Below are 72,089 nucleotides of genomic sequence, written 5' to 3'. Positions count from 1 at the left end.
CAAATATAGTGCAAAGCTATGAATGGATTTTTAATCATTTTACCAGTATCGTCGACAATCGAGTCCCTGGTGACTAAGTGTATATCTTTTTCCGTCGATGTAACAGGCTGTTAAGCATCGAATCTGATTCGTGTTTTAAATATGTCTGACTCCGTGTGGTAAAAGGGAGCTAAGTCACATTCTAGTGTCGTTGGCAATGCACGATCGCACGGCCAATCATTTCTCGACCCTCGGGCCAGGGCATTGACATTCCCTGCCGTGTGGAGCCACTGAGCGTGGCAAGGAGCGAACAGATGGTATGTTCCTGTCCTGAACTGCAGACACCTAAAACATTTGTCAGTGTACCAAACGGCCTCCATCGTTCTAAACATATTCATCTTCCCTCCATATGTTGATCGGATCGGACATCCGTGTAAATTGCGAAATGATTGAATGGGATTTGCAGCTAGAAAACAGCGAAAACAAAATACAAGTTGTGAAGTCAAATTACAAAAATATCGTGGGCAATATCAATAGGAAATAAATTTTATTTAATTTCTGTGAACTGTTTTCCTCGGCTGCTGGTCGAATAATATCATATCGTGTTGCTTTGCCTTGGGATTTGCAACCTTGCAACCTTCGACTATAGATAGTCGAGCTGTTTCACTGTCTATACTTTGGCCTCGCAAACGTTAATCGATGACCGACCCCTCCACTGAGATGACATTTGCAAGGTTTTGAAGCACATTTGGAAATCATTATCCCGGGGACGAGGACGATGATTCCCTGAATGTTCAGTCATCGCCCTCTAAATCACCCGAGCTGCGGTGACAAAACGCGTCTGCAACTCGCGATCTGCAAGTCAGATGTGCCGGAAACACACAATTACGAACAAACAAACAAGGCACGGATATGGGTCATGCCTGTTACCCGTACCGCCAGGGTGACCACACTGCCATGGGTTGCGTAAATCTACCTGTTGCTGCTAGCGTTAGCGACTTCCTGTGAACTTTCATCGCGATGACTTCTCCCGGTGTGAAAAACTGATCCCTTGGCAGGGGTCAGGTAGGGTCACTTCGACAACTGGTTAATTTAGATTATTCACGCCCTAAAGGAAGTTGTCCGAATTCGACGAACGGAGAGATGGACGGAGGCTCGGGACAATTCCTCGCTGATGGTCTGAAGGTTCAACACCCTGAAAATCAAATGCGCCGAGCACTTCTCCCGCGGCATGAAAAAGCAGGAGACTAAAGGGCACAACACTAACAAACGAAAATTAATGAAACTGTACAGAAAAAAAATCAATTCCTGTAAAGGGTAAATGACAGCACACAACAGGTGCAGCCATCCGGTTGATTTCAAGAAATTGTACCCAGGGGGGTTGTACAAGCATGGAGGTAGGAAGCGCTTTCTGGTCCTACCTCAATCGTAAAGCAAATGTCCTGTTAAAATATATTTTGTGGTAAATGAACATTTGAAGGGGTAAGTGTAAGCTAACCGCTTACCGCCACGATTTTAAAATGACCCCTCTATCTACCCTACCAGTGCCCCCCACCTCTCTCAAAGATAACTCCCAACAACCCTCTCTCCTTTTCAAAACCCGAAACTGTATGCACTGTCCTCGCCGGATGATTTTATCTTCCCCGATCACTGCTGCCAAAATAATTATACAAACTTTATATCACCTTGCTTGAAGAATATGATATTCTGCACAGTGCTCGCTCTTTTGAAGTTTCTTTACGCGTTAGGATAAATTGTCTTCCCTCTGAGAAAACGCTTGCAAGCAATCAGCTTTGAAGTAACACAACACCAAAGTAACTCAAAAGAAACGGGGTAGTTGCATTAATATGTCGACTGACGGAAAGAAGATTTGATGTGCTCGACCATTTTGTGACACGGCGTTACACATTGAGAACTAGTTATGTCCATAGCTACATGTAGGCCATGGTGACAGGAATACACGCCTGGTCGCGTGCGCAATGATAAATAGCTGTACATGATGCAAGTGATCGAATTCCGATCTTATCTTGCAGCTGAATTCAAATCACACTTCGCAATCATTTCGAGCGACTTATTACCATAAAACATACATTCCACACATATAATCATGGAACTTTCTTCCGACAAGGCCGAATGTTGTCCTTGATTCCCGCCCTTCCATCTTAGGTCGCTTGCCTTTCTTCAGTAAAGTCACTCAACATGTGTACGCCTCTGATAGGCTGACGAGATCGAAACCACATGACAGCTGAGATGCTGAGATACTGTATTTTGAATAAAATACGAGAGCTGTAATCATAAAGCATAATTATGAATTTTTCTAGTATTTTATTGGATTTGTACAATACTGTAGCTTGCTCTGCTCTCAATATTGCGTTGAAATCCCCAATTTTCAACCATAGACCTCAATTGTGAGTACAACCTTTGTGTGTATCATGACAAACGTCATATTATTTTCTAATGATAAGATTAAGTCCGGACCAGAATTTATATGTCAATATGGTAATGTTCGCAAAGCTAATTAAACCTCTCCGGCAACGGTATACCGCAAGATTTTGACCAGTTAACGACATATATGCACGAGCGATAGTGAGTGCATGTATGGAGTGAACTGGTCAAAACCACGTGGTATAGCCATCGCTGAGAGGTGGTTTATTACTATTATATCATAACAGTATATTGATATTCTGGCGTGAAACGCCAAAAAAAAAACCCGGAATTTTCCTTTAGCAGAGAGCTCGCGCCCGTTCCATATCGCGAATATTCCACGGCTATTTTCACGTTTCGACCAATCAGATCGCTGTATTTGCACCATCAATATACTGGTCTGATATAATACTGTTTATTTCATCGATCTGTAGGGAAAAGGAAAATGTACTCCTTTCTGGTTTTCTAGAAAAGCCTATATAGACATTATCCCTCTAATGCTTGTCCATCTTAAGGTAGTATGCACCTCGAAAGTGAAAGACTTTAACCTTTGCTCAAACTTTCCTGAGTGAAACTTCCCACCATTCTCTTTCAAAATCAAAAATAAAATTTTGGTACAAGTGCTGCAAATGACTCAAGATTTACCGATATTTGAAATTCAAAATGGCCGCCATCCCTGTGTTAACTCTACGGAGAAAAATAAAATTTTCGATTCTCGAAAAACTAAGACGATGGAAAGTTTTCTTACACCAAAAGATTTAGAATGAACCCCTACAAGTGGTGGATCAGAAAAGATTTGTTAAGGTTTGAGAGTCTGAATATCTGTCCCCGAGGCGTGTTCTACCTTAATACGCGAGCTAAAAAGTTTCAACTAGTTTATGATAAAATGTGTGGCGGGGCCAGGTTATCAGAAAAAAAAAACTCCGTGACAAACTGCACAACGTCTGAACTCAGACAACCACATCTGTTCAGATAGTTTTCTCACATCTAAGGAAACAAACCCTGACAGCTACATCTGTTTTTGATGTTTTTTTTTCACTTCTAAGAAAACAAAAATGTATGCACGATGTTTTCCATCAGTTTTGCTAAAAACTGAAATGTGATATTTTTCTCCAAAGCGTTTACACGCATATTAGCCTACATGTCAATTATTGGTACATTGTAATTATTGGAAAGCAACTTTAAGTCTTAGATTTATGAGCCGCACTTTTCTTCAAAACGAGGCGTATGCGGAAACAGAAAATTGCTTCAACTTTTAATAATATTTTCGATATTTTCTTTATTCCAGAGAACAAATATGCTTTGTTATTCCTTCCCATATAAATGTGTTGGAATACGAAGCGCTTGCGATTGTCTTATGACTTCTTAAGAATTCTTGCCTGGACTAAACTCCAATTCTTAATAAAAACCTTGCGACGTTATCATGTCATACCTGTGTTGACAAGGTAAAAATTAGTCACGTTGAAAATGCATTTTTAAAACTGTAGTTCATAATCAGACACAATTGCTCGAAAATATTTCATAACTAATGTAACTAGAAGCGAGGAGAATGCTAAAGTGTGGAAATGACCATCTCACGAGAAAGTTATGCTCGTGAAAGTCCCAACGTCGCCACTGAAATTTTTGTGGTGCCTGTAAAATACGATAATCCAAACTATGTCGCTTTTAGGGACAACGCTGATGGGGTCAGTGACACACACAGCCGACGAAAAAACCCAGAGGAACGTCAAAATACATTGCCAATATTTGAGGAGCAATAATTCATGTGTATATTGCTTTACCATGCACGAGTGCCCGGATGTAAAAAAGTTCTAACGACATTCCTGGTTAAACCTGACCACCAGTCATATGCCACATTTATGCAGTGCCTTTCAAAAGGATGCAAAGTGTAGGGGCCTACACCGCAATTTGCCCTGTTCAAAAATAAAGTTTCAAAACAGCATGATTGACAGATAAACTGGAAATGGACTAACCAACTACAGAGAATTCGGAAAATAATGCCTGTTGAAACGCTTTATCTATATCCCGGCGATTTCTTACGGAGAAGCGTCATGAAATGCATGGGTTTTTTGCACGGAAAATTGCCAGTTCTCTTTCATACAAAGAAATGTCAACAAACAGGGGAATATAAGTCTGTACTGTTCCAATAATATTTCCAAAAGAAAGCGATTACTTTAGTGTTTGCAGTTTCAATCACTTTGCTTCATCCAAAAAATATCGTTCCCGCACAATAACTGACTTCATTTTTTTTTATTTCTAACATCACTTTTTTAATGAACAATGTCGTAACCAATCTTGACAAGTTTTGCGGCCTCTTCTTTGGCGAAAGTATGACGTGCACGATTGCCACCCACTGTGACTCCTTCGCAGACACATTTCCTTAAGTTTGCCTAACACCCTTGCCTGGAGTGTTGAAAGAACAAACAAATAAACACGCCAAAAAAAGAGAAGAGAACACCGGCCATGGGTAAGCGATATCGTACGGGAACAGGACTTTTAAAATGCCCCGTGCAAAATTTAATATACCTCTCTTTCATTTTGCTGAAAAGAGTTTTAACATTACCAACAAGGTACGCCTTTCAGCGTCTTCCGTAGATTATCGATTAAGTTAGACGTCCAGACAATCTGAATGAGGCTGCGTTCAAAAAAGCTTATCGAGATACATATCATTTGCCCGACAGCTCTTTCTTGCATGGATGCTTTCGGGCCAAAATTGTCTCGGGCGTATAAAAGGACGCTTGTCTTTTGCGGCGAGGTAGACAAACGGCTGAATAGGGGAAGCCTAATAAATAGATTGTTTGGTAGACAAACAAATTGTCCAGGAGCAACGTTGGAGCGTCGGTCAAAGAATCACTCATATGGAGATGTAATAAAGTAATTTGACTTCTTGACTCTAGCACGCTGGTCGGTCAATAGTCCAGCAGCACGGAGTGGTCCTCGACTTTTAGCTGAGAAACACCCTAGTGTGGTTTATGAGGCTTTTGACACGCCATCCCCAGGGACCTGACGTCTTGTCCGAGAGTAGACACTTTGCCAAAACAAAGAACTATAATGTTATCCAAGATGTGTAATATGTACCCTTTTCAACTCTTCTGCCATTCACTCGTAACATTTCCGCTGAGAAGGGACCCCTTGCACGTAGGGACCAATAACATGGCTGATACCTACATTATTGCCTGTATCTCAAGCTGTTGTGCCCACTGCCGGGTTAATTGCACTTTTTCACATTCAGGATAAGTGAAAACTGCCCGTGTGGCTATGGTGCATGCAAGTCATTACACGAATGCATTATTTTGTCAAGTAGCCTCCTCTATACTAGAGAGACAAATTGATACCGGGATGACTTTATGCTAAAAGACTTGCAGTCAGTGTTCAATAGAAGAATAAAAAAGACTTTGAGCAGCCTTTGTAGACGGGGTAGTCTGGAAGAAAGAGGCTCTCATCAAATGGGACAATATACCCTCAAAACGGAACGAAACATAACCCCTCTCATATGCGACTGTGCATAGAGGCGAGGCGTGACTCTAGCAAAACTGCCCTGGGGTCTCTATACATGATAAAACAACGGTCACCCATATGCAAACAGGTAGGAAACTTCCAAAGTAGCAGAGACAGGAGACGGTTCATTAATTGCGAACAAAGCGCCGACGTCGCAGTATTGTTTAGGTCTATGAGGTGGTCTTGCATCATCTGGCAATACGACATTAGCTTTGATGGCCATCGTCTCGCAATATCCCTTGAACTAATGCACCATTCGCTGGCGAAATAAAGCTAGCTCGGGGACAATGGAAATTATTGGGCAATATCAGCGGCTAAAAACTCTTGGACACTTCACTTTGAGAAATTCAAAGATGTGACAAAAATAGCAATATCTTGCCACGTCGCAGTAGATCCTACTTGAAAAGTGCTTTCGGGTCAAAGAGAACGATACAGCTATTCAGAGACATTCAGATCTGTTGCCCAAACTCTCTGTCTGTCTGTTTCTCATATTAGTTATCTCTCTCTCTCTCTCTCTCTCTCTCTCTCTCTCTCTCTCTTCTCTCTCTCTCTCTCTCTCTCTCTCTCTCTCTCTCTCTCTCTCTCTCTCTCTCTCTCTCTCTCTCTCTCTCTCTCTCTTATAAGTGACATGTTGTTACCTACACAGATATAAACTGATATCGGACATGTACATACATTCATATTAATTTCAAGCTCCATTTCATTACGTTAGTTTTTACGTCGGAGAGTTTCTGGTTACCCAAAAATGATGTAGATATGTCTGGTTCTCGGCAATTCAATAATGTTGTATATTTGTAATGCACAATGTTACAGTTGATAACTGAATTCCGGCCCGGACTATAAAAGCGCCTATTGTACAACACACGTAGATAGATAGATAGATAGATAGATAGATAGATAGATAGATAGATAGATAGATAGATAGATAGATAGATAGATAGATAGATAGATACATACATACATACATACATACATACATACATACATACATACATACATACATACATACATACATACATACATACATACGTTCGACAGAGAGAGGCAAGCTTTATTTTTTGATAATAATGTGAACGTGAACGTGATTATGTCAATGAACGCTGAAACAATCGATTTCTCTTGCCTGCCTTCGGGACACGTCATACTGTTTAATGTTCACTGTGTCCTTTTGTAGCCGTTCTGTGGCGGAAGTTCTATTTCATTCACATGGAGATGACGGGAGCAACTGATGAGAAGTCCACTCACGGGAGGATGTCAACCCCTATATCATTGTCTACGGCTGTGGTTAAACCTGCCACCAAAAAAAAAACTTGTTCTTGAGAAACGCATCTCTTGCCTTCATGCCTATTCGTCGACTTTGCCGACATGTTTATGATGTGACAGGGGAAATGAGACAGCTCGCCATCTGTCACGAGAGAGGGCCTACATAATTACGACTGACAAATCGCAATCACTCCCCCTTCCCAGTTGGGATGATCTGTGACAGTTCATAATCTGATTGATAAAGTGATAAAAGTGTCAACGGGATGAAGATGGGCAGGTACGTGTAGTCGGACTGTCAGTCAGAATCTCCTGGGGTCAATGCTTGCGAACGGTCCTGTCCGGTTTGGCGATGAGTTGATTGGGGTATTTAGTCGACTTATACGGCCTTTATGTAGGTCATTGTGTAAGGGACGATTCACAGCGGGACCTCCTTTTCAACGTCATCGCTCCTCATTGAAGTAAAAAGGTCTTGCACATCTCGTTCAATGATTGTCCTTATTGTGTAATCTTCGGTAACTGGCCGGAGAGGACGGTGACCCCTATCGTACCATTGTACAGAGTTGACTTCAAACATTGACGGTTCTGGTGATTGATTTGTCCATTCTGTGTAAAAAATGGTCAACAAAACTAAATCATGCATATGAAACGAGGGAAACTATATTTAGAAAACCAGCATTCGGATGTAAGGGTAACGCACCCAATGACTGCATCCCCGAAACCAGTCAAGCTTTTTCGCAAAGTATAGAAAAACGTTTTACTGTGAATTACGGAGTTTTCGGGACAGGAAGTTTAAGACATCAACCATTCGAACTTGAGTTACTAGTATTGGGGACAACCTTGCCACCCCACGGTCGGTACAGTAAGCGCAAGGTGACCCGAAGGTCACAATGCCAAAAATTTGCAATATTGTTTCGAAGGAACGGATGTTGAGAATTCGCGTCTCTCAGTGCTCGTTATGTACGCTTCACTGTACATGAAATGTACAACTGGCTCTGGATTGTTCAAATGTGAAAAAAGTGAAGAAAACAAAGGGAAGCTTTGACGCAAGTGTTGTCGTTTCGGTCACTTGGGTAACTATCCCCCCTCTGATACCACCTACCTTGCAAGGAAAACAATTTCTCATGTGATATTATGTAAAATGATGCATCGGCATGTGTTTGTTAGCAAAAACAACATGAACTCCTCGTCCTGTTGTTTTACATGATCTCCTGAATTGGTTGTCGCATTTGAGTGCTCTCGTGAGTACGGCCGCGGCTGACCCACGGCACACTGCACACCATTCGACCAGGACAAACGATATCCATAATGAACGTATAACACTTAACACTAACAGTTTTCAATTTTTATCTGACATTCTGCATTGTTGTTCACATCAGTTATTTCAACAGTTTAACTTTGAATATCTATGAGCCACTTCGCTTGGGACAAATCCGTCGAGTCGTTGTCGGATTTATGATTAACCAGTATGCTGGTCAAAAACTCAGGCTAACCGTGTGACTAACCCCTCCATCAAGAGGGACACACACGCCAGAAATTCATGTTATCTGCGATAAGCGAGTTCCACGGGATGTCCACTAGCCTCAGTTTCTGGAAATAATCATGACATTGACACAGAGCTCACTCCCCACGCGCCCTCCCCTGGGTGCAATCGTTGTTAGCATATGCCCTGAAGAGCACGCTATGGTGGGCCAGGATAATTGTATTGAAACCAGATAGATGTAAGTTGAATGAGCTCGTCAACTGTACTCGATAACTGAGGGGCTAGCACTTGTACCCATGCCACAGATAAGCAAACACAACAGACAAATTCGCTGCTTTAGCACTTAACAGTTACTCTTACGACTGAAGGGTTTAGTGCTCGACAGAGTATATATCAAAACTTTCAGATCAATTTCGTTCAATGCTGTTTCAGTCAGTGTTTTATATGAGATGGGGCTCTGTATGAAGTAATGAAGCTAAATATTGAGCGCAATCGAAGAAATAAACTTCTTGGTTCTATTGACCCTAACAAAACAGCGTTTTATTCCATTTTGTACACAATAATTTCATACTGATAGGTTTGGTCAGATCAATAAAAGTAACTGAAATAAACATCAACTTCAGCTCCAAATATAGTTTACAGCATTCAAGAAGAGATCCTGTGCCCGTTCAGTGAACTTGCCGTCTTTGTGTTCATTTCCTCATTCTAACACAGATACAGCCCTTCAATCCAATTATAGAATGCAAAACAACTTCGAGTTGGTCGCATTTATTTTCGCGTTGTCATGGAAACCCGTTCATGCCGTGCCTTTTTTAATTTCACCCCTTTAATTTTTTTATGAATCCAAGTAGAAAACTGTATTAGTTTTCCATTAGCACGGTCGGCGTAGGAAGTTCATTCAGTTCCCAGGTTCAATCAACCGCCGACGTCATAGTTCTCGGTAAAGTGTACTGAGTTGACGCGAGTTTACTGCGAAAAGTTATTACGTGTGCTCAGTCCGGTGGAAACCTGGAAATCTCATCAGAAATGAAGGGTGAAGTCGGTCTTTAGTCTGCCAGCGTTTTTTCCATGATATTCAGGGTTTTCAATTAGCATAAAATTAAGCAATAAACCACACCCAGGGTTGTTACACCAAGAGATTTTGACCAGTTCACTTCATCTATGCACTCGCTCTCGCGTATACGGCGTGAACTGGTCAAAACTAAGTGTTATACCCGTTGCTTAGATACTAGGTTATTGCCATAATAACATCAAAGTTTATTGAAATTCCGGTGTGAAACATCAAAAACGGAATTTTTCTCCAGCTGAAAGCTCGCGTGTGTTCCAAATGTGCTATGTCGCGAATATAGCCGTTATTTTTACGCCTCGACCAATCAGATCGCACTATTTTGCGCCACCAATATACTTGTATGATATAATGAGCAATATACACTTCAGATAATGAAAATGATAAGGCCAATATACGTTATTGGTCTACCTTTAAAAGAAATCCATTTTATGAATTTCTCTGCCATAAAATGACACAAATGAATTCGCTAGGTGGTTCGTTTCAGTGAAGCGGTCATCGCACTTTTCTCGCCGAATCATTTCAGAACATCACCTATTGTCGGGACACAGTTACTCTTTCCTGTTTTAACAATGTGTTGATAGCGAGAGGAGATAATATCAGAGAGCCTTGAGTAATGACGCTGAGTCAAAAGGATTGCTGTAGCGATGGAACAGGTCCAAGCGATTCGTCAGCAGGATTCCAGCGATATAATGGTCCTGGACTGACAGGTCTTGGCTTCCCTTCGACAGGTCTCTGTTATTGCAAGGGAAACCGAAGTTTACAGAACGCCCACTCTTTTCGATTTTATATTGATTAGTCTAGGAGAAAATCTTATCTCGAGTTGTAAACACAAACATCTGTATCCTCCTATGACGCGCTAGTTCGTGCCGTCCATCATGTCTTGACCGCTACTAACGAAGGTGAATACTCGCCTCAAGTTCAACATCAACCAAAGTTTAACAGAAAAAAAGTAGGTCACGATGAACTTCGAGCGTCGACTCTGTATTACTACGCAGAGTGATTAAAAGATAAATCCCGCGCGCATAAAGGGCGTTTTATGGCCTGAGCATTTACGACTTGGATTTTTTACAAACTTTACAACCTTTGAAAGAGTTAAAGCCTCCGAAGCTCCATCTCCAGCACGCACGGTTAATTCTTTAAAATAAAGTGATCTCGTCACGCCCAGATAAAAGCGAACTTGAAACTGTAAGTCCTCTGGTTCGTCTCTCCTTTATCTTCTTACATAACTGATTCAGTTAATTTGCTTTGGCTTGATGAAGAGCAATCTTCCAGTCGTCGTCGTATACTTTACTTTTCACTCAATACAAAATACGCTTGGAGTGTGATCCGTGGTTGTTTGTAGGATTGCTCTGTGACGTAAAGATTGAATGATCCAAACTCGGCGGGTTGGCTCAGAGACTGTTTATAATTCAAGTTTGACGTCAATTTAGCGGGCAAAATAGCCTCGAATATTTACAAAATAATCCCTCAACACTAAGGATGTTGATCGGTCTTCGAGAAAACTTTCAAGGTTTCTTGCATACTCGCAATTTTTGAAACTTTGCCCGTTTTCAAGAGGTAGATTTGGTTCTGTTGTTTGCTTTTATTACAGATTGCTCAAGGGTGATGTACTTGAGATTTGAAACAGTCGATAAAATCGGTTAAAAAAGTATTTTCAATCACGACCCATACAGATCTGATGCTGCACAGTGTAGAGACAAATGAAATTGCCAAACTCATATGACCATACTCGATCGGCTGGCTCGAGGCAAGTGGATGGTGATACTCTCGTGCTTCTTAGCACAGTCACGTGATTATTGTCACAAGTGGGCATCTCTTTTGATTGACAGAGGCGCGACGTCAATCATGCCACCGCACACACGAGACCACTCTCCACGGCAGCGTCTCTGTGTCACGTGACATGTTCTGGGCTATCTCCCATGAGTCAAAACACAGGATGCTTCCATTTTGTGAATCACCAAGATACGGCTTTATGGTTAAAACGCCCACTTGGACTGATAATCACGCGGGCCTGTTTGAGATAAGATATAACGTAGAGCTATGAACTCCCACTGGAATAAGTAGGGCAAAGGACATACTGCAATGTTTCAACCATGCTTATGACACCTCTAATTTTCGTTCAAATTGTTGTGAAACAGTTTATTTGGGAAATGAACTGAAAGAGTGTACATTAGACCGGTTGAAATCGATATTCATGGGGCAAGTGTCTATAATTTTTACGGTACTGACGTTTGTGAAAAACAGACATAGGGGTTACCTCTCAAACGGGCAGTCATCGCAGTCGTTTGAGGTTTAGTTTGCCTTCCGCAAATTGCAAGAAAAGCCGCCTGTTCGAGATATCCTCCGACCAACACTCGGTCTGGATGTATCTTAAAGCGAAATATTTTATCATTTTACGTTTCAAAAGGACAAAACACCACATCACAATTTTATTTTAAACCCTTCCTTTTCAACTCGAACAATTTATATTAAATCATTTGTGATAAGTTCGTTTTAATTTTCGTTTTAAGGTATAAATTGACAAACCAAAGATAAAGTACAACAGAAAAATGGCGTTACGAGCTGATAAATAAAAATATACCTTCATTCAAATAAAATGGTTTTACCAATCGTATTTCATTTTATTTATAACTACAAATTCTTCAATGCCGATTTTTACCCCCTGTACAAGAATAAACGCCGCGGTTTCGATAACGAGAGCGGATGGTTTTTCGCCAATCTTTTACATCACGTTACGTTTCTCTCTTTCTCAGGTCGACAAGAAATCGATGAGAAAATAAATGTTTGTATCAAACAAATATGGACATTCCAATTGGGATCAGCGAATCAGTTTGTTTGGACAACTCTGAGTGAACTTGACGTCCGCCGTTGTTATTATTTGCACACTTTTCGATGATCTTTTTTTGGAAAATCTCGTTTACCGATTTATTTCATTTATTGTGTATAATTAATGTCAGATTGTGGTTTCAAAGATAGCGTCAGGTTCAGCATCGTAGCACATTAAGCAGTGGGATGAAGGGGCCGGATAATCAGATTTTGATTGAGGGGAGGGGGAGGAGACTTGACGAAGATGCCGGAATCGGAGAAGACAGGAGATCGATTAGGCTGACATGCTACGAGGAAGTCGAGACTAGTAGATAAGAATGGATGATGACGCGGTCCCATCTGTGATAAGAAGGCGCCGACAGTGGGAAGTGACAAATACGACACCTGTGCAACAAAGTGACCAGACTTAGCGACTCGAGATTTGTCAAGAGATGCGACGCTAAGTTGAGATTTCACGAGAAATGCCCATGAGAATAGACTGGTGATAAAAAACATTAAAGCGATTTAAGGAGAGCGATGGGGGCATTATGACCATGCATTGCAATTACAATCAACCAGTTAGTGAGAAATGTGATGATACGAGATCAAATAAGCTAAGACGAGATTTTAATGATACACTGCATTAGGATTTGAATCGATGTTCTCACCAACTTGAAGTTTATAAGAGGAGACAAAGATGGAGAATGAGAGATAATGAAATTTTGTGGTTTCAGACAGGATGATACAAGATCGCAAGAGGCAGAACTTGTGTGGTGGGTCTAGGGAGTAGGAAGGCCCCCCAAAAAGATCTCGATTCTAGCGAGAGGGGACTGCAAAACTTTTACAGAAAAGACACTGTATTCTAATAAGGCAAGAAAAAAAAGCCAAACTTAATAGAAAGAAAGGTTGTTGACTCGGAGAGGCAAAAAGGGCGACTACAGTATGCACTGCATGATTTCTGTCGGTGAAATTCTAACCCAGGGAAGAATTGCATGTTTATTACTGGCTGTTTCAGAGAAACGAGGAACCAGCCAGTTCTACTAACATCGATACCGCTCTCCAGTATATTGCTTGAGTCGCTGCCAACCGGAGTTCTGCTCAGACAAACACGGGGCTATTTGCTTTCCAAATTAGCCTTGCCAGCATTCTCCGCAGACTTCGACCGGTTACGCGATGCGACACGCAAGTTGCAAACCCACAAAACATGCTCTCTGTTTATTTGTTTCTTGTTTGTTTACCTTGAAGAGGTAACCTGGCTCGGTCAATCGGCACAGACTACAACCTGTTTCCCATTGAGAGAGGCGACAAGGAGACGCGTACTGATGGTTTTTCTCGCCTTGTGTGTAGCAACGGGTCATCGCTTTACACGGTAAACGCAATTCAAGCCGAGGTCTGGCCCAAACCTAGGCTACAAACACGACGTCGTCCATAACTTTTCACTGCAATTCAATGTAAATCGTCTGCGCTAATCGCAAAAGCTGCGGTTGTTATCCATGGCTGTGCGTATTAAAACTGAATTTAAAAGAAGGCGCTTCGTTATAGTTACTGTGCAATTTATATTCATAGAATACGTAATCGAGGGACGATTCCGATTTCACATAATTCACATACAACCACATAATTACTCGGATATATTATCGATGACCCCTTGGAAGGGGACACAGGTGTTCTCAATAAATTTTGTAGTGGAATGTCTGTGCGGTGAATCGTGCTGGCATATTTGGGGTGAAGAATGCACGGTCGCAGATGGAGCGAACATCTATGCAAACCGCCGATGACCACAAAAATCGCACCTGCAAGGAAAGACATTTCATTGCGGGGATTCGATTTCAATTGCCGCTTGATTTATCGATCATAGCCGCCGAGCGGGCGTCTGAGGTGTCGTTATTGTACTGCGTGTTGACTTGAGTGTAACTGAGATTTTTCGCCCGTCTTTCGCAAATTGTTGTTATATTATCGGTTTTTTGCATAAAGCCATGATGAACTAGGCAAGACAGACACCGTCTCCCCGTCGCGACGTCGTCTGTCCTACTGAAATAGAAAACGATATGTTGTATAGACGCTGTGGATTCCTGAAATCGTTTGTTGATCTCGGAAGATGACATTATAAAGTATACTTACTTGAGAAAATGATCGCAATGCAATTCTTGACGCTAAAACAATAAACAAATGGCATTGATAATCGGTTTACGGAATGCAATGCCGAGCAAGTTACTGTATCAACGTCACAAGTGGTTAAGACTATGCGCTACATGCGATTTCTCTGTCTGTAGTCTGCAGAAAACAGACTTGTGTTATCGCCACTTCTATAAAGTCGGTATTTGTTAAAAACGCTTACTTGACAGAAGGTAGGGTAAATCTACTATAAAATTTCTTTTACATATGTGAACTCTCTCTCTCTCTCTCTCTCTCTCTCTCTCTATCCTCTCTCTCTCTCTCTCTCTCTCTCTCTCTCTCTCTCTCTCTCTCTCTCTCTCTCTCTCTCTCTCTCTCTCTCTCTCTCTCTCTCTTATATATTGTGCCTCTATGACCGTTTTCACTATTTAACTTTCTATGGTCGTCAGTGACTCCCCATCCACGGTACTTAATGGCGTCGTTCAGAGAGTCAGTTTGGTATGATCGTAACGGTAGAGGAACGCAGGTACCAGGTTTTACCCTAAATGAGGAAAAATTGGGGATCTTGTTATTCATTGAGCAACAAAAAGTGTTGGCTAGGCTTTTTTTTCAGGCCGGCTGTCATGACAGGGACACATTTGATTTGCACAAAGCATAGTCAGCGACACGACTAGGGAATACGGAATGTCATTTGCGTCATGGGCCTAGAATCATAAAATCTCCGAACTTTCATTTTTTCCGCCAAACCACATCAAACGTAATTATTTTAATGAAAACCACGGTAAATGGTAATTCTCTCGCAACCTTTGTAACTCCAAGACGGCGCCCCTTCCGCCATTAAAAATGGATACGTCAAACCACATTATATTGAAATTTCTTGTCGTAATCAATTCAAAATCTTGTGTGTTTGTTATCTCAAAGGTATTTATTTCCTTCCTCTCTATTTAACACTGTCCAACTCTTGACGCAATTAATAAAGTAATAAGAAATGATAAGGATGTCCATTTAATTAATTATTTACTCGTTCAAGGCTATGATCTGTCCATGCATATTAAGATGATTCTTCCCCAGGGGGTTTTGCACAAAGTGTTTGTTTCCGCGTGACGGCGAGCTACTGCGAGTCACGGAAGAGGTATTCCAGACTTGTTCAATTCTTGAGACCGTTTAATGTCTGGAAATGTTGTAGAATAGTATAGTATTCCATGGCGAGCTCCCTCGATACGCCGTGGCTTCGGGAGATCACAGTTCAACGCGAAAATCACAAGACATGAAATCTCGCGATCGGTATGTTTATCTCGCGATAGATACCATGTTGAAAATCGATTGTAACTAACCTTGACGTGCAATAGTATACTGGACTTATCACCCAAAACCGTTCAAATGCACTATCAAAAGTGGGTCAAAGCATAATCTATCACACTGGCTGTTATATTCTGTCTGGGAACAAACTAAGTATAATTCTATGAACCTTTCCTTACACATGAACTGAACTTCTTTACGGGGATGGGGGTCTGTTGGTCAATCACGGGTGGGGACAGACAGACAGAGGCCAAGGATGTCGAAGGTACCGGTGGGACGCTGGGAGACGTACAGGCAAACAAACTGACAGACAGCGAGCACAGGTGGCAGCGTCTGGGTAGAGAAACACCTTCAAGATTTGTTAATAATTACAGGGAAAGTGGCTTGTTGAGCAAAACCATTCCCCTGTGATATTCCTACTCTTGTGTGTACATAGCAAATGTTAGAAGTAGAGGTTACAAAGGTCACGAGGTAATGAGTAATAATTCAACAGAGACAATAACGATGCCGCAAAGACCCGACACCTCATTATCATTAAGTGAACACGGAAGTCGTATACCACAATGATTTATATCTCAGTCAAGTTTTTTTTTCATGCAGGGTAAATAAACCTTCAGATAGATCGCTTTTGTCGGCGGATGTTTCATTACTTACGAAAAAAGACAAAGCGGAAAAAAATTAATTTTGCATCACCACGAACGTTTACATTTGCCACGGTTCAAAAATCACTGATTGTACCCACGTAGTGTAAAGTTTTGCCGGGAAAGTGATCGCATCTACGATACCCCTGTGATTATGTGGATACGGCCTTAAGATCTCTTGGGTGTTGTAACTTGAAGCAATTACATTATGGTCGCTTATGCGCAGGGGCCCGGTCGTGTCAGAGAGTCCGCGTAACACGGGAAGCAGCCTCCTTGTCAGTCTCAAGTTGCAAGCCTCTCTGACCTAATGCGCAGGCTCGAAATCTTCAATGACTTGGGAAAGTTTTGGCGAACTTGTCGTCTTAGGAATTGTGTGTTTTCACCTTACGGAAGGAAGGAGCTGCAATCACCGACCGTGCGCTCGACGAATTCGAGTGGCCTTGTCACTTTTGATGATCAATCAGAAGGGGTAAAATTAGAGCAAACATCTCCGTAATCCGTAAACACGTTTTATCTTCCCAAAGCAAGAAAAAAAAGAAGAATCATGAAGTTTAAAGATGAAACAATGAAGACGAAAAGTCAAATGTCGTATTTAGATGTTCTTCTGTGTTGCAAGGCCACGATGAATGCGACAGGAAACTAGACAAGAAAGGCAAAAGAAAACTGACGTGTTGTGATTCGCCAAATAAACATATTCATTACAGGAAGGGGAAAGAATAAAACTAATTTGTGAGTAAGGTTATTCTTTCAGAGGACAATCCTGCCTTACCTCTATGCTGCATTGAGATTTCAATTTACGTCACAGGAGAGGTTTATTAAAAAATCCCCTCCGTCCTATTTCTCGAGGTGTTGTAGACGGTAGCTGTGGGGTGTTTGAGTTAGCAAGGTTGTGTGAGGATTTTTCAGGCATTATTCTGTTATTTTCGTGACCTTTTTCATCTCCGTTTGTCAAAGTCTCTTCCGTTTAGCCGGGAATATCAAATCCATGTATATTCATCATCGGCGACTTTGGCCAAAAACTACCTCATCCGGGTCTTTGTTTCTGTTTTTCTTGATTTTCAATAACCTATCGTGTTTCTTGCTCAAACACTTTTCGTTCGATTGATGCTCTATCCAATTATTTACTTTACTCATTTCTTGAACTGAACTGAATGTAAACCTGTCATCAGTCCTGTCACTCACTCATCTGCACATCTGTCAAACCTCTGTCCATGGACATGGACCATATCCTTTTCAAGATCAAACTGTCTGTCTGTCTGTCTGTCTGTCTGTCTGTCTGTCTGTCTGTCTGTCTGTCTGTCTGTCTATCTATCTACATGCATCTATATCTATCTAGACTTGCCTACCTACCTACATGTAATATGTACCTTCCTATTTATCTATCTACTATCTATCTATCTGTCTATCCATCTATCTATCACCCCATCTATATCTATCTATCCCATCTCTCTAGCAAGTTGTTTCTCTGTCAGTATACGATGTTAGCCGCAGCGAAAGAAATATTGTGTTAAAGACATTCTAACCACCTGAAGTTTTCCATTAATGTTTATTCCGTCTTTTCACTCTGCCTTGAGCCCTCTAAACACCCCCCCCCCCCGGAAGACACCTTAGACTTCTGCAATACATGTAGCAATGGGTGAATATATAGACTTGTGGACATGCATATATGTGTGTGTACCTACCTACCTACCTGCCTGCCTACCTACCTATATACCTGCCTACCCACCTACCCACCTATCTACATGCATACGAATAGCAAGCAGGCAATCTAATCGACTATATATTTTTTCAAAAGTCTCCTTGACTAGATATAATTGGCTTCAACTGATCCATTTGTTAATAGATCTTTTCTCTTGCACGTCTTTCCCCCTTTATCTTCAGATCCAGCTCTCTCTCTCTCTCTCTCTCTCTCTCTCTCTCTCTCTCTCTCTCTCTCTCTCTCTCTCTCTCTCTCTCTCTCTCTCTCTCTCTCTCTCTCTCTCTCTCTCGCTACGCATGACCACACTCATGTCCATAATCTCTATTTAATTTAGAAAAGGGAGTCTGTGGTGAACGCTTGACACTTTAGGGTGAACATTTTAACTGTCATTTATTTTGTTCTGTCGTCCATTTCATAATCGATCTCGGAAGAATCCAAAATTCTTGAAGGAAACACTTAGATCCGGTAGCTGCATATTCATTCGCGGAAGTCTTTTTTTCTTTAGCAGTACAAAGGAGTAGATGCGTAAAGGATTTATACAGCAAGCTGCAAAGCGCTTGCCCTTTTAACCGGTTGAATTCAGCAATAGCCTGTTGCAACTGGTATACCCAAGAATCAAGACAAACTTTGATTATTGCGCGTGGCAAGCCATAATCCATCCACGGTGTCCAATCATTTTCCCCTTACAGACAGGAGATGCACAGGTTAAACCTTTTCAGCACTCTGATGTTAAGGCCCCTCTCCCGGACTCGATTTTGGGCGATTTGGGTTTTATTTTTAAAATCGCCTGAATTGATAGTCGCGCGATTCCTTCATCCGGTCACCGAGGTCAGGGATTTAGGTTTCGGCATAATTAGTCCGCACTTTGAAAGTTTTGGAGGGGCATCGCTATGGCGCTTGCAGAAACACTAAAATACAAGGCGGTGATTGTTCGGTGGCTCGAAAAGACATCGAATGTTCAAATCTGCCCGAACAATTGGGGTTTCCGAAAGAATAGACGTTGGGTGGCCACGTTACATTGAGAGTTACAGCGCGGGCCTGTTCGCTTGTGAAGACACCCTCACACGTATTCAGTGAAAGCCGTCCCCCTTTTCTATTGACTTGTTCGGGCCTCTTTATGCCAGCCTTAATTGGCGCAACGGAGATAGCACATACAAAAGCTGCGGGCAGGATATGGAGGGATCTGCAGCAAGGGTGAGAGAGACCATATCTCGATTGAGTAAGACATGGAGTGTGAATTTCCCACGGCACCCCCCCCTCCTCCCAATCAACGACTTGAAATCATCATCATTGAAAGCAGTATGACGTGTACAATGTAAAAAAACTCGTCAACCTTTCGAATGTTTGTTGACACCTTCGCGCCCTTTTTTCCCTTTCTTTTTAATGATGAATTCCGACAATAGCGGAGGACGTCACTCGATCCAGTATTTCCAAACCCTGGAAACTGTAAAATCTGTATTACACCGGTCAAGAATAGGAGCCTCGGGCAAGAAGGGGAGAAAAAACACAGGTCGTTTAATGAATAAACATTTACCCCTATTGACTTCACTTAGACAAAGCGAAGAATCGACTACAAATCGAGCACTTTGGGAAAAAGATGTGCACACTGGCGAAGATATTCGTATTTTGTAAACAACTCACAAAGTCTGAGCGTACTGCAAATGATGTAAGTCACGTGATTGATCTAAAATCGAAGAAATCTTTACAAAACGAAGTTCTAGTAAGCCGGTACATCAAAATGGCACAAAATGTTGTCCAATTAGCTTAGCGTCATCCCTCGACCTGTTAATAATGTTTGTTTTCTATTTCATACGACTGATTATGTTGTTGTTAAGAATTGGCTTCGGCTCATACTTTGTTTGCTGGGGGTTTCGCCGTCCACGCTGTGTGCCAGTGCACTGTAGTGTTGACCTGCGAGACCCGCCTTACTGTGTACTAACTGGGTCAACGTTATAACGTCACCGCTTCTCCGACGGTTTACGAGAAACCTCCCATCTTTCAAGCGAAGCCCGGCGGAATTGACTTACTCAATGGCGTCAACTGGGGCTCAATTTACAAACACCGAAGCCATCTCGCCCCGGCCTGCCCTCCCGCACTCTTGCCGTCATTTGGTGCCGCACTTCCCGACATATGTGAGTTCGCTCATCGGGAGATAAAAAATTATAATTCGACCGCAACTGCTCAACGTCATTTCGCCGGTGGCTACTTATACCTACTACGCCTCCTACGAAACGGACGGATACATTATAAGTTACATAGCTCGTCTATAAATATGGGCCACAGAGTATTGCAGCCATTACACGCACTACGTGTGGACTGAAAAGCTTCTTTAAAAAAGGCTTGGATGGTACAAGTACACAAGCTTGTTTCAACCGATCACTGTTGAGGACTGGTCACTTATTCTAGGTGAGTAGAAAATGTTTTGGTTGAATACGATCCGACGGACGTGGTACACATACTGCCTGAGTTGTAAGTATAGCCCGGGTGAAGGCCATACCTCTATACCATAACACAAGCCAGCTACCGCCCTTCCGTTTGCAGTTAGGGCCGAACGTCTGTCAGTAATATTATCTCTACATGATGCGGTTAGTTTTGACACCCTGCGTACCTAATATTCATTTTTTCACTCTTTAGGTGATATTTTCGGTTCGGTTTACGGCCAGTGCCGGGAACACAACCGTCAACATAGAACACGTTTGCACACGTACGCGTTCTTTGTTTCTTCATGGACGCTACAAATTACTTGAACGTTTCTTGCTCTACTTTAAAGCGTCCGATCCAAGGCTGTGTGTACTTCGTTTATTCTTATGTCAGTTCAAATTAAATGTTGATAATGGCAGTGCGTGCAGATCGCCTAATTTGCTTGTTTTGAATTGGTAGTTCTTTTTTTTTTATTGATCGGGCCGATGGATGCAGAGTAATGTCTTTGTTCGACCCACCGCGTTTGCTATGGGTTCTAAAAATATTGGAGGCAATAAACAAGGCAAAGAAAAGTTTATGTAGCGCCGACTGACAACGGCGCGTTATAATCGTGGGTGACCTCCTCTGGCAGTCGACGCTTTTCAATCATTGAAAAATATTTGCATTTGCCCAGCACTTCGACGACGGTGCGAACTGCCCTGGCGGGGGAATTCTAAAAGAAAACTGTTAACCGCTCGGCTTTGAACCCGGGTACTTTCGGCCTTTTCCTGCCTTGATTTGCGATAGATAATTCAATTTCATCTACGATGATTTTTCATCCGGACTCCTGCTAGCGAGCCGGGATAAATACATGAATGGGAGAAAGAATATTGTGAGCACGTATAGAGAGTACGACAATGTTAAACTAAGTATTTTTGTGGGATGGCCTAACATCGCTGTACTTATTGCTTGGTTTTGGCGAGTCTCCAGGTATGAGGTAAGGGTTTGCGGGATAAAAGGTAGCCATCGCTTTGTTCATGCAAGAGCGCTGGTTCCAAGGCCCGTGCATGGGGGTTTTAGCTGGCTGGCCGAGCGTTCCATCCTGTAGGGGAGCGATGACAGATATCGGAAAACACAATCTCATGTCAGACCCAGACACTTCGGTATCAGTTTATCAGTCAGCCTTCACCAGTGCCACGCTTTATGCACACCTGTTGCCGACAACAAGATTTCAAACACCGTAGACGTCCCGCGTGAGTCGCCAGCCAATCAGGGGCAGCACCTCATTACAATATGTTAATCAGCGGGGCATATCCCGCAGAGTGTACAGCACTGTTGGTTCTAACGTGAGCCGCTGAATATGTTGTTGCCGAGCCTGTATCACCGGAAGGCAGACTTATCTCATACCTCAGATATGCGATAAATCGACCGAGAAAGCGGCCGCGTAGAGTTTAAAGCATATCGGAGTTACGCCCAAGCTGAAGCGGCCGCGATTTTTCTAATCGTCGTCTGCAGTGGCAGTACCGCGAACGTGCAAGAAGACACACGGATTTACAGATTTCTATGCGCCTAAAGATTAACCGATCCCGACGGATGGTGCGGAAGATTCTTGTGAAAAAGCCGGATGTTTGATCAGTGTCTGAGAAAAAGCTAAGGTTCAAGGTAAAAAAGTTACCAGGCAACCATCCATGTCTTCAAAGGAAAGGGCACCCCGAACAGGTGACATCTGAAAGCTTAGTTACAATCGATCGGAAGTTTCTAAGTAAGTATTTTCTTTTCCGTCGGGGCGAAGAGTCTGGCCCGCCTTGCTCTTGTAACGGTATATGGTTGGCATCTTGTTCACATGGTCTCCAAGCTACTGTTTCTGTTTGTACAAGGCAGATGTGAAATATGGGTGTGGCCGACGTAGAAGCTTGTACAAATATAAGCTGCTAACACTGCGCTGATGAAGAAAGCGTATCTGGTTAAAATCTGTGGTTTGCTCTTGAAGTCACTGACAGGGGAAGTTTGCCTATCTTCGAACAGAGAAGGGCTTTCACTTGGGGTCAATGAGTTAAGTGATTTTGAAGAAGTCCGGCTGTGAATCTTATTGCTGTTGTTAGATGGTTACACTCATCTATCATAGCATAGACCCAAGAAAAAAGTGTTTTATTGAGTCTATAATAATTAATCCCTATTTAGTAATTAATTGGTTGTCGATGTAGAGTTCGCCATGACCATGAACTATGTAAAGAACCAATCTCTTAAACCAATGTCAAGTAGCCGTAAATTCGGGAGAAATTTCTTAAATCGCTGGTCTTAGCAATTCTTTTAGTTTGTGTTTGCATATGTCACCTGTACTCGCGCTTTTCTTCAGTGAGACTCGTGCCAAGAACTGCCTACCCGACCCTGATAAGTGCGCTTGACTTTGCGCGATGAACTTCGAAACGGGTAGTCTTCAGTGAACTTGAGGTCATGGGAAAGTCAACTTGTTTTTTCGAGTAGTACGACTATATTTTTTTTTTGTAAACAGGATTTCGAAAACTGCCGAAAGGAGTGGTAACAAGGACTACTAATAAATCTTCGATCGACAATTTTCAAGCCCTTTTTGTAGCTCGAAGTTCAAGTTCGACCGCCTATCGTTGTATGCACGATCTGAGTCCTAGTACACTGTTTGCTTTACATACAGGTGTGATGCTATTGAGCTTGATGTAATCCATCGTCATTTTAAGGTCAAACTCATGAAAAGGGCGAAACGTGAATACGACGTGTACAAAACAACCTTCGTTTCTGTGAAGTCACCTGCAAGTTTCGATGTCATAACATCTATTGTGTGTATCAAATCCGAATCATTTTCTTGCAACTGGTCGTAATATATATGCTTCATATTGAGCAGCGAATCCCACCGTGCAAATTTATCTATTAGCCCTGTACACGGTGTGCGAAGATGGGTCCTTTGTAGCGAAAGCCAGCTGCGGTGCAGGATGCTTGCATCTTGTCGAGTTGCCTCCAATCAAAACAACGTCTGCACCCCATTTGTCGCCTTGCAGCTCATTGTCGACATTCTTAGCATTTCTACCTTGACCCTTGGGGGGACTTGTTGTCCGCTGTGTTTCGCCAACATCGTTCGGTCCCTATCCGAAAAGCAGACACTCGGTATTTAGGGCCCGCCTTCGTCATTTTCCAAAGCAGGTTGATACAGCCCGGGAAAACTTCGAGTGTCAAAGGTCAACACAAGCCTGGCAAGTACACTGCGCAAAAAGTCAGTGCAATTCTCTCTGGTAAAATTACACAAGGAGTTTCCCGACCGACTTCTAATTTTCATTCTTTGCACAATGAAAACGCTTCCCTGCCAACAAGAGCAATCAAACTAGCTCCTAAATTATCAACAAAGCTATAAACCCTGAACTTTATGCAAAAAAAAGTTGTTTTTTACAATAATTTATTGCTCCTTGTGTATACCCCTGTTCTGCATACGCTGGTAAAATTTACGACAAGTTAGGTTCTTTCACAAGAGGCCTTTCTTCGCAACAGTCTTATTTCAAGGTAACTTTTGAACCCTGTACGTCGGAATTGGAATAGTCCTACCAAATACAATTTACTGAACTCTATCGGCGACGGTGAGTACTAGCTCGGGATGACGCAGACGAGGGGATCTATGCTATTCGGTATCAACCCGACACTCGTAATTGGGTCAGTTCAGATAGTTCTTAATCTAATTATTTCAACTGTGGGCACACCAGGAGTCTCTTCCCACTGTTGCAGCGTGATTTATAGAAATTTACCCCGGAGGAAGTCACCCCCTCGCTGAGAAAGAAAACACCATAGCTCGTTTATCTTATTTACGTAACCCCATTGATGTTGTAGAAGGGGTCACCATCTCCCCCCCCCCTCCTACCCGTGTCTGATCACACACGACCTCAGATGCTCTGATGTGATGAGTAACGCTACAGAAGTCAAGATCATCTTCAACTATGCAATGATGCTTGAGCTTCTTGAAGGATACAATGCCAATGAGGTTAGTGGTCCACTCGTGTGTGAAGAGGGCATACAACAGAGGCTTGCTGTTTTCGTTGCATTTTACACCCAGCATAAACATGTGAAGGCACACCATATGGCAGTCTTTAGAGCCCTTGAAAAAAGACACTATAACTTCTGGGCTTGTAAAAAGCCTGTCCCGAGTGACTGGACACCGGCCCGCACATTGTGTCACAAAAAGCAGCATTGTTACGGTTTAGTCGCGCTACAGCGTATCGACCCCCAGGAGAAAAACTGACGGATGTCCATTGTTGAGTGGGAAGGAATCGTCAATATCTCGCCAGTGAAGCGCACAGTTTCGGTCAAGGAATCGTATACGCTGGGAAAAGGAGGCATTTTTTTCGCACTTGTTTTGACAGCAGTGAACCCTGGACAAAGGGTCACAGGTGATAAATCTAACATGATATGTGACAACAGGTTTCTACCATGCCTGCTTCATTTGGCCGGTTTGCTTTCTGGCCAGGCACTGCAAGTCAAGGTTATCACCAAGATTACGTTTCCATCACCATCTGTTGTTTGTTGAGGACTCCAGTGAGAAATATGTGGTATACCACTGACAGTTTGACCCAGACAGGACACGCGGAGAGCGAGCACAACTCACAGGCCAAGACGATTGCGAGTCTCCACTACCGATGTTGTTGGTAATCATCCCGACTTGTTTTTCGTTTTGCTGTCGAAAAACTTTGCAGTTCCCTGAAGACTTGACGGCCGCGGATGGGAGAACTGAGATCAAAAGGCGACCTGAGGGTGTCTGGTATGTGTCAAGCCATCGTTATATCACGATTTAAACACATTCTGACACATTAACCTGTCCACTGGGGCGGTTTGTATCAACGCCGAAGACCAACGGAATACTCGAAGTCGACCTCAGCCTGGGTTGAAATGTTCAGTTCAGCCAGAAAGATTACACTACCGGTATAATGATTACACTACACGGTCACCCAAGGTTAAACCTCAACAATTCATTATCCATAACATCACGGCTGTGTTGATCGTAAAAGTGACAGCAATTTGCACCGTTATTGGTGGCTCTACAGCCACCTAAACATCCACTCCCAAAAAAAGAATCTTGCGACCCTGCCAACGACTTGAGTAAATTGAGTATCATGTTTTCACCTTTCTGTGCTGTCAGCTTTCTCTGTCGCAAATCACGTCTGGACGCAACTCGCTCTGCACAAAACAAAGTGAAGGGGAAAAAACAACTTCACGTTGTACACCAAATATTATACTTCGGATGGCGCTCTAACTCATTGCTTCATGGGCTTATATCGGCGGAATCGTCGAAAAGGGAGCCCAACAAACGGTACCGTGCCTGTCTTTTGTGAGCGACGGTCAATTTAGGCAAAAGCCGCGGGTTATATCGGTGTTTTATTGGGAGAATCTGCAAGATTTCCTTTATAAGGACGGTGTTTATTTGAAGAACGCATGACCAAAGGATCTTGAGTGTAAATACAGAGTAAATACATCGAGTGCAAGAGCGATACTTAACAATTGTCCTAGCATTATAAACCGTTTTCAAAAGCACTCCACGCGGGGTATTGTTGCCAAAAAGATGAGTCATAGATTAAGCCTCGAATCGGATTCGAGTAGGAGAAAATTTATCGTAGGTGGTCACTTCACGAACCGACGAGAGATGTAGGCCGTTTCGCTGCAGTGTGTACAATATCAACTAACGGTTGTTAGACATTACGTGATTTGACAGAAAATCCAAAAGAAAACACTTGGGGGTTTGTAAAGACTACCTTAAACACCGCCAACGCTGTCTGATGCCGTTTCAACTTCAATTAAAGGCTCTCCGCCAACAGCCTACGTTCACCTCCCACCAGCATGTTCACACTCATAAGAAAACCCTCCCCTGCCTTCGCACGGTCCGCTCCGGCGATATTTCACGGGAACAAATGAAGGCAAGACCGAGACATTCCAATACGTGTGCGTAATATTTTTCGCGGAGCCATAGAATTCATTGAATTATAACAATCGCCTGCCCAGTGTATTAAACTCGCTAACAGCCCAAATTTGGAACTTCTCCAAGTATTCTGTCGATACACAGCGACCTCGCCCTACCTTTTCGGAAGCCATGCCATGTATTACATGCTGGACAAACTGAACGGTCAAAACAAGCTTAAGAGTGATTTGTTATTTTGTTTTACAAAACTCTTGACATCTAACGGGCCAGTTTTATTGAGCCCCGCATAGTTTATCAGAGCAGACTCCGATGTTAAACAGAGCACCTATCATTGAGATATAATGACAATTGCTTCTGGACTAACGAGACAGACAAGATTTCATAATATGATATTTTGATATCACATTTTTTATATCCTCCTCTTCAGCGAGGGCAAAATAACACACTCTACGCATGCGCAAAATACGACACAACTATATATAACAAATGCAATATAGATCCGCTCTCTCTAAATGCAACCATTCACCGAACCCCATTTGTCAAAAGCATTGACACATTTCGTCTTGAGTAATTTGGACAATGATCGTTTCCAATCTGTGTTCACATTTATAAGTTCTCGTGTACACTACATCATGCCGTGTGAAAATCACCAAACCGTAAAGAGAGAAATTCTAAATCGTTTCTTGTATTAAAAATAATGAATGAATGGTTTCTTTTAAAGGATGAGTAACCGAGGAACATTGTTGTTGATCTTCAGTCTGTGGTCGCCTTTTGGTGAACAGTAACAAACAGACTCAAAGTTTTCCCGAAATAAAGTTTGTACGTGTGTGATTTCTTGACATCGATCCGCAGAAACAATTGCAAAAATTAAGCAACACGATTGACCTAACCATTTCGGACAACCAGCACTTTGTTTAAGCCTAACATTATCTTTTAAAACAATATAATGTCGAATAAAATGTAATAAACTTGACATAATATCCTTTGTAGTACATGTATATGCAGCATCTATATTTCTAGCCAGTGAAAGTCTGGAGGGTGACGGTGCCAGTACTCGCGCTGTCCAAGCATGGCCAGCATGAGCGTCTCGCTGTACAGTACTATGGTCCAATGAACAAGATTATAACGGCGCTCACGACATCCCAGGGTTTTCCAGTGTTCCTGAAAAAAAGGCGGTTGTATCCTATCCTTCATCAACTCAGTCAATCAACAATGAACTCTGGTAGCAACAGCTGTTGGCAGCCATCAAGAGATGGATATGCGGAGCGCCAGCGTGATGTCACGTAGCCACCTTTCCTAATTCCCGTCTCATTTTCAAGCCTCCGATGGTGACATCCACTTCGCAATGGTAGGAAATTCTCGAAAGTCGGAACAAGAGGTTGCGTGTACCAACTTTCCGAATCGCAGCCGTCGCCTCCGACGTCTGTTTACACTTTTGGCCGTATAGGATATGCACCTGCGAATGTCTGCGCTACCTTAAGAATAATAGATACTATCTCTACAAAGACTGGAAACCACTAGGCCAAGGCTGAGCTGTCGTGCAATAAGTAATTAATAGCATCTCAGGGGTATATTTATGTTTATTCACCACGAAAGGAACCGTTTGACAAGCAATGATTTCTAGACCCATCAGATTGATGTAGCCACGTTTTCTTCAAGAGTACCACATCTTTAGCCGGAACCAGAATGCCTTGTTTATGTTTTCTAAGGGACCCGGCGACGATACGAGACCCACGAGACAGTGACGGTTAAGATAGCACTCTACGCATGCGTCTCCTGAAAACCAGATCGAAACGAAAGGGACGGTCTTGTCAAGGTTATTTTATAGAGTAAAACCAGAACGAGGGCAATATTTATTACTACCGGGTTACCGTTATGCCTAAACAACGTACAAGTGTCAATAAAAACTAAATAAATACCCCTCTGTGTGTGTGTGTTCCTCACTACTTCCTACAAAAATGCATGTAGTTCGACCATTACCGGCAGACAATATCGTTACGCATGATTGAGCATCCAGTGTGCCAGATCTTTGACAGGAAAGTTGCCATTTACTTTAAAAGGAGGGGCAATGAGCTATATTTAATTTTTGATCGATTTTACATAATCCGCTGTTGTCTGATGTATATGATTGGTGAGATTTTAACAGCCAACTTTTCACATAGGGCATGTGGAATACTTAACCTCTTAAGCGGACGTTGGACTTGTTTGAGTGCCAGATAGATTAATTGATGTTGTTTTAGCAGAGATCATAGACTTTATTGATGTGTGTCTGTGAAACTCGTTCTTGTAAAGCTGAGAACCACGCACACTTTCATCCTCACACTATTTGTTCGAAAATGCCTTCTTAGGATTTTGCAAGTATTTTAACGCCTGTGTGTATAAATACCATTAAACAAACACGTTGGATGTGATGCACGACTAGTCAAGAATAAATTTGTCAGTTTTTGAGAGAACAAAATCATTTATTTTCCCTATATAGTTTATATTATCGGTTTAATATTTCGGTTGGGCCATACATTCTCATCCGTGCACTCACAGAATTACTGAAAAGTCCATGATTTTATTTCGGAGATGAGGTTAAGCCACGCCGGCCCGAACCCTGCACCCTCTATAAAACAAAGACGCTCAGACTCAGACATACGGCTGAAGGTTAAAGTATAATGAGCATCTGGGACAGATATTCGGACTCTCAAATTTTCACAATACTTTTCTAATTTACCGCTTGTGCGATCTAACTTTTAAGCTCAGGGAGCATGTAAACTTTTCTTATTTTTTGTAAAAAATCGAAAATTCAATTTTTCTCCGCAGAGTTAACACAACAATGGCGGCCAATTTTAATTAAAATATCGGTACTAATTTAAGGGTAATTTGTTTCCATAGTGCCCAAATTTGCACTGTGACCCCCATTTTTTATTCCTGATATTGAAACAGAGTGGTTGAAAGATCTTATGAGAAAAGCTTGAGCAACAACTTAAGTCTTTCAATTTCGAGGCGCATACTACCTTGAGCGAATGAAATATTTGACACGGTGACCTTTAGCCCAGGGTCGCAGGGTGAAAGAGGATGACAAGAACACTTGTCAACTCTATTATTGCGTAACTCTTCCTTGCGTTTAGTTTAGAGCTTATTGTCAGATAACTGTCTAGAAAAGAGATTTTGTTTTTTATCATTTCTTCCGATACAGCTAGAATTATAAGGAGCGGCCTTTGCAACGACAACTTGTCGTTTTTCTCAGTGGTAATGAATGCTTGGCTATCAGAAGATCCAATCATTAGAAAATGATGTACATTATCGAATTCATTGCACGCCTATATCAATCCGATTTGAAAAACGAATTGACCGCTTTCATCGGCTGCTAAATTATTCTGTTATGACCTTTGAGGTAACGAGGCAGTGGAAATAAATATAAAGACGAGGGAATAATTCATCGTTACCGACGATGATGGAAAGTAAACTTGAACTCACGATCTTTATCATTATAACTATGCGACATATACCACTGTGAATAATTAAATCATTTCCTTGACAGAGACTCGAATCAACCAATTTTAAAACAGTTACCGATCAAAAAAGACTTTGCAGATGCTGGCTCGTTTCTATATCCCGATTTTATCATTAATTCCAGATCTTACGGTCAGCATATGGATGAAGGCTATATCACTAAGAGGGCTTGTTTGACGGCTGTGAAAGAAATCTCTCTTTGACCTAGGCGCGACCTTCAAATGTAAGGACCAGACCGCCCCAGGGCAGTATGACTTAAACCTTAGTCATGGACAGCTAACAGCTGAGTTATTGCTGTGTAACAGGCACGTAGTGTAAGCGACTGTTGAATGATGGTTATGAAGGGCTGCTAAAACTATGACGTTTCTATGACGACAGCATCGTTTCACGGTGATGGGCATGTCGCACATTTTGTAACGATCTGGCCAATTGCTCGAGTCGAGAAACCCAAAGCGGAGAACCCTGATACTAGTGCAAACAGTGTTTGTTGTGTCGAGATCTCCGAACTCCCGAAATTGGCGTCGTTACAACATGGTAGACATCAAACTTTGCTCATCCTTCGATGGAATAGTCCAAAAATGAGATTAACTTCACACAAACAGCCTTAAATGACAGCATTCAAGCATGCAGATCACATAAAACAGGGCGAAAACTTCGTCGATCAAGGAGAAACTTCGAAATCGTAATCTTGATAACACTTTTAGGAGAAGCAGCCTATTTCGCTTTTCCAGTTCGACTAGTTTCATTCACTGAGCACAAATTTGATGTAGCTGTTTTCGGTCAAAGTTATTTAAAGAATACAACAGCGACACATTGGACGGGCAAAGCCCCAACTTCAATTTTATTCCGTAAACCACGGGAAAAAGAGTATCGTTTGGTGAGTCATCCCCTTGCTTTTTAACAAGGTTCTCAAACTTTACAGAAAGACAGACTTCCCAGTGGAACGTATATGACCCCGATGAACCCGCTTGGATATACAACAGTGAAATAAAATTGCGCCACAGGATGATTTGAGCTAAGTTTCGTCCACTTTATGAAAATTATGAAAATAAACATAATGGGTCTCATTATTGGGCTTGATTTTGTTCTTTGCCTTGTATATCCCACTGTGACAAGCCAGCTCTGTTTAAAATTACCTCCCACACATGTATGAGTAGAATCACTTTTGCTCTTTGTAAACCAAACTCGAGGTTGCGGCTGTTTTCAGCTGAAAGTTGCTTTCGGTTCAAAGTCGACACAACGTCCGTCGGCGAACCCTTGGCGCTGGACGACTGAAGCTGGCGTCAAAAATCCACTGCCGTCAGTTCAAGATGATATAAACAAGTTTCGTTTTTCAGCCTCTCTCACCAACATTAGTCGGGGTTGCGGGGGTTTGGGGGTGACTCATCCAAAACGGTCAGACCGGAAAAAAACTTCGTCTTCAGAAGTTAGAGATGCAAAGTGTGAGTGGATTTCTGAAGTAAAGGAGATCAATGAAGAGGAAGAGCTGTTTCTATGGAAACTGTTCTTGTTTTAGGATGGCACACCGTTAAGAGAGGGTGAAAGAAATACAAAGCGGAGGAGAAAACAGTTCACGTGATGAAACAATTTAAATGATGTGCTTTTGGGGGAAGAAGAGAGTGGGGTCGCTGAGTTCAATATTCTTATGCCCCGCCACAGCGATGACAGCCCCGTCCATTGACAATGTGCATGAACTGATCGCATGGAGGCGGATGCCGCCCAACTTCGATTTATAGACAGTATACCGTTCGTGCCAAAAGGGTTGTTGAAGTCAGAACCTTGTGTCGTTGCTGAAAGACCCGAAGGAACTGTTCGGTGAAACTAGTGGAAAGTCAGCGGAAAGCTGAAGGACACCCATACAGGAAACTTTGCGTAACGAACAAGTGGTACGACTCGACGGTTAACCGCTACGTAGAGAAACAAACAAACAAACAAATCACACCTTTGGGATAATAAATAAATAAACTAGTAATTACACAAGAGAAAGAGCACAACGCAAGCTTATTAGAATCTCTCATGTTTGTCGACTAACTTATATTGCTTTTTTCTAAAATCTGCGTTTGCTAGTATGTAGATGTATGGAGAGAGTCAGACAATATGTCAGCCAGGTAACGTAAACACACTGTTCGTTAACTGCTATGCGGTTAGTCCATGCGCTCCACACGTGTTTCTGGATGCCGGCTCTTTCTACCAGCTATTTAGCGAGACCTCGCCAATAGTTTTTGTTTTCATTTCGACATTTGCCCAATGTGTACACATTTATGAGAGAGTACAAGTCACCTGGTTTTCATCTCAGGCGTCTAATCAGCAGACATACGAGTTGACTTTTTCTAGTATTTGGTATTTGGAAATCATGCCGCACTGCAACACAAGAGCGTTTCTCTGTTTGTTTTGAGCCCCTTAAAACCGCGTAATTATCGCCTCTCATTTCTTATCTATGCCTACACACGAAATGCTTCATGCCGGTTCCAGTCAGTAGGGCCATGGACTGAAAAAGGAACGACGAGCGAGAGCCCCGCCCCCATTTTGCTCTCACCCAGTCGGGTCCCGCCCATGTATGTATATCACTCCTCTAGCCCCGCCTCAGCATAAATAATCTCGTTTTATTAATCATACAGTAAGAGAGTGGACCGAAGGGCATGACGTCACTTCAAACAAACGAGCTGGTGTGGGCCCCAACACATTAATACCGCCACAAGGTTTACTGGCTCAGTCATGTACACTTTGGTCTCAGCTTCGGCTCACTGAACGCTGGAATTGAATCGCCTAAGCTTTTACCCTTATCCGTTTATTTTGTAAACCTGATCCACAGGGTCCGTGCAAGCTGACAGGGGAAATAGCAACGGGTTTCTGGCTCACTGTACCAACGGCAGCCCAGCTGAGGAGATTGATATTGCACTTGCTTCGGGTCCGACTTTCCAGTGGCACACACCGTCGGCAGCGCAGGACGATTGAACCAGCTGACTACGAGACTGTTTCCAGCACGCCGCTTCTTCGTTTTATTCTCAGGAGACTTTAAAATTGTGTGGACTACTACGTGCAAAGAAACTTTATTAAGATGAAGGTGGATCTTTCTCTCTTCATTGTAATCACTGCCTTTCTTTCGGTGGCTGCTCCACAGGTTAGTTTCCCTTCGTTTGTGATAGTGTGTATGTGTATTCGAGTTGTATGTATGTTTAAAAGGACTTCTACTTAAGCAGCGTGCAAAGAGCAGAGCCCCCGTGGCTGTGACAGCGGAAAACAATGCTGTGCAAACAGTCATTCAGGCGACTCTTGCTGACCGACTCTGCAAAGCAGTGTGTCTGGAGAAAACACCGGCCTGCCACGTAGGAAACGCTGTAGAAAACTTTCCGAGGGTCGTGAAGAAAGTGTGCATAATTCATGAAAGTCTGAAATGCACTTGACACGCTGTTAACTAGCTGCGCTATCGTGGAACATACCAAATCAGTTGGAAAGACACAATGACGCTTTCATTTATTTATACCGATTCAATATACACAAACTCGTTTGACGCTCAGTGAGTGTGCAAAGGGCATCGCTAACAAGCTTGTGTGTGTGTTTCTTTTTTTCCTATCTCTCTCATTCTCCGCTTTTTGGCAGGTCCATGGAGGTGTGGTTCCCAATAGGCTTCACGCTCCGGGTATAGGTAAGCAAAAACTCAAACCAACCATCTTCCAAATTGACGGTCATAACTAAACGCTGCTGTTCAATTTCATCAAAGCAGCTATCTTCTCTACCCACTCGAGCCGTTATAATTACTTTTGGCTGATAAACAACCTTTTCCTCAGCACCCTTTCGAAAAAAGTCAACTTAAAATATGGTTGTCAGTGCGGAACTTGAACCATCAATCAGTCCAACCCCCACTTAGGTCATTATCGGGGTTGATTGCCGGTGAAATGCCGCCCGACTATTGGTTCTCCCATTCAAGCAATACAGTAGAGGGGTGAATCGTTTCTAGTACACCTACCACAGCTTACTCCAGTTACCATCCACGTCTTTGTAAACCATTAATATGAGTGTAATTTATAGCTCTTCTCACTGTTATGTTGCTTGTACGTGCCTACACACAAATTCCCTTCACTGTTGAAGTTTATTCTTTTAAAATACTACGTATGTACATACCCGAGCTTCCGCGCGTGATCTTTTATGCGGAGCTATTACGTTCCGGGTTTTGCAAGGCTAGCCTTTCAGGGTACCATTGTACGTGTACGGCGGCAAGCAGGGAGTCGCAGGGAAAATTGCAACATACAAGACTATCATTGTGGACAGCTAGACGGTGGGGTCCTGCCTTGATTTCAGCGATGAATGCATGAGTGATTGTACTATATACTGGTATATGAGCTCCCCTTAGGCAGCCATCCACTCAAGTGTACAGACTGCAACTTGCTACCATCATTATGAAAAAAAAACCTCCAATCTTAGATACTGCTCCTTGTTTCGCCTTCAGATGCACGGCTACCGTTCCGGCGTGACTCTAGGCACACATTAATTAGTAACCTTCTTGGCTAGGCCAAGACAAACTTTTCCACTCACGTGACGTTGAAGGACCTTCCCAGACAAAACCTTCACAGATCTAAATTCGTCTCGTATTGTGCATGGAATCACTTTAGAGTGCAGTTAAAGAGCTTTCCATATATACTCGGATGAAAAAGGAGTTTCTTGTATTTCAAGTCCTTCCGTTTTGTGGCCGGATTTGTAAGTGGTTCTTCATTGTAATCGCTGCCGCAATGTCCACTCAATTTGGCAGCCAGAAAAAAAAACGCTGAGTGTAAAACCGTGCAAGCACGACCAAAGTTAGGCATAGAAAATCCAATCCTTACTATGGGAAATTCTTTCTGCGACCATTTCGAGAGAAAAAAAAAGTTATGTAGCTTTCCCGCCAAATTGGAGAACTTTTTCATCAATCACGCCAGGTATCGCCTTACTGTACTCTACAAAGTGGTTGACTCTCATGATTCTGTACATGGAGTGTAATGTCATTTTGTCTTTAATGAGCGCTTTCCAGTGAAGAACTCGTAGCATCATTGAATTCTGAGCAGATCTCTCGTCCGATCTGAAGGAGCGCGCTTCGCTTTTTCTTCCCTGATAGGTCAATGTATTTTTTCTCTCCCCCCGTTGAATTAGATCATTTCTCCAGCAAGTTGTCGGACTTTGAAGTCACCGTGCCCTACCTCTCGACGCCTGATGGAGGCTTTATCTCGCACCGGCTTGCAGTCCGAGAGGCCACAAGAGACGACGGCATACCTTCCAAGTCCGAGAGTGGCGCTCGCAGCCGTCGAAGTCCGCTCGAGGGCGAGGCTGACAAAGACTCTTTACATTTCTCCGTTAACGCCTTCGGGTCAGAGTTCACGCTCAATGTGCATCGGAACAGCCACCTGCTTGCACCACAAGCTAAAATCGAATGGACGACCGTTGATGGAGATTTTGCAAAAGAAGAAAATATTGACAAGGACTGTTTTTACATAGGGGATGTGATGGGCACCCCCGGGTCATCCGTTGCCATTAGCAACTGCAATGGACTGGTAAGTTCTCAATTTTATGCAAGCACTTTGAAACTCACACTAAATCAGATGGGGGAAAGTGTACAGTATGGGCTCCTTGGCATCGAAGGAGTCCATATATCTAAAATGAGCCCTGAGCTTCAATTTTTTTGCACGCAACGTGGATTAAGATGCAATTCCGCGGTGTTCAGATAACACTTGGCGCGAGCACGCAACGAGCGATTTTGTGATCGCGGATAGCTCATCGTCATGTGACCTGGTTTGCCTGTCGGTACAGAGCAGATAGTGACATGTTGGCCAAACAGTTATATGGAGTCTAGACGATCTGAGACGCTTTCGGTGTTCATGTGCACTCAACTCGAACAAAGAACAGCCATGCTCCACTGCCAAACTGTCGCTGTTACCCCCCGCACGAATCCCCACCGCCCGCGGTATCGATTTTCTTCATGCGCTGGAGCCTCATCTCCCGGGCGCTACACAAGTGAGCGTGACAAGTAGACAATTCCGTGAGGGAAACCAATCACGGCTTTTGTAAAGTCTGTGCAGTAGACGGTCCAGTAACGCTAAGAGACTTTTTAAAGATATCTCACACCTTGTCGCCATCTATAGAAACGCGAACACGAAATTCCTCACCTAATACACCAAAACTCATTAAAAGGACACCATAACTGAAGGTGTTAGTGTACATACGAGAAAGAAAGGCTTTCTTTCTCGGCAGAATAGCATGAACGTTGCCGCCCGTAACAATATATCTCGCTATCAAGTTGTCGCTTTCGGCTACTACCGAACTACAAAGTACACCGATTCCGTCCTATTCTGCACGAAGACCATTAGAAATCGCCCCTAGCTCTTCCAACTATGGAGGGTAGCCCTTAATGAGATAATTAGCTCCAGTTAAAATTAATTGGTGTTATAACGATACAAACAAATTACAAAAGAGACTTTTGCGTGATAATGAAGTTCGATGTATTCCGTTACGTCTAAAAACAATAGTATCCAATAATAATTATCGCATCTGCTAAATATTCCACTTTTGATCGACTGTGCAGCAGCTACTGTAAATCTGGACACGAAGATTTCTAGAAGGTGAAAAGGGCGAAATTGGGATATTAGTAAAATTTGCCCATCCTTCTTCCCACCATAGTAGAGAAATGACTTCATATCCACGCAAAGGAGACTTTGTAAAAGTAAAAAAGTAACCCCGAGAGATGGTGTCAGTTTCACGGACAGCTCGGTTTGTGTAGATTTGTAGTGATGGGGTAAGATAAATATGCAGGAGTACGCTCATAGTTTTGTCGTGCTCGTCAATTGGGCGATGATTCGCCATATAGGCACACGCGTTACTTCTTTCTCTTTGGATGGGGGTGCTAATGGAGTGACCAGAAATGAACTTTGAGGTACAGCGAAGTCGACTTATACATGTGAGGGATATCGCAAGCAGGTCGTACCGAGTGGGATTTTTCCCACAGTATCGGAAAGCAATACCACCAAAACAATCCCAGAAAAGAGTCTGACGGAATATCACGCTGAATGCAAGCGTGTACACAAAAGTTAGCGAATCTATACAACCACTGATTAGTGTTATGTCGACAGGTTACACAACCACTGTCGGCCGCTGTGTACTTCTGTTTAGGTTGCGTAACCTGACAAAACATTCATTTGAAAAAAAATTAAACAAAAAGTCTCAGTGAATCTTAACTGCGTGGTGACGTATGTTCACTGCTAATTATAGCTTGTCACAAAATCACCTTCGTCGGAGAAAATCTACGAGTACAGATTCAATGTTGCCTACCCTGCAACGCGTTTTAGCACGCAGCTGACTTCGCTCTCTCTACTCGGCTCTTGGGTTCAGGCAGAAATTCACGCATGCGCACTGATTTAAAGCGAACACATTCACTTTCGGTCAATACCTATCGTAGTTTCATAGCCAAGTAATGAACCATTGCCAAGTTTTAGGGCCATGAAATTGCCTTGTCGAAGGTAACACGAGAGAAAATTGACAAGAAATTGTGGAATTAAACTTTTTATCGAAGTATGCGACGATGCGAGTTTGTTCTACCGTCGGTTTTCCGATAAATGTGACAGAATAGTTGTCAAAGGACGGAAACGACGACCAGAGGTTGTTCAATAATTTGTGCAAACCCTTAAACAAATAAGTAAATAAGGCAACACACATGTCTATCGAATTTGACTGAACAAGGTCTGGTACAGAGGAAATTGACGAAAATAATGGCAGCTGCATTGTTTCATCTGTGTTTGATATCATATTACTATGTTATTACGACAGCAAAAAAGATTCCCATTTCGAAGGCCGGAAATGATGACGTTAATGCGATGTTTGTTGTTAATTTTGTCCTTATGCTCTCGATATTGGATGAAAAATGACGTCAACGCTGGAGCCAGAAAATCGAAATATTATATCTTCTAACTCTTGCTCTCACTAGGGTTGTGAAAGAGTGAAGGTCGCGATCTTAAGGTCATCTAAGTTTGGTCTTGTATTTCATTATCGGTGATTAGTCGTGGACTAATTACCTGTAGACAGGTAACAAGTCGATAATTAAACTTGCATCAGCGTGTTTTCTTCATGATTTACGGATTTTGTACCTGTCAGAACTCAGAAAATTAATCTCAGTTTGAAAAATGATGACTTCTATTAGACTTGTGTCAATTTCGAGGGGAGTAGGTAGTGAGTGTCTTACTGCTGGGAAACAATGCCAGTATTTCAAGTACTGTCATTGACGACTGTACGTGAAAAATAACCAATTTTGAAATCCTAATAGCTTGATGTGTTTGCAGAGAGAGCGTGGGCACGAGAGCAATCTTGTTGCAACGTCACGCAGAGGGAGCGCAAACGAAAGGTCAGTAATATCATAAATATGTAGATTAACGTAAAAAGCCCGACAGTCTTTAAATCATCCTGCAACCCGTACTTTTTTTTTCAAGAACGCACGTCGCTAGCCTTCTCATTATCGAAGGGACAGTAGCTGTAACTTTCGCCGATATCGTCATTTCTTCGTTTGCTTTAAAACAGATGTATTTTTTCACAATTCTTCATAATGTGCGTCAGAATATTAGCCCTTCATACACAACGTGTACAATTCTACAACGGTAGGATTCTACCCCCCCCCCCCCGAATAAAATTATCAATGATACAATCTAAAATCATACATAATAAACACACTGCAGGCTATGTTGAAAAAGTGAACTTTATATATTGCGAGACGGTTTTGCGAGTAGGGCTAGAACAGTATTTGCAAAAACAAAAAAATATGTTGAAAGTTTCTGCTAAAGGATCCTTGAACAATAAAAGTATTTTCTCATCGACTATATCACTTCTTGCAAGCAAATACAGTCCTGTGATTTCACTATATATATCCTGCTTATGTGTGTACAGTTGCTGAGGGCAAGCCTTTAATACACGTTCTGAGAAAAGCATGCCGTTGGCGCTTTGGTCTGATGTTAGAGGACATGGAACGTACTCGAAGCCAGGGAGAGCGACTTGTTTTTCTTCTCTGAACTTTGGGAGAAAGTTTATTATTTACCTTATTCAGGCGATTGGCTCGGCTTCAAGTACGGTTTCTGTTTGTACCATGCACAGACCAAACTCATAACTTACGGAGGCTGACAGAACGGAAACGACTCTACAAAAATGACATTAAACGTTCGTAGGATCGGATTTCGGTGCAATTTCGTCACTGAAGGACCTTGTCCAGGCGCTTTTCGCCGACGGTGAATCACTCGAGTATTTTAAAAGGTACTGAACGAACGAGTTTATCCATATGGCGAGAAGGGATCTTTTCTTCACAGAAATTTCTGCCTTCGTTTTTTTTCTGTATACATTACGCTACAGAGTGGGAGGGGATGCCCTGGTCTGTATTCAAAACAACTATCAATTATCGCCCCCGCGGGCATCATTCGATCAGCATATCTGGTAGTAAGCGATGTGGTCCATTCATTATTCGCACTGCGCAAAATGTCGTCCTACGTCAGTACTGCCGTATCCGTAGTACGTCAAAAGTTGTCGGTTGTATCGCTGCAACAAACGCATCATCATTACAACTCGATAAATTCGGTTGATGTGTTGTCATTTTCTAAATCGTCGGGATCGATCATGATTGACATTTTCAACAAGAAAACTATTTTGAAACTATAGGTGACGATTAAATATCACCTTCAGGTTATATGATTAAATGTTTAGTTGGCGAATTTGACGGCTGTGCCTGGTTCATTTGGTGCGGAGAAAATTATTTTATGGTTCGATATAGCATCTTTGAAGGTTATTCATCAGTTCAGAACGCAGTTCAGTTGAGATGGTTGGTTGATTGATTGATTGATTGATTGATTGATTTGAATTGCGCCGAGGCAGAACTCGATCGCGCGCTTTGAAAATAGAGCGAGGGGAAAACTTGAGTGCGACAACACAATGAAAAAAACAAGCTATGAGCGCATTCATTTCACCCCACCAAGGCCATCGCATTCGGGAAGCTGAAACTATCGGTCAAGAACGCAGCTATCCCTTTCCAACCCTGCTATCGATGGGACAGCTTCCGTGGGAACTTTTTTCTCAAGAAAGAATAACGTTCTTGTATCGTGAGGTGATGTCTGCAACCAGTTATAGGGTATCGCAAAAGGTCAAACGGGACAGGAGCAAATGGTCCTCCCACGAGCGGCTGGAGCGGCTGATACGTACGGCCAGTCCAAATGGAGCCGTATCACTTTCTCAGGTCCGGGTGAAAAATCGCTTTTTACAATGGCCCGTAATAGTTCAGGTTTTAAGTCAATTAAGAAGTCATTATGTATGTTCCCATGGTAATGCGATCTCAACATCTGTTCCTGTCAGTGCGTATTCCGGACACTAACTCACAGAACGCGTGGAAACATGCAGGAAAATTGGGAGAATGGCATGAAATTTCAAAGTTATATTTCTATATTCCATCAGTCTCAGATCGGAGACTTGGTCCAAAGAATTGCGGTCGTTTATGACTATACTAGAAGATTACACGGTAGAACGTAATTCCCCTGAAGGGCATAAACTTGAAAAGGAAAGTTAACATGTAAATTGAGCTATAATAGCATTGGTCTATATTCACCATTTGTTTCGAACAGTAGTTTGATATACGGATCGCTGCTGAAATTCAAGTCAACTATTTAAAGAAACAGGACCCTGATCTTCTTCGGCCGGGAGAGAAAGAAAAAAGAGGACAGATCTATATTGTGCGCCACATTTTAAGCGGAGAAACCGAATATCGCCCGGGAAGGCAAAGTAACTCACGGATAGAAATACGACGAGTTATGCGAGAACCGAAGCGTGAACCTTCAGAGACACAAATTGAAGGTTCCCAGCCAATATTGACATTGGCGAGAAAGCCATAAGCGTAAATTATATGACGCTTGATAGGTTTGCGTTTGAAAGGTTAAGATATTTTGAGAAAATGTGTGATTTACTAACTTTTTTTACGGTAAGCGTTCATGATGGAAAAAGTCGCAATTCTAAAAGTGCTAATTTTAGAATGACTTGCATAAATTTCACGCTTGGAACGCTTCGCCCACTCTGCCTATTGATTGATTGTTAGTGCAAATGACATATCGTAGCGGGGAGGGGTATTTTCCCATAACCTCAACACCAAGGCCCCGTGTCTGCTCCCTCGGCCGTGTCGCCTTTCCACCCTGCCCTGTTTATCGGATTCTGTCGCCCAGGGACGCAACAAACTCCTCCCGATTAATGCAGTCCTCTCCGTAAATTTCAGGCGAGTCGGCATCTCTCAGGGACAGACGCGTCATCCCTTTCGCCACGGCTATTATTCACAGTGCGTGAGCCAATATGAAATCAGGCAGCCGCAGGAAAAAGCGGCTTCAGTATAGCCAGCCTAACAAACGACAATATTCTGCTCCTGTTTCTTCCCTTCCGCGAGAGCGCTTGCAATTGTCATGAGACCAACACCATTGATTGCTATTCACCCTGATTATCAACGCTATCAACTGTTACTCAGTTTTTGCTTTTGATTGGTAGTGAACCGCGACAATTGCGCTTTGTCGGTAATGACTCCAACCGACCTATCTGCATCCAGAAACAGACAAACTAAATAGGAGATTTTCATCCGTTAAAAAAAGTCAGTTCTACGATGGTGGCAGCATGATCCTAAGGAACAACTGGCGCTAATTAAAATCTCAATTAGTTAAAATCGGCATGTCTTCGCAGTTGTTAAAGTTATCTAATCGATTACAAGCGGTTATAAATTATATATGCTCCGATAGATGTACCACACACAAATCATGGAAATCCTTACAAAGAAATCTAAGCAGTAATCGGTATGGAAAAAACCGGCCAAAGCAGACTTAAAAAACGAAAACATGGTAAGCTCTTCTTGAGTAGACGAATCAAAGCTGGTGTGAACGGCGGTGTGTGTAGACTTTCTTGCTCGCCGATTAAATGTTAATCGTTTATGCATGCATTATGGGTGAAATTTTTCCACGCAGGATTGCGGTAAGAAGAATGTTAATGAATATGGACCACACGCGACTACTATCCCCGAATCCTCATTGTAGGCTCATGCGTTAGCAGCCAGCAATGGAGGTTGTGCTAAACCTTGAAAAGCGAGATCGGTCCCTGGTCTCCCAGTTACCACAGGACACTGTGACGTCACTGAGTCTTTCTCCACTGACTGTCACGTAGGTAGTTTTTCAGAGAAGGTTGTGTTGCGTTCCCGGTGACGCACGCTCGATTCGAAAAGCTATTGTAGCCATCGCCTCTAATCTCAGTGCACCAGTGAAAGATTAAAGTCGTTGTTTTTCATCGATCAAAAAAGGCTTTTTGATATTCATTGAAATCCTGTTCTTATTATGCGGAGTCAGCAGTTCTTCTGACCTCGGATCTATAGATGTTAACTTCTCATAAATTTTCAAATTTGATCGGATAAGTCGTTCCGGAGCATGAAAGTCACATTAATAAATGAATAACAACTCACGGTGTGATAGATTTTCGTGAGTGGACAATGTGTTAGAGCATGCAGGATGTTCAGAGCCACGTATTTCACAAATCCACGCAGATACGAGACAGGTTTTCACTTACGCGTTCGAGTGCACGTTTTCTTTTATTGAATGCCTTACTTCGACTTATTAGAAATCTATTTTAGGGCCGTCTTGAGAATGCATAACCCGCGAGACTGGCCTAGACTCTTGGAGTGCCCGTGGTTGGCATCGTAAAATACCATATTAGGAAGCGTGGTTGTTAGGATTTAATTGGTCATCGAGGACGCTGTCAGCTCGGTGGAAGAAAAAAATGAAAAATCTGTTCGAATCTACGGAGGAATTTCCCCCGGATTCTTGTGGTTTGAATATTATCACTGATTCAGTGTGGTCCGGGGGTAGCTGAGTCAGAGTCAATGCAATCTTGTATCCAATTCAGGACTTCAATAATGAACTACGAACGGAGTGGCTAAAATCTGATGTCGTAATTATGTTATATTGAAGGCATAAAAATAGAAAATAACTTCAGGCGTACTTCACGTACTCTGAAATGGCAACCGTCAACTAGGTCATAATTGCACGGGCTCTAATTTCAATCGTTTTGCAGCTGTCGTTAATAGCTTTTTTGTCATTTTTAATATTCATAAATATCAACAGACATGAAACAAAATGAGAGTCAGACATCTAAACCATGTAACAGGCTGCAAGACATATGCGCCGCTATTTTTGATCCTTCGTATATTTCCAGCGGAAAATGGAGGGGGAAGTGTCAAAATATTTGTATCTAAAAATTTGGCTGGAGAATGTCGACAGCGCTGAAAGGGTCAAAGTTCAGCCGTTAGTGGGAGATAGGTCATATTTTATCTGCCCAAGTATTTTGTTCTCGGGCTATTTGATCGTAGTTGCACAGTTCATTGCACGACAAGGCCTTCGTGTTGCGAGCAACTCTATGATGCACTGTCGAGAGGGTTCGCTCACTTCAGCTTTAAGTTCAACCTAAAACCCTGAATGGACCGACATTCCAGTCGGTAGTCTACGAAAACATAACCTCGCTGTGACCGAAAACGTCGGAGCAAATCTCACGGATGAAAAGAAAGCATGCCAAATGTTTTAATAGACGACACAGTATCACGGCGCGAAATGCAAGATACATACGAAAAAGACACCAAAAAACAACAGTTTTGATCTACATTTCCGGTTCAAGTTTATCATGAATGTCATTTGGGTCATCTGCCGACTTTGGAAAAATTCCTACAACTTGAAATAACTGATGAATGAGCTCTGCCGTGACGATGAGCTGATGCGAAGCGAGATAGCCTCATAGTTATTGGGTCAAAATGTGCCTAAGGGTCATTTCAATTACCAGGGCATGCGCCGACAATACATGACGTCAACAGCTCCCACACATCTGAAAGCTGTGCTAGTTTGCCCTCATGCGCTGGCGGTAATGGCAATGGCTCAGATTTTGGCGCGATAAATCGCGTTGCACGTCAACTGCATTCTTTCTTAGTACAGGGATTTTATTGGGGATTAATTTTCGTTTGTTTTGAGTTAGAATATTAATTATTTCTTTCCTGTCGGACTCTATGAAGGAGAGACAAGAATGACAGCCACTCTAAGAATTCATATTCTTAAGTTTCCTACCCTGGAAAGAATTCATTTTGTCGTGGTGACGTGGTGCGGCAAGAAAGGTTTGGGAGTTAACCTGAAATATGTTTTATAGTGTCGATAAGGCCGCGAGTTCTTAATCAACATGATTTAATAATTTTATGAGTGTCAGAGTCAGAGAAGTAAAGAGACAAGTTACAATGTTGAAATTATTTTGGTGAGGTATTATTTATAAAAAAGCAATCGAATCTATTTTTTGTACGAAGTATGTCTGGTCATCAGCGGCTTTCAGATCTCTGTCCTACTTCTGACGCAAAATGAATACTAGTACACTTTTTGTGACGTAATTTGTGGTGTCTACGTAAAGCACAAATTATGCCACTAATGCCCGAGGCGTCGTGCCCGTAAGCCGAGCTTTAATAGACATTTGACAAGCGACAACTCGACGTGTGCAAGTTCACGGAATAGCGCGGATGACTGAGATAACTTCTCTCGTGAAACAAAAATAACCAAAAAATAATACGGAGGAGATTGTGACATTGCATCAACAGATAAGTGATGGCACTGTTGATGCGCCAAGCTAGAGGCGGAAGTAATGTTAATGTAAAAACAACAGGGACAGGACCAAAGGTCGCAATATGAGGATTCAAAACGGAGCAGAAGCTCATATTTGTCATATTTTTTCAACATCACGCAGTCGATCATCGTGGGATATCATCTCGCGAGAAAGTTATTGATCAAATCAGTTGCTTATGAGGGCAAAATGGCAACAATTGACGTGGTGAAAGGACTCAACAGCTGTGAGTGAATATCGGACAGGTTACGGAAACATTATTCAAACCACATGGTGATGCCATTTGAAACCAGTTGATATTCAAACTATTTGCATATTTTCCAAGAAACACGGAGATGTGTTCTGGAAAGCGATGGAGACCCGGGAACAGCTGTAAGTGGGTAAAGTCGTGTTAGGGAAACCGGATCAGACCACATTTCGGTGTCAATTTTGCAAGAAGTACATAGATATTCAAACCATTTGCTCATTTTTTCAAGAAATACGGATGTATGATTCGAAAGAGGAAAGCTATCTTCAATCAAATGTGATTCGGTGTATAGTTGTCAACAGCCGAATATATCTCCGTCGCTAAGATTAGAGCGAATGCATAAGACTTGGGCGCGTTATTGTGGCTTACTGACTCGCTAAACTCCAACATTAATTTTGACATGGGTCATGGACATTGGTCTCCGATGGATGTAACTTTCGGGTATAACTTCATGCACAATAGACCCCGCTTGCCTAAATTAACACTGTGAATAAGAGTGGCTGTTATCTTATGTTCTAAATCGGCGCTGAAGGCGATCAGGTGATGCCTAAAAAAAACAAGATGGCATTTTCGGTATTCAAAATTGCTGCGATTTATCAAAATGAAACCGAACAGCTTTAGGAAATTGCGTGTCTTTAACTCGTGTAATAGGCCGAGCAAAAATTGTTTCAATTGTGCCCGACTGACATAACATTACCATTAGCTAAATCCGATCAAGTTCAATTCTTTTTCCGAGCAATAAGACCTGAGCGCACACGAGAGTGAGGCAGAAGTCTGCAGGAATTTCTAACATGGGAGAAAGGCTGACGCTCTTTAAGAACCAGAGAGAACCACTATCACTGCCGATGCAGCATGAAAATGTTACAATTGTACACATGTATACCAGAGGATAGCTGCTGTTGATATAAAACAACGCAAATATATTTACTGAATCGGGAGAGCAGGTTCAGTTACATCGACAGAAAATACCATAACATCATCTGTAACGCGTATAAAGTTTCATTAATTCTCCCCGGGAGGTTAAACCACAGATATACGTATATCAAGTCCCGGGGCATGCTGATTTAAGCATCTTTTTTTGCTGTGCGAAAGGCGATACGATACGCTTGGCGCTACCTAAAAATGAATCAGTGGGCAATATTTTTTCGCCAAATGGGCATAAATCCGCCAAATTATCACAAAATGACCTTCTTGAAGACATGTTTTGAAATATATCATAAGAGGGTGCCAAAATCGTGCGGCTTGTTCACTGCGTCTATATGAAGGGAAATTGACTGACGGAGTTTTGATATGCTAGTCGTGTTACACCATTTGAAGGGGTTTATTTTAAATGAGAGTTGACTTAAGACGATTAAAACATATGCTTCAGCAGCAAACGGCCGTTCCCATCCCTTCTCCCAAAATAACTTGAAGACATAAAACGTATTGCCCAAACACGCACTCGGCAAGGTTCCATTTTTAAAGCAACGGTTTATTCTTAGATAACCCCAAAACAATGTGATTGCTGTCGCTATAGTAACTAACGTCATCATGACTTTTTTTCCTAACTTTAGCATGATTGTATCCATGCGCCATAATCGCAGTATATTGTGAAAGAGTGATATGCGGGATGCTCCGTGTTGCTAGGCAACCGCTTGTTACTCACTGCCTCTTGCACTTTGTTTTTCTTCTAAGAATCACGCAAGACAGCCGTGTTCTCGAGGATGTAAATCTGGAGAAAATAGTGTTTATAATTGATGGAAATGTTTACTCTTTCAGGACAATAAAGTCATTCACCTCGGTGTTATCCAATTCCCGCAAGGAAAATAGATCATAAAAAAACTAACGTTGACTTGAGAAAACCATCTGGCGACGAATCGTGGGATAGTAGCCCGAACAGGAAACGTCGAAATGAATCTGACATCAATATACGTAAACCCCACTACCATAATCTCATTCTTTATGATTTGTCTCACAAGCATATATATTGCTAAAAATTCAAAAATAGAAATAATTGAGTTTTGTTGGCGCTAGGGAACTTCCTTGTGGTTCATACGGGAGTCGGAATGGTTTTTTCTCAAAACTGCCGGCGGAATTCAGTTAATAAGTTAAAATCACCATCAACCGCACACTAAAGAGTAATGGGCTTTTTTCCTATCCTAATATTTTAAGGAGGAAAAGTGCGAAGACGTTTATCGTTTCTTTGCTTTCCAAAACACAAAACGCTGTTTCGATGACCATTTTCGGCCTCGTGATGCCGCTGCAGTATTCAAGAATTCGGGTGTTGATAGAAAGACGAACACCCTACAACGCATGTGTTGGTGTGGTTGTGGTTGTTAGAAAATATTGGCATTTATTGTCTAGCTTCACTGCTAACTAGGTCCATCTTCCATCGTGATGTATATCTGAGTTCTCAGAGTTGATGAGGAAGGGGAGAAAATCGACCTGGCACAACGAGTGTCCACTATATACGTTACATAGCGAGATTGTTCTGCTAACTAGAAAAGTAAACGTAGATGGCCTTTTCTCTGGTAATTGCCCGAGCTTTGTGGTTGGGATTTGCTACCCGGGGGCTGTTTCTCCTCACGACTAAGGTAGAACATATCGGTTACACGCAAACCATTGTAGCAAGGAGAGATTCGCTGGAGATAACCAGCCCGGCCCAATGACATGGTGACGGAATCAGCAATTGAAATGGATCCGATTTTGTGAAAAAAAATGCTAATGAAATCGACCGGGAGCGAGCGTCTGATAGAGACATCGCCACGCACACCGGTTGTCGACTTTTGTTGCAGACTCAAAAACGCAAACTGGTCCGCGTCTGGCAGGGCAAAATCCCAAAACCAATAGTAGCCATGTTCTTTCCAATAATTCACGCCTCCCTCCAGCGTCACTAAATCGGGAAACTTTTGATAGCTCGCGGCAAAACGTAAACTTGCTCACGAGAAATGGTAATCTGACTGCTATTAGTTACATGCGTGAGTCGAATTCGACATGTCTGGCCGGCGACACAATTTTGTCTTGGAGAAAAAAGCCAGTGAAACTTCTCAGACAGAGAGAATAAAACAGCTAAACTAACTGTGCATTACTTGTAATACTTTTGACTTCGATCTAAAAGCCTGGGCTCTGATCTTACGATATGAGAACGCGTACTGTGTTCACAGTTACCGAATAGTCTCATCGGCGTCGAGAAAATAGAAAGTTTCAGAAAGATATCAATGTTTTAAAACAGAGGGAATATTCCCACATCATTTGTGTCGGTGACGTCACTCAGCAGTACCATCTTGATCGGCGTTTATTTGTGACTCTGCGAATTTCTACAAGTTCTCACGAGATGGCGAAGCTAGGCTTGGTCCGTGGCCTACAAATTGAAGTCAAGGCCCCTGCTACAGTAAATTCCCATAAAAACTGACAACTCCATTTTCTGTGATCGCATTTGCAGGAGTCGGTGTCACAGAAGAACCAATTTTCTGCATTCTCTGCACCGTCTCAAAGGACACAAGAAAGACAGCACTAATTTCTTATGTGCCTTCTGAAATCCTGAGTCGGCCTTGCTGCGTGAAGCATTAAATGTTTAGCCATGTTGTGGTTGCACATACAATCGCTTCATTGTCCGTGTCACATATAAATACCGCTACCTGTTCTAAATATTAAGACTAGCCCCTGAGGGCATAGTCCGTACCGTTTCTGCAGAGAAGACTTTTAAAGTGACTAGAATGGCAAGTTTCCTCCTGAGACGTTCATCTTGCCTGTTTAAACGATCCCGGTTGAACAAGCAGCCCCTGGTTTTAAGTGGGCTAGGTAAAAAAAGTTTCAACAAGAAAACACAATGCATAATTGCACAACAATACAGTGTCACGTAATGTCACCATGACCAAAGTCTTGAAGTGAGTTTGAAAGCGTAGGGAGGGGAGCCATGAGGCAAAAAGCTACTAATTTATTGAAGTTGTCTTACAGAAATGACATGTTTGCAGTCGATTATTGTTTTAGCCTCCAGTCGTCCTTACACAACTCCCCAAATGTGCCAAACCTTGTTAATAAGTGAACGCAAAGTATACACTGGTGTATGCTGGCTTCACGGGCCGTTGACAGTCTGCCTAATGTGAATGCATCGACTGTTAGCGCATAGCGGCATTTGTCTGCATGCTCTCTGATATACATTGTGATGAAGCATCGGTTTACCTCTCTCAACACCGGTCACCAGACATTGCATAACTGGGACACGCCAATAATCAGCCACTTAGCGAGAAACGTATAAACATGAAAGCACGAGTGGACACCAACTTCAGTTTATATTTTTGTTAGGTCTACAATCAGGGTTCTTATTTTCTCATCAGCGCCATATGCATCCTTATCGACCTCCCTTGATCCGGATCAACCGAGTAGGTACCCCTGTTATTTTAATTGTCTTATCTGGGGTCACGTTACGCACGACCTGTGTCTCACATCAAAATAATAAGCCGTTTTATACAACTCTAATGAAGAATTGATGAAAAATGAGATTCGCTTTCCCCCCGTGCAGTGACCTAGATCTGAGAACCCAACAGATGGATGGCGTACCCCCAAATGCATCAGCTGGCATTTTAACGAGCTGTTTCTCGCCATCAGCACCACTCTCTAGTACCCAAGACTGTTTATATGCCGTCCGCCTTGAACATTTCAGCGCGAACACACGGAACATGGTGACCCAATAAAGAGTAGCCGCCTTGTCCAGCTGTTCGGTGTATTCAGGCAGCTTATCATTGGCCGGTTGTATGGAGAGGAGCGTTGGTAATTGGTCTGGCTCCTTGGCAGAGCTGGCGGCCGCTTCAGGCTATGAGGAGGAGCACGCATGTGCACGTAGACCCCTTCCTCCACAGATTAAAAAGTCCGTCTGGCCAGAATTGTATGTTTACCGTCCCCAAAGTCCGTGACTTACTTACTGAAACATACTCTCAGGTTGCTTTGCTCGTTCGTTCCCCTCTGAAGCTCCGGCGATCGACACTTGATCCCCCACACGTCTGGTTTGCCCTGTACGCCTCAGGGACCCACACCGTTTTGAAATGCCGGCATGAGTGCTCCGTCAACGGCGCAACTTCCTTGCCTTCGGAATGCAGTAAATTTTCACAACGTACGAAATAGAGTACGTAAAATGGTATACAGTCATAAAGTTTTAACCTACGTCGGTTCGTAGCGATATCTTGCACATAGGCTGTGGTAGATGCCAGACATGTTGAAACGACTGTCAATATTTATAATTCTTAAACAAGAAACAACGACGCTCATGAAATGTTTGAAAGCTAAAATCCCCATGTTGAGCAAAAAGGTGATACCCATAGCGACCTTCTTCCGTCATCGTTTAATATACATTATGCTGAAACAATTAAAACATAGCAAAGAATACACGAAAGCGGACGAAATCGAATGTAAAATTAGGACACGAAATGAAATGCTGGTAAAGAGCCTACGAAATAAACGAATTGCAAAACTTGCAATACTCATTCTGTATCAGAAATTGTCCAATAGTTTTCACAATCTTTTCTGGTGTAGCAGGCTGCTATCATGCAGGTCCATTCCTATCAAATGTTATATATATTAGCCAGATAACTGGAGTCCACATAGTGTAATAATAGTGGCGTTAGCCTAACCCACTGATCTCACCGCTTGATGTTTGAAAATATGATTCCAATACATGTTTGGACTACCCGTATGATCTGTCATTTGAGATCCGGTGTTGGTAACTCTGCCATGATTTCAACAAACCCTCATGTTTGGACAATGAAACCTGATTTCATTATGGTATGTGCACCGTGTATTCGTGTTCATATAATGTGTATACATCTGCTTCAATCTGTGTCAGTACCGCGCATATAATCATCCACACGGTTAAATCACGTGCTGCGTACTCTGGATTAGAAGCGTGCTGTGCTGTTTCGCGGTGGTTCAAAATATTGATGTGAAAACTGCCAAAGCTTTGGATAGGGGAATTACTGGATATTGAACAAAATACAACACAGACACCAGTAGGTTTGGAGTAGGCGTGACGTCTTCTCGTACCAGGGATCTTTCCCGTAAAATAGACGTCCACGGATTTTAAGTAAGGAACATTTAGAAAACCGTCCCCTATTTCAAAAATCCTAAATGATCCATCGGATATAAAGAACAATCAAGATCAAAGTTATGAATATCAAGGGTTTAGCGACAAGGTTGAATTAAGAAGGATACCCAGAGTCCTTTGCGTGTCAGGTCACTTGCCTTTCTTGACAAAATGTAAGTAGATTGGACATAAATTTCATTGGCGCAATTTAAAAATTGATACTGTAAGCAGCGTCTAAGCTAAAAATACCAAATTTTAGTCGTACAGTAAACGCGTAAAATAAAAGTTTAGTTCTGAACGTGACAGACCACAAACGGAAGAGGGTCTTTACTTGTCTGTTGCACAGAAACAATAATGACCTCAGTGAGTCCTTGACCAGGTAACTTGATAATTGTCCAATTATCTTGTAATATAGTTGTGAATGGACGGTCGCGATGTAAAAGGGAAATGTCATTTCATTAAATTTGGCATTGACGTCTATTTCAAGGATTTCCAATACAGTATCGACAAAGATCCTCGCGATTGCAAATATCTTCAAGATCTTGGGAGGTACGCTGCGCCTTGCATGTGGCACGGATCGGCCTTGATTGGTCGACCGGCAGGAATTTCAAACCCATCCTGAAATAACCGTACAAAGAACACCGATACGGTTTCCATGGTAGACGAACGTTATTAAGTGGTTGCCTGCTGGGCGTGCTAGCTACCTTTGGTGTCAACCGTCAGCTCAACAGGCTAGATGCTAATACTCCGAGCAGCTCAGATGACACCCAACACCTCTCATTTACACATTTTAGCCATTGAGAAATTTTAGGGTCGCTCTGGGACACTGCGGTGTCTCTCTGGAGTGGACTCAGGGGGCGAAATACAAGAGCATCTCGGTTAGTGCGGGGGTATCGACGAGACTATATATACCCTGCAAGGTTCAAGGATCGACACATTTATGGAAGGGCACACAATATTTCGCTAATTATAGAGAAATTAGCTTTGGGACGCCACGCTCCGGGAATTGGTCGTAATTGATATTTGCTTGGCTTGAGTGTGGTCGGTTTAGAAATGACGTGTTGATTTATTGGCATTTGTGAATTTCCCTTTGAAGCTCTGATATCATTTCCCATACAATGGTTCACGAAAACCATCGTGTGATTCGAGAATGCAAAATTTTAAACAGCACATTGACATTTTGATTGTAACATTTCCATGTATGATCTACAGTATATTCCTATTTTTGAATGTGACTTCTCAAAGCGAACGTGAAAGTGAAGGTATAGACTACCAAAGTTTTGAAATCTCCTTTGACAGCACAGGATGTAACTTTCCTCGGGAATACGCAGGATAAACCGGCATATGAGATCATCTTTCCAAAGATAGACTTCCCTTGTGTTTTCTTTGCATCAAGCAATTCGTTGATGTAGTTCCTTTGAAGCGAGTAATTGATCGACGCCAGGCTAACCGATCATCACGAATACACGAAATGGCCGATGAAATAGTTTTATTTCTGTTGAGTGTGCGCATGTTCACCTATCGACTCCATTTCAGACGAGCAAAAGTTAGAACGTCGCCATGGCGACCCGGAGGCATTTGTACGTTCTAGATGAAAGTAGCTGCAATAATTTCTCGCTTGAATAAAGAGAGTAGCTCGACTAATGTCAAAAGACGGCGACTTTTTACACTTCGCCATTCAGCCGTAAGGATTAAAACAAGGCAATTTGCAGGGCATTGTGTCGGTTGGGTGCCAAGTCATGGATAGAGCGTCACGGATCCCTTGAGTGCAGGGCCACAGCTATTCAAACGCTGGTACAGAGGAAGTGGGCCTTGTTGACGTCGGTGAATGCGAGCTGTCAGAAAAATTTATTTATTAACTCTTGCCCCTCGATTATTTGAGGAATTCTCTCGGGCAGCTCAATCAATGTTAAGTCAAAACTAGCAACACTGGTCACTTTCAAGTGGCTATTGTTATGTACATACACAAACAGGATGTGGATTCTCTGCAAAAGATTTCGCGGTACGCGTGCCCCACCATACTAAGTGGGCATAACTTGAATGAACGTTGGTCGAACTGACCCTGTAGATAAGGACAGCCATCGTCTAGACATATTAAGGCTCCTCTGTGCTGACTCACCGTTGAACCGCTTGGTTGTGTAAAATTCCCTGCAGTATTAAGTCGGCTACGCGTTCTTAAGTTTGTTGTTTTTGACTTCATTTTTTTTTCATGTTTCCTGTAAATCCCGATATCGGTGAGGGTCTTGAGTAGCGTGCTTTGCTGGCCTCTTTAAATTCCACTCACCCCCCTGTGGCGCAGAGAAGTAGCATGGCACGGAGGATGTGATTGTTGTCCAGAATGACCATGAGTAATACGGTAAAATTACGGACATGAGAGCAAAAACCAGAAATAAGCAACTTTTGACAGGAAAAAGATGTCTGCGCGTTTGAAAGAGAGATAAGGGCACGAATTAACCTAAAGAAGACTTAAGATAAGAAACGGAGTGAAAAACCGGAAAAGTCTCAAGAGGTATTTATAACGGCTGTCAAGTGGAACAAGATGTAGTATCTTTTGATTGGGATTAATCAAATGCGCCTAAGCATGTGAGGTGGGAAAAGCACTGTGAACAATGCACCACGTGTGTCTTAATCCGTGTAAGTCTTTCGACGTGAAATTTATACATGGGGCAACAAACTTTTGAACGTTGGAACCCGAGTTCACTTCACATCTCTTCCGGAAAAAATATTGGAGACATGAATTATAGATATCATGCTTGAATTTCAGCCCACTTTTCCCCTCGTAGAGACCTGTGTACGAAAAGTCGAAACACAACTGACGCAAAGTCATATGACATAGTGTCATCATATACAACCCGGAAGTTTCGCTGGGCGTCGCCTGTATTTCAACGACAGTTTATCTTAAATATATTTGACTCTTTATATCATATCATATCATATCATATCAACATTTGCTTTGCCTTTTTGAAGAAGGCGTCCATATAAAGTTTATAAATAAGTTCTTTTTTCTCCACAATATGGCGAGGCCTCGAGGAGGAGTAGCCATTTGCGTGACGTCATCGCTCATGGTCACATGACTAAACTTACAGCCAATCACTGTTCAAACGATATAAGTAAGAATCGTATGGTTATCATGGCGGTCTGTTTCGGACGTTCAGTCTACATCGCATTTCAGCACTTATGGCATTCTCGTAGTGCCTTTTACAGGAGACGGGAAACAGCCCGTAATCTAAGCACGGTTGGCCTCGAGCCTTTGGCGTTTCCAATGCCGAAAAAGCACCATGCATTATATGAAAAAAAAATCACGGCCATAGAGGTTACAGAAATTGTCATTCCATTTTTGAAATTCTACACCATTTTCTTGATGGAAATTTTATATGGTCCGTTCCCCAGGCAGGGCTTATACAGGTAGGCGGCGAAGACTATTTCATCGAACCACTGGAGAAAAATGTGACGTCTCAAACAGGTGACCAATCAGAAGGTGGTATGGAACACGTGATGTACAAAAGGTCTGCAATCAAACCTCGAGAGAGGCGAGAAAGCGGAGACTTTGAAGGTGAGTTTTGAAGTGATAGAAATAACCAGAGCAATCTGTGAGGCGTTGAGACCTTGATTACAGTGACTGCTGAATGAGGACCTCTCGCTTGCACTATAATGTACTTGTAAATCTTATATTGACGACAAGTTTTAATCTTCATTAGCTTTTGTAATTTGCAACCTTGACAGAACGAGCTGCAAAAGCGTCAGAGCGTTGGACCTATCGGCTGGTTTGTGCATTGTGGTGTAACTGACCAGCCCTCACGACAGGGCCAAAGAGATACAATTATTGTAGCTATTAAAACAGAACGACAACGTTGTTAATGCTCTGTACGACAACCACCATGATGCGTTCCAGTACGAGGAAAGTGTTTTCCTGCATGTTAAATAAATGAGTGCAACTCCTTGCAGATGTTAGCCACATCTTCTGAAAACACTGTTAGGTAAAAATAAACACGCAAGTCGTTCTTGCGAGTCGTGAGCTTATGGTCTCATATTACAAATTACTTTGACTCGAGCTTTGTTGAAAAAAATTAAGAAATATCTGCAAGATTGATCAAGTTATATTATGACTGTTTGCCCGTAACAAACCACGTACTTTGCCTCGCTACTTCACAGTTCAGGCCGATCCTATGTAGACTTAATAGTGAATCGCAGGGTTAACCAAACAAGTTTGACCCCCACAGTGTACCACCCTCCTCTTAAATCAACAGGAAAGTGCCCATTGTCCTCGGTCTGCCCCCTCTCTTTCTTTCTCTCTCTCTCTCCCTTTTTTGAACCCCAAAATGATGATGAAAAGTTGCTTCCGCACAGCGTGGCCTGTGAACAAATTGTCTATAATGTTTTGTTGAGTAAATTTATTTTATCGCCATTTTTCACTCAACTTGTCACACTGTATAATTCGAAAGTTGATATTAAGTGCACACGTTCACTTCTCAATAGCGTTGTCATATTGAACTGTTAAATGGGCAGCCTTCAGTTAATTTACCGTATGTAATTACACAGCTGAGGCCACAGTACTCCAATTTGCCCGATCATCTTCACAATCCTGCTTCGCAACTTATTCATCGTTTCTTCACTGTTTTGTCCTCTCGCAGTTGCATCGCCGCATTCTCTGGGAGAAGCCAGCGCTTTGCTTGGAGACAGTGTGCATCAGAGGGTCAGAAGGTCCACGGGTGAAAAAAACATCGAAGTCCTGCTGACCGCCGACCATTCGGTGGTTGACTTTCACGGCACGTCTAACATCCAACTTTACCTCCTGACACTTATGAATATTGTAAGTAGTAAACACTGGAGAGTTTGCTCTTCATCAGGATAAATGTTTTCCCCCGAGTCATTGCCCTGCATTGTGCAATTTGTCCATCCTGAGAAAAGAAAAATGAGCACCAGAATTATATGGACTCTTTGAAGTCGTTTAGATTCGTTTACAACGCCTGAGGTCATTGAAGGTCATTGCATATAATGGTAATAAGTCAAACACCGAATCATTTCGTTTGACTAGCTGGTGACAGATGTTCAGCTCAAGACCTTTCATCCAGAAATGTTTTTCGTGTATTTTTGGTGGGGCTGGGAAAAGCGAGTAATCACTTTTCTTTTCTTGGCTGAAAGAGGGAAGTGGTCTGTAGTTAGTTTAGCAGATGGTCGCAGATATGGGAGATTCATAATATAGCACCGTAAAGTGTACCACCCAATAACGGACACCAAACCATTTGAACTATCCTTCAACAATTGATGGTGTTTGACAGATTCAATCCATTTCTTCTGACTTGTTAAGTCATTGTACGTGGATCACAACATGCATGAGTTATATCAGATGTCATCTCAGCCAAGGAGAGATGCACGCACAGCCACGGGGACCAAGCATTGATTACAATATAAGCAATGTCATAACTCGTCCCTGGAGACAAATTGGCCCCGTTTCCGTCATGATTAATGCTTGCAAGCCCATAACAGCATATCATGGGGGCATCACGTATTCAGAATTCTGATTGGTTTTGACAAACTCGCTTTTTTATTTTCAAAAAAATTGTTCTCATAGTTTTGAAGTCTGATCATCTGCCATTTCTTGCATCTCTATGAGCAGAGCGGGCAATTAATAACAAGGACATCCCTCCTATTGGCCGGAGAGTTGATACCTTCATGAGTGAACAAGCTGTGTAACTCGGACAACGACTTAAATGCCCCCTTTGCCTAGTAAAACTTAATCATGCACTGCGCTGACAAGAGAAATGGTCAGTGTAGAGCACTAAAATTAAATGCAACTTTCTTTTTAGGTCAATAACATTTACAAGCATCCAACCCTGGGAACAGAAATAAACATAGTTTTGGTGAGGATCATACTCCTGGAAGCAAGTCAGGTATGTGACAACAGCTGTTTTCGCCTGTCAGAATGCAAAAAATCAATTTTGATATCAACCAGGCTTTGGTAGAGTCAAATTTAACTCAATAGTTCTGATATTTAATAACTCTAATTTCGACCTTTCAGCCCCATGTCTTTTACTTTGAAACCACACCCTTTTCTCTTTAATACACAATTTCTAGACCAGCATACATCTATAGGATGTGCCCAACTCTTCGGGTCCTAACAATCTCTGTCCTATGTCAAGGTAGCAGGATTCTAACCCTTTCTAGGCCAAATGTGGTCTGTCCTCATTGTTGTCAACGGAGGATTGGGCCAGTACACTGCAACTTTGGAGGAGGGTGAAGGATTCAAGTTGTCCCCTTACAACGATGAAGACTAACTCTTCCTCTCTGTTCATAGATGCTTGGCTACCTTACTATGTTATTTCTTCTTAGTAACAAAAATTCCAAGCATGCTTTTGACATAATCCTCTTGCCAGCAAACAAAGGGTAAACTCCAACGTGCTCTATGATGGTGGACCAACATGAAATAATATACAAGGCATTAACGACCTCTCAATCTATCCTATTTAAGTTCTTTCCTTTCCAACTAACATCTTCTTGTTTTATAGGCTAACCTGATAATTTACCGTAATGAGTCACTCAGCAAAGACAAAGTTTGCACTTGGATAAATGAGCATGTTAGTTCCAATAGACAGGAATTTTTGCATCTGCCTGATCTCGGGGTCTTTCTGACTAGACAAGAATTTGGCGATGCAGGTGAGCGTCTAGTGGTACCTGTGTGTGGTATATTGCGTGTGTAGTTTGTTTCTGTTTGTTTTGTTTTGTTTGGTATTTGTCAACATTGTGGACACTATTCTTGTTTTGTAGGGTAACCTTATAGTTCTTAATAATCCATCCAAAAGCCTTGAGAATGTATGCAAATGGGCAAATGCGCAAAAGACCAAGGAAAATCCCCATCATGATCATGCTATCTTTCTTTCTAGACAAGTCTTTGGGCCAGCAGGTGAGAGATTTTTTTTTTTTTTGCACCTTGTTTTTCCTTCTGCAAAATAATTTCTTATTTCTTTGTCAAGACCAGCCACACTGTTTCTGAAAACCCTTTGCCTGAATTTTTTGCAAGTTTTCCCACGGCTAAGGTGTTTCGGGGAACATAAAAAGATCCAAAGAATTCCCAACACTCTTTTTATATGAGAAGATATGATGATTTGTTAACATCAGCTTACCTTTTGGGGTAGAGTTGTGATGATTGTTGTGATTTTTTTTTATTTTTCCCTCTTCTAAATACTTTTTCTAGAAAAAAGGTCTGTACTGATACCAAAAAACTGAGAAAGAGTCAGAAAATCTTTTGTTTCTCAAATTATGCCATTGGTGTATCTGTTACTGATTAAATCTTGTATGCAATGCATTAATCTTGAAAGAGTACTTAAAGGGTATTCAGTTGATATTTTATGATCTGTGTTCATTTTTATCCACTCAGTTCATTTTTGTTAACCCTTTGAGCGCCAAAGTCAATTTTTGTCACCTTTATAAAATGTGCCCCAGCCAAGTTTTTTCAGATTTTTGCCAAAATTTTGGTGAAAAACTGTAGCCAATGAAATGTGATGTCCATTTGATGCAAAATTATCAAAAAATTACAGAAAAATTCATAAAATTTGGTAAAATGTTGCGCTGAAATTTTGGTGGGAAAAATTACAGCACTCAAAGGGTTAATATGATACCAATTGATTTGAAGGTTAGGTAATGCCTGAAGGCACCCCTAATCTGCATTATAGAAAACATAATCAAAGGCTTTTGTCCTTTTTCTGAAAAGAAAAAAGCGTTACATGAGGTATCAACAGTGACTTGTCAACCTTGGTGACCAATTTGATCATGCCTCAATACAAATATGTACATACACAACTAATACAGACTTGGCTTGCTGGCCCTCAAATGAGCCAATCAGCTAATACTTTTTGTGGCTTGACAATCAATGCTTCAGTTTCTTGTACCTTGCTAAAGCTTAACAGCAAATATGCAAATTCTTACAATCACACCAGGTGTTACAATTTGTATTCAAATGAAATATGTTCCCTAACCACAAAAAATGGAGTTTATTTCTCCTGTAATGTCATACCACTTCTTATATCATCTTGAATAGGTTATGCGCCAGTGACGGGAATGTGTCATCTATACAGAAGCTGTACCCTCAATCAAGAAGATGGTTTGTCGTCGGCATTTGTGGTGGCGCATGAAACAGGACACGTGTAAGTCAGTCTGCTTGCAATGCTCTTATCAATCAATCACTGGTCTTACTTAAATTTCACACCCATGGTTTGGCCTAAACCCCTGTTCACAGAAAATGGGGGTATACAGGTTCAATACACCATGATGTTGACTTTATTCCACTGCAGTATAGCTGTATATTAAAGCTTAAATCATTTCCATGAGAAGAAACAGTGGCACAGACATGGGTGCTGAGAAAAAATTTCAAATACCTCGACAAGAATATTGGAAACTTTTGTTCACTGCACTGGTGTGTTATTTAGCTAGTAGCATGATTATGATTGGCACAATTTATGCATAACTTAGAGCTCACATACTATTTTCCAGAACAATTTTATTTGTCACAGTAAAGTAGTTGATGATTCTCCTGTTACTAATTTCAGCTTACTTTTTTAAAATTTACCATCATCACAACAAACACTCAATCTCTGTATTTATGTGATTTACATATCATGATCTTTTTGAAGATTCGAAATAAAAGTCGATAGTCACACACGCACAAAATTTCAGATACATAACTTCACGTTAAGAACTATGCAATAAAGTCTAGTGACACCTGAACTAGTTGACCTACTTTGAATATACAAATCCTTATATGTTTACTTGTTTCCTCCACTGTTGCAGTTTAGGAATGGAGCATGATGGGCAGGGCAACACATGTTTGGACGAGGCCAATGCTGGGAGTATCATGGCCCCACTCGTGCAGGCCAATTTTAACAGCTACTTTTGGTCGACGTGCAGCAAGAGTGAGCTTTCAAATTACTTAGAGTGAGTATCCCCTCATGAAGACCAATCAGCGCAGCCGTTATAGAAGTCCTCGTTTGCATACTTCTGATATTGAGACACGATGTACAAGAAGTCAGACTCACCGACGTAGTTCAGATTCACTGTTGAATAGCATGCAGTGATGAGTCCAAAATCACTGAAGCGGCTGGGTAGACTTTGGGTAGCATAAGTAGTTTTTGAAGCAACTATGTAAAGAGACTCATCGAAAATAATCGATATGGCCCTCTCCTTACTTTTTTTCAAACATTGTCATTTGAAAGATTCACGTATGTCCTCATCGATGCGATAGCTGTATAGTCATGTAATTTCAAACCACAGGATGCATAGGCCGTTGGAGGAATATGGGTTTCAGCTAGATTAAACCGGATTTTTGTCTTACCTTTTTTTTTTAATTTGGTTTCTACGTTACAGTGCCTATACTTGCCTAGACGATGATCCATTCCAGAAGCAATGGCCGGAGGTGAATGACGAATTACCCGGATTAATCTATTCGGCAGATGACCAGTGCCGGTTTGACTTCGGTGATGGATACAAGTTCTGCGAAGGTGTAAGTATTACCTTTGCGGAAACAGAAACGCTTCTCCGTGTCATCCGGAGTTGTAGAACCTTACTCCGTATTATACATTATCACAATCGAGTCAGCTTTTCAAAGTGAAAATTACCGTGACATTCCTGTTTAACAGGCTAACATATTTCATCAACCATTTTGATTACAGCTGAGGGGGATAAGTATGTGTCAACAGCTATGGTGCACACATCCAGACAGCCCTCTACACTGCAAAACCAAGAAAGGCCCACCGTTGGCAGGCACAAGCTGTGGTGTAGGAATGGTAAGCATCGATGCTCAAAGCACATTTCGTCATTGCTCATTTCGTGAACTATCTTTAATCTGTAGAATCGCACGTTTACGAAATTCTACAAACATTTTTAGTTGCTTTTTGTTGCAAAGGAACAACGGAAAACAAACGAAAGCCTTGGTCAAATCTTAAAAATGAGTTTGTAATGACTCAATGTTGTACTATCACTTTCATAAAGAAGGTGGCAAATTTGTCCCTGGCATTTTACTTTTCAACCATATATGCTTTTTTACCTCTTGCAATTGAAAATATCATATTTGTGATGCTGCTACTACGAAATTCATGATTTTCTTTTAAATGAAGAAAAGTGTTACTAATTTCTAAACAAATTATTTTTATGCAAACATTTGCAGTACTGTCTGGATGGAGAGTGTGTGGAGTCCACGATCGAAGTTGTCCATGGAGGCTGGGGAGACTGGAGTGACTACTCAGAGTGTTCCAGGACTTGTGGCGTTGGAGCACAACTCCGAACTCGAGAATGCAACAATCCAGAGTAAGCGTTGGCTCCTTTGATTTCATTCAGCATTATAAATTCATCGATCGAGGACTGTACACTCAGATCACTTTTATCTCTCAGTATCTCACTCATTACGAATGCTACAGTCAGACTTTTACATGTAGTTCTGAATTGCGATATAGAGAGCGCCCTCTTTAGTTACGCAGCATAACATCGGTTTTTGTGCCCTCTACCCCTACAGGCCTTCAAATTCTGGTGATGATTGCAAAGGGAAGAACGTTGAATTCAGACTTTGTAATACTCAGGTAAGAATTCTTGAATTTGTTTCACTGTACAGTAGTCTAGCGTTACAATCAAAGACAGTGGAGGCAAGCCCTAACCATATCGGTACACTGCAAGAATTACTCAGAGGCTTATATCTGTAAAACTAGTGTTTGTAGCATAGTACACTGTTTTTATTTAAAATAACATGGAGAATTTCAAGTCAATAGCAATGAAAATATGATAATATTTCCTTTTTAGTTTTCGCTCCATATTTCATTTTCACTATGCGCCACGATTGCCTCACAATATTGGCCGAAGCACCAGGACAATCCACGTGACAATTGATAAAAAGACTGCGGATAGTTTTATGCCATCGCTTTGAAATAGTCGGTCCATTTCTCACGTGTGGTCTTTTCATTCATTAGGACTGTCCCAATTCAAACGTCGACTACCGAGCCGAACAGTGCAAAAGCAATTACCAAAACTGGAGGTATAATAACAAGAAGTATACATGGTTGCCTCATGAAAATGCAGACAGTAAGTCCCAACAACATCAAACTATCACCACCGATCATTTCAAAACATCCACATATTACATAGAAATACACTGTACCATTGAATAAAAATCCAAAACTTTTTTTACCGAAAAGTTAAGATTTTGAACGGATTAGCATAAAAGTTTATGAAGTACTTGTTTGAGGAAGTTTTGTGAATTTAGATGACACTCAAGGATAACATTCAGGAATATGTTATTACATTCTGTAACCTCATATCCAAAAACCCCAACAAAAAATCTGAAATGACAGATATAATCTTCTCTTTCACAGAGTCTTTGCATTGCAAGCTCACCTGCATTGCGCTGGAAAATGACGAAGTTAGGGAGTCGAGTTACAACGTTCTTGATGGCACCAAGTGCTCGTATGATGATCCTAACCCTGATAATGTCTGCGTACAAGGTCAATGTCAGGTAAGACTACAATATGCATACACCCATCCAAGTATTAAAACTAGCATACATTTGTGCCGCACTTCTCCAACCCTCTTTGCTTGTGTCATGGAAATATAGTTGGATGGTAACAAGCGTTAATTTCAAGAGTACAACTTGGATACAGATGTCTTGGGAATGATACTTATTGCTTAAATAAGGAAGAAAGGTATCTACTTTCTCAATGACATTGCAATAGGTTTGAATCCTTCATTCAAAATCACTTTCTTGCTTAATGTAAGCAACTGCCCCCCCTCCACCCCTATAGGCAGAATGTGTCCTGCCGAATCTCTCTTTCAAAAACCTCACAATTTCACAAGGAATTCAAAAGTTATCACTCTACTCGCATGATGAGAATTTGCAGAAAACGCATTTCTGACTGGTATAGGTGATAGTTGGCAGCTCAACTGACCACACACGGTAGTTTGGTCGGAGTTTCATTACTTTGTCGGAGCAAATGGCTCATCGTGTTTGTTCTGGGGGAAAAATTTATTGTGGAATGGTACATTTCATGGTCAGGTGTGATAAACAATTGAGATGTTGGTAATTAAAGGACTCCCCGTCTAAACAAATTCGGGCGCAGTGTAAAAATTGACTCTCAACACAAGGGGTTGGAGCTAACTATCACAACAAACAGTGTACGTTTTTCAAGGCTCTGATCCGGCTGATCTGCGTGTACATTGCACTGAAATAGACAAATAGATTGCAGACTCTGTAATAGTAGCCAGAATTTTTCTGAGGAAAGTAAAACCAAAGAATCTTTTCTTAAATGGATGCTTAAGGCATGAGTAACGTGACACCGTTATTGACAGAATGCAAGAAAGTTTTATAATTGGCAAGAACAGGCTGTAAAATGAACTTTAAAAAGAACTTCATCAGTAATATGAACCAAATAAGAGAGAGGGCAGACCCGGGTATAGGGAAACAGAATCCATCACTTGGTATTGTAACACAACCTTCATTTTATCAACTTAAGATAGACTGCTTCTAAGTTTCATGCGGTGCCTTGTTTTTTGTATCATTCCAGACTGTTGGCTGCGATAAAGTGCTGGGTTCCTCGCTGAGGGAAGATCGGTGCGGTGTCTGCGGAGGCAATGGTTCAGAATGCGAAAACGTCTCCGACTACTACTCTAAAGTACCCAGAAAAAGTAACTATCTTAATTTTCCTTCAAAATTTCACATATTACTGACTGTGAGGTTTTACTTTAACCCTTTCACCCCCAGTTCCCTGTGTACAGGTCCAATTTTACCATAGAAAACAATGGATTTGGGACAAATCATGGTGGTGAAAGGGTTAAACACGTACTATGCACTGTGGTTGCAAATTGTTTATGATATGTAAATTTCAAAGAGACAAGTGACAGCCGTAACATTTCATACTCTCAATATTTTTGTTCTAAAACGTATAAGTATTGTAGTGTTATTGTTGAGAAATTTATTTTAGTCCGGACAAGAAACAGTGGTAAACAATACCATCAAACATTGCATACACATAGGCGACTGCTATGTATTTCGTTATTATTGCAAGAGTAAATAAAAAAAAAATCTCATTTTACAGACCAACCCAAAATACTTGGAAATACGCCAAAATGACAGCTAAAAGAGCTCTAACTTTCTTGCACAGATTTCAGGACATTGCCCTTTTTTAAGGATTTTAATATTGTTAATTTCTCAGATTTTTCTCACCCTTTTTGATGTTTCTTCTCTGTTTCAGATGTTCAAAGAATTGTTACTCTTCCCAAAGGTGCTCGTCACATCGATGTTTTTGAAACATCGCCCTCTGTACATAATCTTGGTAAGTGACCAATTAGAACTTTGTGTCATGTGTTGATTACTGCAAATTTTCTACAGATAATTTTCACTTCATATGAACTTAGATTTAATTACAGTAGCTCCTCGAGGGGTAACATGATTAAGACAGAACTCATCTCGAAATTGGCAAGACCGGTTGCTCATACTTTCTTTTAGGCAATTTTAAACCATTCTTGTTTGAAATTATAAATAAAATTAGGGGTGACTTTGTCAAAGTTGGTACTGGAGAAGCAAATTACCCAACATTCACCAACACTGAAATTCAAAATGGCTGTCATTCTTCTGTTAATTCTATGGGGAAAAAAATTGGTGAATTTGTATGTACTGCCATAGCTTCAAGATGAGCCCTCATCAATGGGAGACTTAAAAAGTATTGTAAAAGTATGTAAAAAGTATTGTAAAAGTATGTAAAAAGTATTGTAAAAGTATGAGAGCCTGAATATCTGTCCCCGAGGCATATTCTACCTTAGTTCTTGGCATGTCTGTGTGTCGCCACAAAGCTCATCAACAACACTAATCTTTTGTGTCTGTGTCTCAGCTGTTAAGGAGAAGGTAACTGGACGCTACATCTTAAGGAACGACGGTAAACATAGAACTGATACCACATTTGTGGTCGCTGGAACCAATTTTCATTACTCTGTAAGGGGCAACAGGGAGAGACTGGAAGCAAGAGGGCCGCTGCAGGCCGAAGTCGTCATCCTGGTAAGAAAGAATGTTAATAAAAAGAACTACGAAGGACTTGTATGACTTACTTCGGAGTTGTATACTGGCAAACGTGCAGCTCAGCACTTAGATGTTGTAGTTTTGATTTAGATCCGTGACAGCTGTCAGTGGCCTCCATGCAGAGCCATTTTAGTCATTGCTGCCTTATGGTGGCGCTGTTATGAATCGCTAAGATTGGTTGGAAAGACCATAAAAGTTATTCAATTACGGGATAAGACAATATCTGATCCAACCTGTGCAAAGCATCACGTATTGAAACAACCTAAAGACTGTTCGCCCAGAATGACTCAGTTCATTTGTTCGAGCAATATTCTTTATCTATGCAAATTATACAAACGGTAAATCTGTTCCTTCATCATGTATTAATTAATTTATTTATTGAAACAATTTGCGATACAGGCTCACAATTTTTAACTTAGCCCATTACTGATTTTCACCTGGGTGGCCATGTGAAAAAAGTTCACCTCTAATACTTTATGATACATGCTGCTAGTCTTTGGGTAAATGTGACTCGCACACTTCTTTTACCATATATGGATGTATGCAAATCAGCTGTGATTGAGTGATTTTAATATGTATCCTGATCATTGACTTCCGTAGGTCCAGTCTCAATCCAGCCCGAGTGAACGCAATGTCATGAACGTGTCTCACAAATATATCATCAGGAAACAAAAAAATGTCAGACATACTAACAGAATACCTGGCGCAGACTCAAAGTTCAAATGGGTGGAAATGGGATGGTCGCAATGCAGTAAACCGTGTGATGGAGGTAAGTTTATTTCTGTGAGCATTAGTGGACAGCCGTCCCCGTAATAATCATGCATGATATGTGCAAACTGTGCAAAAATCAGATATGATGTACAGGTCACTGTACCACCCTATCGTCTTCATTTGAACCCGAGAGAGGTTCCGAAAGACTCAATTTTGATTACATCTGCCAGAATAAACAGATTAAAACTTAATTCATCCCAATTCCCATGTAAACAGGTTTACAATATTGATAAAAATGGCTTTTGGCTAAACCATGGTTTGTGCAAAGGTTAAAATCGAACGCAGGAGTACTGCAGCGATGACAGTCGGAAAGAAATGCCAATCTTTGCGAGACTAATAAGTACAAATAGTTGTTTGAACTTTTCTGTGCGACACAATTTCAGTGTACCTTGGGTTTGGCTAAGGTTTTGTATAGCAAGTAATTTTGATCTCCTACAGCCACGTTCTGTGTTGATTTAAAACTCAAAGAAACACTCTTGAAATAAAACACTGATGTCTTGCAGGTGAGCAGTACTTCAGATATATTTGTCAGAGAAAGAGAGATGGCAAGGCTGTCAGCAAAACATCGTGTGATGCTAAAGAACAACCAGAGCAACAAAGAAAGAGGAGATGCAACACGCAGCCTTGCGAAAGAGTCAGGTGAGTTTCACTGCAGATAAAAATCATGCCTGGTTCAAAGTTACCTTGAAAGACTCTTGGCAAGTGAGGGCGCTATTTTAATTTGGATGGAGTCACCTTATCAATAATATCATGACCTAGTGTTGACTTGGTAGCACGGACAGTCATAAAGATGATAGCATATACAATCAAAGTGGTTGGGGACAAGCATGTGTGCACATGATAATCATAATTAAGAGCTGTAATTATTCCCACCAAAATTTTAGTTCAACAATTACCAATTTTAAATGAATTTTTTCTGTATTTCTTCATAATTCTGGATCAATTGGGCGTAATTTTTCATTGGCTACAACCTTTGATCAAAATTTTGGAAAAAATCTGAAAAAAATTGTCTAGCTCTGAAAAAATTAAATGGGTGATATTTTGTAAGGGCAAAAAAAAATTACTCAAAGGTTTGAATGATTAACACCTATAACTGTCAATCTTTCCCATTAAAATCCCACCTTTTGTAGGTAGAAGACTATTTTGAATCAGTCAAGGTGTTAAAAATTTGATGTTGTTTTTCACTGCATGTATTTTCATTCACAGTTATGACTGGGTAGCTGCAGAGTGGGAGCACTGTTCGAGGACCTGTGGTGGTGATGGTACCCAACTGCGTACTGTCAACTGCATGAAAACACAGTACGGTGTTACAACTTTGGCACACCATCGAAACTGCAAAGGGGAGAAACCAACCAACAAACAACCATGTAACAGGAAAGATTGTCCCGCATACTGGCAAACTGGGGAATGGCAAGAGGTGAGTACCTTAGGGAATTATAGCGCCCTCTGTCAGTAGAAGTTATTACTACGTACACCTCTTCTTTTTACATCTCAAAGAAATACGTTTTATGAGAAGTTTTGTCTGTCCCCCTGCAATTAAATGTAACTTATTGTCCATTTCTCGACAGTGTTCTGTGACATGTGGAGGTGGAACACAGAAGAGAGCGGTTGTCTGTGGTTATCCAAATAGAAAAAAAGTGAAATGGCAATGTGACCAGTACCCCAGACCAGAAGATACCAGATCTTGTAATGAACAATCATGCGCAGGTAATGATTTTGTTTTGTTGCGATCAATTTAACACATAACAACAGAATTTGAAGTTATTATTGCTTACTGATTAGAGACTTGGTCATTTATGTGTTTATTTGCAATAGCTGAAAATATCAGTCGAAAAGTGCCACAATTGGCTTCCTGCTTGGCTTAGACTGGCATGCACCATAAAACAGGGTTTATAGGGTCTTTACACTCATACTCAGGGTTATGGATTAAATTTTGACCTTCAGATCATTGTAACTGTCAACATGTACAGTTACACACTCATAGCTGTTCAGTCAAACCTTGTAGCGACATATTTTCCTTCAATTACTGAGAAACTGTTACACAACTACATGTATAACGAACAATCGAAAAAGGAAAGACGCAAATCTGCCGTGAAACCATAATGAAGGTTAGGCCTCAGTGGAAGTCACTCTTGATTGTAACAATTTCAAGTAAACTTCAAAAACATCCCAGCCATCTTAACACCAATCTGAAGTAATTTCTGTTCTATTATTGTTGGACAAAAAAGTCATCCAGTACCAATCACCTGGTCAGATTGCCATGATGATGATGTCAATTTTGGATAAACTACTCCATGTACAAAACTTTAATGTGATTTCAGGAGTTTTGAAAAATGAAAAATTTCCTTCTCCAGAATGGCAACTATATCAGATAAAGTTTAATTGCCGTCTTTAATTTTTTTAATGTGACAATAAGGGAGTGGAAAATTTTCATGAATCACCAGTTGTTATCTTATCGTTTGATATTGTAATCTAAGACTTGCTTTATTGGACTAACAATTACGTTTGTTCTTCTTTTCCACAGAAGCAGAAAATAAATGTCTCGGTGACAAATCAATATTTTGCAGTTTGGAAGTACTCGCCGAATACTGTTCCCTGCCTGGCTACAGTGCACTTTGCTGCAGAACATGCAACGACATGCCAGGGAAATCACAAGCACCATGAAGTTCATCATGAACACTGAGTTTTTTTGGACGTAAAAAGGAGACCTCACTCACTGAAATATGCATTCATTGTATATATTTATTACTCAAGAACTGGTCGTAGTGGACAAGTCTTGAATCTGGTGTCTTTTCACAAAGACATTAGAAGTCGTGTGACTTTGTATCTACTCCTCTGATTTGTCAATGTGTGCTGTCACCTGATTGGCTCAACTCTTTCAGGAACCTTTGTTGTGGTTGGTCACACCACCCACATGATATGATATCTGCGTTGTGATCGGCCGGTGCGCTGTCACATGATGATGTAGCTTGATAGGGGTTGGTGTCAGAGATCAGCCTCAAGGTCTGTCCTTGTGAATATAGACCCAGTGCATTCTGTGTCCAAAATTATTCTTAAAGATACCAGTTACTTACTCACAGTGTCATACTCTGGACAGCTAATTCAGGAATTATATTTGCCATCTTTCTTAGGTAATGGATCAAAATGTGTACATTGACTTTGAAAAAAATGATTTTATGATTTATTCAGATAAGTTTACATTTTGGTTCAACAAGAAATATTACAGACATAACTGTGTAATGAAACCCAGAAATGGGACTATCACACAGGAGAACAGTTCACACTTCAATGCTGCTCTGTACAGGGAAATTTTCATCAGGTTTTCGTCAGCGTAAGTTGACCTCAACAAGGGTCAGACTCCATTAGGAAATAGAAATGTTCATCTCCAACATTAATGTTTAGTTATGGTCATGGGTATGCTTATGAAATACTCTCACAAGTGACAACTTTTTTGCAATTGACAAGTGTTTTCTACCATGGAAGCACTACTTCATCACATCAGCCACCAAACATACAAAATTATGACGTAATTTTAGAACAGATTGACGATAGACCAGGACTATATACATAGCTATTATGACAAAAACATTGCTCCACAGTAAACAGGTCATGAACAATGTTTGAACAAGTTTAGGGCAGAAGTGTTTTCCAACATAATAAGACATAAGACTCTATTATAAGGGTTTTTGTATTATACCTTAATGTAAGGTTTTCACAATGTGTTTTTTGCCAACTTTATTTCCAAATGAAAAACCAAGCATCCAGGCCTTCAACGGAAAAGATGAAAATTCAAGAGCTCTTCTGAGGGATAAAGGAAGTTTAAGAGGCACAGTTGTCACATGTGTACGAAGGAATCGTATTGGACACATTCGAACAAATGCTGCATCAATGATCTCATACACATGTTATGCTAGCCTAAAAATATGACACTTTCTTTAGATAAAAAATTTGCAGTATGACTTTAAACAGATTCATATAAACTACAAATTAATATGACGACTGTACTGAAGAGTTCTAATATACTTACAAGTTCCTTTATCAATGCCTGTGCATTGTTCTACACATCTGCACTGTGTGAAAATATTTATTCCACCATCCTAATAAACGTCTATCACCTTAAGACATGAGTATCGCTTCCATCTCGTTTAGTTGAGAACTTAAGTTTCATAGCCATGGTTCTCTGGTGAATTTGCTCCGCATACAAACAAGAGCCGAAATGAGCTACAAGATAATTTTTACACCATGACGGGATTTCTGTTTGCCTTCTCTTCGGTCTTTTACAGGGGTTTGTTCAAAAGTTTGAACTTGTCACCACCTGTTACCTCAATTGGAGTACTTTTCAAACAGTCAAAAAGAACATTTGGTGTTTTCCACTTAACAGAAATTTCATCTTCCATAAACTTCAAGATTTAGAAATAAGAAGTATTATTTTGTTAATCGCACACATAGTTGGTTGAGTTTCAGATATCTAAGTTAAACTCTTTTTTACCTTAAATCCAATGCTATCCTTTTCAATGCCAAAGCTTTTTTTCCCAAATATAAGGGAAAATTGATGAAATAGTTAAAATATTTAAAAATATTTTATCTTTTTGAAGAGAAAGAATTATGTTTGCCGTATCTATTCAGAGATACAATTCTGTTGAACATCTTTGGAGTTCTAAGATGAATCTTAAAGATGTCTTTTGTTTTGTATTTTATTTTTTATCTGTAGGCAGTTCTGTACATACGTTTTTTTAAAAAAAAACATAGATAAATGCTTTGGCTAAGTTTAAATAATAAATACGTATAATCATGAATAAAATTTTTATCTGCTGCACTCGTGTACATTTCATGGCTTTAAAAAATGTCGGTATAACTGCATTAATGATATGCAAATTAAATGTTTAAATCCTATACAAGTTGCAAATATACATTAATTCAAACAAAAAATCACTTTATTCTATTTTTCCATTGCATTGACACAACTGCCATCAACGATTAGTATGCATAACATTCAGGATTTTTTCAAACTATGTACAAAAAATATTATATATGAAATGTGTTTCATCATCTTTTTTGTTAACTTATTACCACCTAAGTTTATTACACCTTTTTTTTATAATTTCTGTCTAACCATTCCTATTATTAATATTACATTGGTTTTTTTTTCATTGTACAGATTTTTGCCCCATTACACTGTGCATACTCACAGCAGATGTTGTAAAATATTATGGGATATACACAGTTAAAAGGGTACACATTAAAAACTACCAAAATGAGAGATTGTTGTGTGCGTCTTTCTGTTTATATACATATTTTTTTCTTCTTTCGTTTCTTCTCAAGCACTGTTATAAGTTTCCGAACGGGTCATTATTGAACGGGAATTATTAGATTTCATTTACGAGTACAGAGTATTGAAAGCAGCATGAGATGTATATCTTTGTCGTTTGTAGACGTAAAGCTACCGTGCAATTTTCGTGGATAACCTTGAGTTTAGAGAAAACGGCCTTTAATTGCAGGAGAGCAGCATTCATTTGTGACAGAATGGCCTGATAAGTGTGAAAGTTTGTATTTCATTCTGAAATCCTACATTTTCAAATATTTTGCAAAAGAAAACAAAAAGAAAGGCATTCAAGTGGAAGATATCTAGTTTTATGTACTAGTATTCCAATGGATGACAGATGACAACATTTTGTTTCTATGAGAATTCCAACTTGGGACGACTGAAGATGAGTGGCAAAACCATTTGCTGCTAATTAAAATGGATCTTCTTAGGGGCTCTAAATAACAAGTGATGGTATGAGTTGACTCCCTAGGTTACTAACAATTCAAACATTGTGTGTGTCCGCTTTCTTCAGTCTTGCCCCATTGGCATACCTGAGAAAGCAAAATAGCAATACGAATAGGAAGAACAAAACATATGGCAAACAGAAGACAGTTGGAAGTTTTGTCATGGCCATAGAGGGAAGGTGGTAGATTTCTAGGTGAAAATGGATGGTCTGTCATATTTGAAGACTCTCAAGAAATAGTATACATGTATATTGAACCTTGCTATCTCTCAACCTCAATTGAGGTGTTGAAGTGCTCTTGTAAATTGTGTTAGCAAGTAATGACAGTATACGACTCTGTGACTTGACTGATTACAGCTCCCTTGGGAGTTAGGCCAAGTTTGCACCAAAACAGATAACACGATTGGAACTAAATTGGGATAATTGGATTGGCACAATTTCTCAAAAATTTAAGGAATT

At 41.3% G+C, this 72,089-nt stretch overlaps 1 protein-coding gene across 4 annotated transcripts; it reads left to right on the top strand.

Moving 5' to 3' along the window:
* Window positions 1-20,180: 20,180 nt before the first annotated feature.
* LOC139122751 (A disintegrin and metalloproteinase with thrombospondin motifs 3-like) lies at window positions 20,181-71,122 on the top strand. Of its 4 annotated transcripts, XM_070688437.1 has the most exons (25): window positions 20,560-20,678; window positions 30,221-30,319; window positions 32,909-33,217; window positions 33,697-33,742; window positions 35,221-35,618; window positions 54,438-54,600; window positions 55,679-55,857; window positions 56,855-56,938; window positions 57,813-57,948; window positions 59,083-59,188; window positions 59,832-59,975; window positions 60,405-60,540; window positions 60,710-60,823; window positions 61,204-61,343; window positions 61,549-61,612; window positions 61,997-62,108; window positions 62,399-62,538; window positions 63,584-63,704; window positions 64,271-64,351; window positions 64,907-65,070; window positions 65,692-65,860; window positions 66,366-66,501; window positions 67,069-67,279; window positions 67,431-67,569; window positions 68,387-71,122. In XM_070688437.1, exons 3-25 carry the CDS (start codon window positions 33,155-33,157, stop codon window positions 68,524-68,526), a joined length of 3,186 nt encoding a protein of 1,061 aa, XP_070544538.1. In that variant the 5' UTR covers window positions 20,560-20,678; window positions 30,221-30,319; window positions 32,909-33,154; the 3' UTR covers window positions 68,527-71,122. The 4 variants fall into 4 exon arrangements, with proteins under 4 accessions (XP_070544537.1, XP_070544538.1, XP_070544536.1 ...); XM_070688436.1 differs by lacking the exon at window positions 30,221-30,319 and having other exon boundaries at window positions 20,181-20,678; XM_070688435.1 differs by lacking the exons at window positions 20,560-20,678; window positions 30,221-30,319 and adding an exon at window positions 21,978-22,434.
* Window positions 71,123-72,089: the final 967 nt, after the last annotated feature.

Source organism: Ptychodera flava, chromosome 22 (assembly GCF_041260155.1).
Source record: "Ptychodera flava strain L36383 chromosome 22, AS_Pfla_20210202, whole genome shotgun sequence".
Taxonomy (NCBI): domain Eukaryota; kingdom Metazoa; phylum Hemichordata; class Enteropneusta; family Ptychoderidae; genus Ptychodera; species Ptychodera flava.
Note: the sequence above shows the minus strand (reverse complement) of the source record. Positions and strands in the feature narration are given on the sequence as shown.

Coding starts and splice junctions, on each gene's coding strand:
- LOC139122751 (XM_070688436.1), top strand. CDS start 33,155: ATGAAGGTGGATCTTTCTCTCTTCATTGTAATCACTGCCTTTCTTTCG. Junction 61,613..61,996: donor TCAGACTTTGTAATACTCAG/GTAAGAATTCTT, acceptor TTCATTCATTAG/GACTGTCCCAATTCAAACGT. Junction 62,539..63,583: donor GCGTACAAGGTCAATGTCAG/GTAAGACTACAA, acceptor GTATCATTCCAG/ACTGTTGGCTGCGATAAAGT.